Source organism: Salmo trutta, chromosome 37, assembly GCF_901001165.1.
Source record: "Salmo trutta chromosome 37, fSalTru1.1, whole genome shotgun sequence".
NCBI lineage: Eukaryota > Metazoa > Chordata > Actinopteri > Salmoniformes > Salmonidae > Salmo > Salmo trutta.
In genome coordinates this window covers 14,526,786-14,587,733 of record NC_042993.1, presented here as the reverse complement: position 1 = coordinate 14,587,733, position 60,948 = coordinate 14,526,786, and the positions used below count along the sequence as shown (strand labels likewise).

The window sequence follows — 60,948 nt, the reverse complement described above, 5'->3', positions numbered from 1 at the left end:
ATTGCTTTACACATTGCATCAGCAGAGAATTAGCCTACAAGGTTGTCGCCTGTAACAGTGATAAAAACACATTTTATATAAATTAGTTCTAAAAAAAGAATGTGAAGCACATATAACACAAAAAAAGATAGGATATATAGTATATTGATAAGATAAATAGGATATTGATAGGCTATTGATAGGATATGAAGGATATTGATAGGATATGCAGGATACTGATAGGATTTGCAGGATACTGATAGTATATTGATGATATGAATCAACAGACTCATTTGTATTTTCTTTCACCTATACAGTGAATGGAGGCTTGGAATGCCCAAGCCAGATCAAGCTATGCAGCAGCAGGTATTAGAGGTGGTGACGGTGAGTAATGTTAGTGGTGGTGGTGTCAGACAACAGATAGTGAGTGCCACTCCAGTCTCAAGCACCACTCTCAGTGTGTCAGGTACTGGTACTCTCCTCACCTCCTACACAATTCCCCTCAGTTTTCAGTCATTCATAGAGCTGCTGCTGCTAGACTGGATAGGGGCTTTCTCGCCTGTCTGGAACAACATGCTATTTGCACTACATGTCATATCAGTAAAACCAAATTCACAGAAATTCATCTGTAATGCCATTACAACAGATGTAGATATCAATGTGACCTCACCTCTCCATTATTTCCCTTGAAAGTACCCCGTGTACAACTTAGAACATGCCCTCGCCCTGCGAAGCCACCTCCCCCTCCAATGATGCTAACCACTTAGAATTCCTAATGGCAAAGCTATTACTCTCCCGTTGACAGACTCGCTCTCTACACCCCCTCCTGAAGGTAGATACCGTAAAGCTCACTGAGAATCAGAGCCAGACGAAGTGTTTTTCATCTATGGTGACCTTTGATTTTCCATCTGCCAAGACATGCAATTTCATCGTATTGCCTAGTGGGTGGGGAATCTTTACTCCTATAGGGAAGGACTGGCCACCAACATGATGCCATTTACTAAGATAACACTGTGTGTGTAGACGGTCCGGAGAGAGAAGAGAAACAGACAGAGAGTGAAGTCAGACAGACTGCAGGGTGTATTTTTCCTTGGATAATTACAGCTTTGCATATGTGTCTTTCAGTGTAAGTCTTTAAAATCCTATACTTCCTGGTGTGGATGTGAAATCATTCCCCTGCACATTTGATTTGCTTCTTCTTTAAGGTGAAGGATTTAATGAATGAATTTACTGTAGTACATTTCAGCCAGAAACAACTGAACACAAAACAACCAGGGCTCTGAATCTAAACACAACAAAACTGTTTAGTGCATCTTTGAATTTGCTTCAGGACAGCTCATATGACTAACATGTTAGTTATAATGTGAATGATGTACAAAGCTGGATATGCATTAAAAGAGATGTGGTTAGATCAAGATTAGATGAGCTACAAAACCAAGTGAAGCTCAATTTCTTTAAAAACCAGAACCCAATACATTTCAGTCAATGTTTCACCGGTCAAAAACTGGTACTTTCATCAAGTACTTTTCATCCATAGAAGCTTTACTGTTATAGTATTGCACGTAGCATGGCCATGTGTGTTACGTTGACAGGTGTGATCTTTAAAATGGTTATGTTCAGTGGTAAGAAATGCTGCAATTCATTTTGTGTGAAAATGACCATGACATTATGTACTTTGATGTTATTAAAAAGTAAATGCCACGCAGGATAAGGTTTTTAAATGGCACTTTCCATACGATCTACAGAGAACAAATTAGAGAAAAATAAACTGTGAAAAGGCCAAGATCGCATACATTCATGAACATCCTTTCTAGATACCAATGTCCAATATAGAAGATTCTTCCTCCAAAACGACATTTCATGAAAATACAACTTCAATTTCATGGACATTTTGTTCCATTTTCAGACTCAGTAATGACGTCTGAAAGGATACATCTAAAGAGGCAGATGGACTGACTGCAGCTGGAAACAGCCAGATAAGAGCTCCTCTTATTAGGTTAAGAGGAGCTACATCTTACCAGAGGGAGCACTCATAGCATAGAACAACTCTGCAGGATTGACATAGTTCGGTCTGGCAGTTTGATGTTCCACGAGGAGAAATCACGACAGTTGGTGCCTTACCAACCTCATGTATTTCACAAGAGTGAGAAAGAGTAAAGGACGCATGGTCAGGGTTCCCGGAAGCATTTTACAATCATTTAACTGCATCAAACATCAAGCACTTAATCAGATCACTGTGGGCTTGAGGTATTAATGAATTAAATACATATAGTAAAAAATATCATTTCATTAATTAAATACATTTACGTAAGTGTGTTATGTAATGTATTCCCATTGGTATTCCCCACCTACTGTGAGTACTACAACATCAACGAGAGAGAGAAAAAGAGAGAGAAAAAGAGAGAGAAAAAGAGAGAGAAAAAGAGAAGAGAAGAGGAAAGAGAGATTGTAAATGTACTGATACTGAAGACTGGTCTGCTTAACCATCAGTCTCTCACAAACAGAACCACAGGCTGCAGAACAGACCAGATGCAACAGCAGCACAGCCAAAACAACTAGCTGAATAATAATAACTCTCTGTAGGAGGATGTCTCATATGCCAACAGCAGGTTGGAAATTCTCATTACTTCTTCAACAAAAGGAAGATGTAATGATCGGAACTAAATATTAAACACTCACAAAGTCCTGCTTTTTGGGGGGGGAGCGACAGCAAAAATAACATCACAATGTAGTAGATGTGTGGGACTGTGAGATAGATTGAGATACAGTATGTAAGACATGGTAGTGACCTCTCATAAACAACCCCAGACCTCTCTCTCTCTCTCGTCAGAGCAGAGGAGTGTACAAGGACAGGACAGTTCAAAGAGTTCTGGTACAGAGAGAGACGGACAGTGAGCTGATGATGTTGACCTGAGGGTTCAGTGCTGCTGGGTAATTGGCCATTCATCCTTTGTGTGTGATTCACCAGCTCAGAGAGCCCAGCGGTCACGTCCTTGGCGTCCAGAGAGAATGACTGGCCATCCGTGTTTCAAAGCACCAGAGAGAGTGAGACAGAGACACACAGAGAGAGGGGGAGACAGAGCTGCTAACCACAGGAGTCAGGTCCATCAGCTCAGTCTACAGTGCATAGAAAGACATTGTTCCAAAAAAACACATTGGCCGGCAGCCTAATAACATCTCTTCTCTCCCACACTATCTCACAAATTGTGTCTCCTTTCTCTCAAACACACACACTTCTCTCTCACTCACACACACGTTGTTCTCTCAAAGTCCCGTTGGCACCTCAGGCTGTAAGGTTGAGATATGTCAGGTCTGAGACTGACACTCAGCCCTGGAACGCATGAATCTCCTCTTCACTGAAACAATGCTCTCTCACCAACCTGAGAAAGAGAGGAGGGAGATTAATTGAGGAGGAAGGTGAGAAACAAGGAGAAGGTGAGAGGGGGAGTCAGACAAAGCCTAAAGGGGTGAAATGTTATCCAATGTTATACAAGTTAACTTCCTTGCACTACATAGCCTGAAATAGCTTGAATCTACTAAATCAACATTAACAAAAACAGCATGGCCTCTATATTTAGAAATGTTTTTCCTTTTTTTACGCCTTTATTTAACTAGGCAAGTCAGTTAAGAACAAATTCTTATTTACAATGACGGCCTAGGAACAGTGGGTTAACTGCCTTGTTCAGGGGCAGAATGACAGATAGATGTTTACCTTTTCAGCTCGGGGATTCGATCTTGCAACATTTCGGTTACTAGTCCAACGCTCTAACCACTAGGCTACCTGCCGCCCGGCTAAATGCCTAACTGGAGTGTGTAGAGGGGTGTGGAGTGTCACTCACCCCACAGTCAGCTCGGTGAAGGCTGAGGGGCCACACACACACACAAAGACCTTTGACCCCTCAGGCCTAACCAGGAAGTCAGTCAGCATGGAGGCCTCAACCCGCCCCTTCCTGCCTGTCCACTCATCACACGGCTCTGACAGAATATACTCCACCTGGAACCTGGAACCATAGATTAGAGCAGAACAGAACCCATCACACGGCTCTGACAGATCATACTCCACCTGGAACCATAGAATGTAACAAACGAATGCATCTTCTGCCTTACCAATTGACAGACGGATCATCAGAACACACTGTACACTGAGTGAGCATAGAGATCAAGAGAGAGAACATTCTCTGCCTAGCCTAGCAGCAAGACGACATGTACAGTAACATGTATGTGTTAATGCTGCTTCACAGGTAATGGTTCACATGAGAATCTAGTCAATATGGTAATGATGGGGAGTGTTCACACACCATGAAGACATACAATCAGACATCTGGAGCGGGTAACACACACACACACACACACACACACACACACACACACCACAGAGGGTCAGTCTTGCTGACATTAACGCAGCCAGCCTTATAATGACCACCTTCAATATGAATACACAGTGCAACACACACACCTCTCATCTTCAGCAGCGAGGCCGTCCAGTTCAGAGTGCCACAGGATGTCTCTTTCCTGTCTGCTGAAGAACATCAGCTTGGTTTTCCTAGAACACACACAGATCTAACGCCATCAGAACAACCTTGTCCTTTACAATGTATACACATCCTCAGAAAGAGAACAGTGACAGCCTTGTCCTTTACAATGTATACACATCCTCAGAAAGAGAACAGTGACAGCCTTGCAATAGCACAGCAGTCAGAGTACAGCCTCCTTAGTTTCTATTCAGTCATAAGTGGAAAGGAAATACGATGCATAACATATCTGAAAGAACAGGATCAACAATACAGAAGTATATTTGATAGGATAGAATACTTTCCATACTGCTTACACCTATCCAAGTTTCATATCTACATGAAGTGCTTAGGGGGGAGGGGCTATACTAGGGGCTGTTTCTGGGTGGAGCCATGACAGTGTATTTCACCTGAGTGAGTGCAGGTCCTGGAGGGCCAATCGGATCACCCGAGCCATCGGCGTGAACCCCGTGCCGGCTGCTAACAGGTAGAGGTGAGTGACCTCACGCAGGAGGCGGAAACTGAACGGACCATCTGGGCTGCTGACAGACAGGTGGTCACCTAGGCAACCAGGGAAGAGGAGAGAAGGAAACCCATTAAGCTGAGAAACCACACAAACAGAAGAATAAGCAAAAACAGAGAATACATTAAAAAAAAATAGACTACAAATCAGGATAGCTTGAATAATGAAAACAGAACACAGTGTCTGTTGATTTCCTCTTTCATGATGTTTCTGTTTGTACTGTTGATAAGGGAATTTATATGTTTAAAGGTAATGACTAAACAATTCCACCCTGAAACGTAATTATGACATTATGTAACATATATAATGAATAATTAGACAAACGTAACTATTAGTAATTTTATTACATTCTGTAACATGTATAATGAATTAGAATGATAAACTTCAGTCTAATAAGGTTTGGTCGAGACAAGTAGAAATGTGTGTGTGGCTAAGAAAATACTAAGAACAATTAAACTGTGTATGACCTGACCTGGCTAGAACTCTGAGAAACTTACGGCAGGAAAGGGAGTCCCATCAAGCTCCCTCTAATCTCGGGGGAATGGAACTGCCAGCTTGGTAGCGATAAACAGTGGTGAGAACTATGGGGAAGGATACATCCCACCTACTGTTCGTGTGTATGTATGTGCGTAGGCTATCTACTGTTTGTGTGTAGGTATGTGCGTAAGTAGGGAGGGAGTGAGTTATAAAACAACATGTTCTTTGTATTTTGACTTTAGAACGTTTTCGTGAATAAACTTTACGGACCTTTTGCATAAGCTGAGTCTTTGCCTAATTATTATTAAACCCAGGGTCTTACAAACCTCGGGGATTGGTCAAAGCTTATTGATTGTTAGTTATTATCATCGGGATTGAAAATTCTCGTGACAGCTTGGTCATTCGAGCCAGATCTCAATATCTTTTTCTGTCGTTCCATGGAGACACTGAAACCGTGCACGGGTGGATGAAATATCCGTAGATTAAAGACCTGGCCCCTTTCTGAGGGTTCTTTACAGGCCGGTGGTGAACTGGTATGCGACAGAAATGGTGACGAGATCCAACCAACATTGAAACCTCAGCTGCAAAAAATAAGGTCAGTGCTTTTTATTCATGGGTATAGGGGATAATATCTGTATGATCGCATTAAATGAAGTAAATTATTTTTATGTACTCTGGGAGTTAGACGCTAAAATATCACTCGGAGTTTATATCTGGTGACCTGTCTTTTGAATTTTGTGTAAAATGTTTTAAAGGGAACCAAGTATTCTGTGCAAATGGAAGATAGGAATTGAGTATAAATTCAACCAGGAGTAAGGGGGGTCCGTAATGACTCCAGATATCTGTGGCCACTACCAATATAAACTAGCTAAATGGTGAGACCTAAAACGTAAAACTGGTTAAAAGACATTGGCACAAAAACGTAAATTGGAAGGCGAAATATAATAATAGAATTATGAGAGAGGTCAGAGACATGATTATATTAATATAGGTCGCCTGTCTAAATACGCTTAGAAGGGGATAGGCAGATCTTTCGGAGGCGCACACCTAGGTCTGATTATCCAGTGAAGGAGGGAAGCCTAATATAGCGGGGTGACAAGGAACAACTGAAAAATGGGCTGCTAACTAGGACCTTACACACCCTGGGTAATAGCTTATAGTTGTATATGTGTGAGACCTAATGTCCGATCGAAAGACACCTCTATAGATAAAGTTTCAAGAAAGGAAAAGCACACACATAGGAGGGACATACACATAGATTGTGAGAAGAATCAGAGTTTAACCTCTTACACAAGCGGAACCCCTAGCCAACAGCCAATGGGATCGCATGGCACGAAATACAAAAACAACTAAAATACCACAATTCAATTTTCTCAAACATACGACTATTTTACACCATTTTAAAGATAAACCTCTCCTGAATCCAACCACGTTGTCCGATTTCAAAAAGGCTTTACAGCGAAAGCAAAACATTAGATTATGTTAGGAGGCTGTAATATCCGTAGGTTAAAGACCTGGCCCCTTTCTGAGGGTTCTTTACAGGCCGGTGGTGAACTGGTATGCGACAGAAATGGTGACGAGATCCAACCAACATTGAAACACAGCCATTTTCCAAACAAGCATTATGTCAATAAAACCCAAAACACAGCTAAATGAAGCACTAACCTTTGATGATCTTCATCAGATGACACTCCTAGGACATTATGTTGTACAATACATGTATGTTTTGTTCAATCAAGTATCATATTTATATCCAAAAACAGCTTTTTACATTGGCGCGTGATGTTCAGAAAATGTATTCCCACCAAAAACTTCCAGTGAATTTACAAAAATACTCATCATAAACGTTGACAAAATACATAATTATTTTAAGAATTATAGATACAGAACTCCTTTATGCAATTGCTGTGTCAGATTTTAAAATAGCTTTTCGGCGAAAGCACATTTTTCAATATTCTGAGTACATAGCTCGCCATCACGGTGAGCTATTCAGACACCCGCCAAGTTCGGGGCAACCTAAACTCAGAATTAGTATTAGAAATATTGTATTACCTTTGCTGACCTTCGTCAGAATGCACTCCCAGGACTGCTGCTTCCACAAGAAATGTTGTTTTTGTTCGAAATAATCCATAGTTATGTCCATATACCTCCGTTTGTTCGTGCGTTCAGGTCACTATCCAAAGGGTAACACGCGAGCGCATATCGAGACACAAAAAGTCAAAATGTTCCATTACCGTACTTAGAAGCATGTCAAACGCTGTTTAAAATACATTTTATGGTATTTTTAACGTAAAATTGCGATAATATTCCAACTGGACAATAGTGTATTCATTCAAGGAGAAAAAGAAAAAACAGCGTGCTCGCGGGAACGCGCATATCCAATCTCTTTGTCCTCAGGCAGACCACTCAGTAACTGAGCTCCTATACTCTGCCCAAAGACAGGAGAAGGCTCAATCCACTTTCTGAAGGCTTTAGACAGCCAATGGAAGCCTTAGAAAGTGCAACGTAACAGCACAGATACTGTAGTTTCGAAAGGGACTAGAAACAAGAACTACATTTCTCAGATCCTACACTTCCTGGTTGACTTTTTCTCAGGTTTTTGCCTGCCATATGAGTTCTGTTATACTCACAGACACCATTCAAACAGTTTTAGAAACTTCAGAGTGTTTTCTATCCAAATCTACTAATAATGCATATTCTCATTTCTGGGCAAGAGTAGTAACCAGTTTAGATCAGGTACGTTTTTTCATCCGGCCGTGAAAATACTGCCCCCTATCCATATCAGGTTAAAAAGCACAAACATAGAAAGTTTTGAACGAGGATAAGAAGATAATTATTTACGTGTGAGATAGATATATTGATCAGTCAAAAGTCATAAGGAATAACAAAAAATAAGTAGAACTTGTGGTTGTATACGTGTGAGACCTAAATAATATATCAGGATTCATACAAATAATTATTCTAAAATTCTAGGAGAGATTAACGGGAGGTATTTATCAACATAGGTTAAGGATAATAATGGTAGAAAGCACACACACATAGTGAGTAAAAGCACTTACACATAGATTGTGAGGAGAAGCATAATAACAACAATAGTAATTGAATAAACATGGGTAGTAAATCCTCTAAGGGGATTCCGGAATTAACCGGAGATGAGAGATATATGCAGGGCAAGGATAAAATAAATATCTATTTTGGCCCGAAATGGAGAAAAAAGTACTCATTTGATGGACGTTTAAATATAGAAAAACTGGAATTAATTATCAAACAGATACATAGGGTATGTGGGGACAACATTTACATTTACATTTAAGTCATTTAGCAGACGCTCTTATCCAGAGCGCAACAGGCAGAGGGGCTCGACACCACTCGTGTGTGGCTGGCTGAAGTTAAAAAGAGAGCGGAGTGAGCAAAGAAAAAGGTAGCTACTAAGGGGGAAGAATTAGGTAGCCAGGAACAGACAGAGAAGACTCCCACGGCTCCCACAGAGACACCATCTAAACCCAAATTAAACCCCTCCCTGGTAGAGGCGGGGAGGGAAAGTCCAGACGACGAGGTGGCGGTGATGAAACGGGGCAGCCAAACCCAGGGCCGCCCGTCCCGTCACTACCTCCCCCATATGCTGGTCCTCACGAAGCCGAGGGAGGGAGGGAGGAAGAGACACAGAAAGGAGGACAGGATTTGGCAACTTCATTGAGAAAGTGGATAGAGGTAGAGAAAGGGAGAAAGTCGAGAAAAGTGGACAGTCAAGAGAGAGGGGGAGATAGATGCTTTAACTGTCACAAACCGGGTCATTTTGCTAGAGATTGTGAGGCGCCGTGTAAACACTGCAATAAAGTAGGCCATAATCACCGAGACTGTAAAAAGAAAGAACAGAAAGGAGCAGAGCAGCTAATAGTAACTATCGGGGTAATTGTAGATAAGCATAAAGGAGGCTTTAAGGGAAAGGGACCTAAGAGAGAAGGGAAAAAAATGGACAGGATCAGACGATAGAAAGTGTTTTAATTGCGATAAAACAGGACATTTCGCCAGGGACTGTAAAACACCCTGCAAATACTGTAACAAAGTAGGACACAATCACCGAAACTGCAGACATAAGGGGAAAGGCAGGCATGACAATCGGGGTGGGAAGGGAGAGAAGAACAATAGGCGCCCACAGCCCGATTCAGAGGAGAAAGAAGAAGAAGATGAGGCGTGACTTGATCTAGAGGTAAGGCAGAACGTTGTTTGAGTAGGGGTTATATTTTTGCCTACTGGTAAGAATAGGTGAGTTAGTTGTGCTCGCTGGGTTATATTCGGTTGTAAGAGATTCAGGTCTGAATAGTTGAATCGTAAAAGTTTTGTGATAGTTTCTGATTATGGTTTCTTGGTTTTATTGTTTCGGTAACACCAGTGAATTTGAGCAGGAAGTTAATGTATTCTAATATTATAATCTGTTTCCATTACATGGAACAATGTCAGGTCATTAAAGTGAATTGCAGTTTGAGTTCATTTTTATTTTTACAGGGACAGTGCACATTAATCACAGTTGTGTGTGTCTAATGGCAGGGTATTCCAGACATGAGAAGCTCTCACACTGAAAGCAGATTGACTAAAGGTGCTTTTCCTTAAGGGAACTATACAGTCACCTCTCGTGGCGGACCTTGTGGATCTGCTGCCATAAGGTTTGGGTTTTCTGTTTAACAAAAGTACTGAGTGGAAGGGGAGCCCGGACATTTAGAATCTTGAATACAAGACATGCGTCAGTGTATTGCATAAGATTTTTCCAACTCAGGAGCTCATGCTTTCTGAGAATGTAACAGTGATTATAGATATTGGCCTTCATACCAAGCCTGTTTGCAGACAGACTGAATGGGTTTTAATGTTGTACAGCAAGCTTGGGCCAAACTAGTCAGGTAGTATGTTAAGGGGGGGAGTATCATAGATTTGAAGTACAGTTTGTTACCTCTTTGGTCAAACAATTTCATATGGTTTGGAAATTAGCTAGGTTGAAATTGGCTATTTTAGTTTCCTTTTTCATTTGCTTTTTAAAAGCGAGGTTGGAATCAAGTATGATGCCGTGGTACTTCAAATCTGATACCACCTGGAGCTCTTCCCCTGATACATAGACATCTGTCTCAGGGGCATCCGTTGTTTTCTTTGTAGTGAGTTCTTGTGAAGCTTGTTGTTTACTATTTGCATGCATTTATCACTGTATCATCTGCATACACTGGAACTTCAGACTCTGTAAAGACCGAAGGTGTGCCACGATATCTTAAAGGATATTTCCATTTTTCTTAGTGCCACGATATTTAAGCTGCCTCCTACTCAGACTCAGAAGGTAGGATAAGCATTTTATTAGTAGATTTGGATAGAAAACACTCTGAAGTTTCTAAAACTGTTTGAATGATGTCTGTGAGTATAACAGAACTCATATGGCAGGCAAAAACCTGAGAAAAATCCAACCTGGAAGTTGGACCTCAGAGGGTTTTACTCTTTTCAAATGAAGTTCTATCTAAAATACAGTGTCTGTGATGTCATGTTGCACTACCTAAGGCTTCCACTAGATGTCAACAGTCATTAGAACCTCGTTTGAGGCTTCTAGAATACAATTTGATTGAATAATACCCGGAAGATTATGTGGTCGACCTGGGGTCGTTGCCTTACCTTGCGCACGCACTCACGAAGGATTAGCCATTTTTCTTTTTCTTTTGTAATGAATCTGCTATTGTCCGGTTGGAATATTATCGCAATTCTACGATTATAACACCCTAAAGATTGATTGTGAACATGGTTTGACATGTTACTGCAAACGCTGAGGGAACTTTCTAACTTTTCATCGACGGTGGATAGATACATTTTGGAATGGGGATCTGGACCCGCCATCAAAACGGATTTATTTCGACATAAATGATGGACTTTATCGAACAAATGAACATTTCTTGTGGAAGTGGGAGACCTTCCGAGTGCATTCAGCCGAAGATCAGCAAAGGTAAGATAATATTTTTAACATATTTCAGCGTTTTGGGGATGCCGTGGCTGGACGGCTAACTGAATAGCATGGTGCTCAGTACTCAGAATATTGAACAATGTGCTTTCTACGTAAAGTTATTTTGAAATCTGACACAGCGGGTGCATAAAAGAGTACTGTATCTATAATTCTTAAAATAATTGTTATGTCAATGTTTATGATGAGTATTTTTGTAAATTCACCGGGAATTTTGGGGTGAATACATTTTCTGAACGTCACGCGCCAATGTAAAATGTTTTTTTTTTTATATAAATATGAACTTGATGGAACAAAAAATGCATGTATTGTCTAACATAATGTCCTAGGAGTGTCATCTGATGAAGACCGTCAAAGGTTAGTGCATAATTTTAGCTGGTTTTGTGCTTTTGGACGGCTAACCTTGCTTTGAAAATGGCTGTCCTTGCTAAGAAAATGGCTGTGTTGTTGTTTTTTGCTGTGGTTGTATCCTAACATAATCTAATGTTTTGCTTTCGCTGTAAAGCCTTTTTGAAATCGGACAACGTGGTTGGATTCAGGAGAGGTTTATCTTTCAAATAGTGTAAAATGTATGTATGTTTGAGAAAATTGAATTGTGGTATTTTAGTTGTTTTTGTATTTCGCGCCATGCGATCCCATTGGCTGTTGTCTAGGGGTTCCGCTGGCGGAACGGGGTTCCGCTAGCGGAATGTCTAGATGCAAGAGGTTAACGAAGATTCCCTATCCCGACCGTTCCTCACTGTGGGTGCTCCTAGAAGTGCGAGTATGGGGTGGTACCTAGCAGACCGACTAAGGGCAGGAGAGGGTTGGCGTTTCTTTGGGAATATTAGAAACTCTGAGCTACATCATAGTCTTGGTAATCTTTCTGATATATTCAGATCCACTACCTTCCGGTACTAGTTATATGACGCTGTTGTCATTGATAAGAAGTAAGAGATAAACTATATATTACACTGACCATCCAGGATGAGTGACTTACAGAAGAAGGAGTCAAAGAAGGTCAAGAAGTATGATTTAAGGTAAACATTAAATCATTTCCTAGGGAAGCAGACAACTGTACAGGGATTGGGTTGGCCAGATTGAAGTACTCGGCCAACCCACCTCGGTTCACTTTAACTCCTGATGAGTACCAGTGTTATAGATACAAGACTGGCACCGAGAACTTAGGTGATTTTAATGGCTGTAAGGCAATCGTTAATGTGACTGACTTAGGTTTGGAAGTACAGGAGAAAATTCTTAACCTCACAGCACCTATAACTGATGTATGGCTTGTACCAGCAAAGGACGTATACGATAGACAGCACCAAAAGGGTGGTTAGGAACTTGCGCCCCGGTGTTATTGGTCCAACCAGTTTGAGTTAGTCATCAGAGGCCAGTTATAGGAGGCTAAAGTAGGCACAGGAGGAGTTTTGACCAGGATGGGAGTAGCTTTGCCTAGATGGATGATATTGGCATCCCCAGGGAAGTTCCAGATGAATACAAAGCTATGAATCAAATAGGTGAAGGCTTTACCACTACGTTCTTTTGGTGGTTGACAATAAATAAAAATATGGATTGGATTAATGACATCTATTATAATCAACAGAGATTCATGAATGAAACCGGGGATGCAGTAAAGGGGTTCTCTGACCAATTATCCACCACCTCCCTCACGACCTGGCAAAATAGGCTGGCTCTCGATATGTTATTGGCAGAAAAGGACAGGGTAAGTAGAATGATAGTGGTTCATTGCTGTCCGTTTATTCCGAATAACACAGCTCCAGATGGATCAGTGACCAAGGCCCTGTCTGTTTTAACCACATTGGCTAATGAGTTAGCGGAGAACTCTGGGGTGGATACCTCACTGACTGGGTGGTTCGGTAGTATGTTTGGGAAATGGAACATTTTTGTAATTACCGTATTGTGGGCTGCTTTCACCTGTATGAGTGTGTTGGTGTTGTGTGGATGCTGTTTGATCCCATGTGTGAGAGGTTTAATCACCAGGACTCTAGAGAGATCGAGTGCGCAACAAATGATGAGGTATGGACCGGTTCCAAGCTCCGACCAGTAGGATGACACCTTCATGCCTCCAGGCCTAGTAGATGGCTCCGTTTCTTTTAACCACGAGGAGCCCGTCTTGGATGAGACTATCTTCAATGTTTAGACAGACTGTTCATTTAATGAAGATTATAATGAAAATCCTAAAAAGAAGAGTTATAATTGGATATAGGTCTAGAACAGTCAGTGAGGAGTATCTGACGTAAATACATGTATTGGTTTTGTTTGCTTTTGTATAACATTTATGATTCCATATGGCGATTGATGTATCAGTGTGTATTATTTAGTCATGGAGTGGATTGATAAGGGAATGTATATGTTTAAAGGTATTGACTAAACAATTCCACCCTGAAACGTAATTATGACATTATGTAACATATATAATGAATAATTAGACAAACGTAACTATTAGTAATTATTAGATTCTGTAACATGTATAATGAATTAGAATGATAAACTTCAGTCTAATAAGGTTTGGTCGAGACAAGTAGAAATGTGTGTGTGGCTAAGAAAATACTAAGAACAATTAAACTGTGTATGACCTGACCTGGCTAGTACTCTGAGAAACTTACGGCAGGAAAGGAAGTCCCATCAAGCTCCCTCTAATCTCGGGGGAATGGAACTGCCACTTTGGTAATGATAAACAGTGGTGAGAACTATGGGGAAGGATACATCCCACCTACTGTTCGTGTGTATGTATGTGCGTAGGCTATCTACTGTTTGTGTGTAGGTATGTGCGTAAGTAGGGAGGGAGTGAGTTAAAAAATGACATGTTCTTTGCATTTTGACTTTAGAACGTTTTCGTGAATAAACTTTACGGACCTTTCGCATAAGCTGAGACTTTGCCTAATTATTATTAAACCCAGGGTCTTATAAACCTCGGGGATTGGTCAAAGCTTATTGATTGTTAGTTATTATCATTGGGATTGAAAATTCTCGTGACAACTCTACAGCTAGTCTTCGTTGTAATGGAGAATGTTTTTCTTCTTTAACTGACTGACTGGGAAATAAACATCCTCCATCTGTCCCAATGTTGCAGCTGGGCCTGCATCGCCAGGCAACCACACACGCACACACATCACTCAACACTAGCATATTTTCAGGTAATGGGGGCCAGATGAGGACAATTACATTGCCTGAAGCCCTGTCAGTGAGCATAGTTTACACAGAAAGATAAAGAAAGAAGCCTCTATATTTCCTGTCCACTTCTGTGCAGATGGACTGGTAGGACAATTACTTTTCCAGGAAGAAGAAGGTCATGGATTTAGATATGTTTTGATTCCACTGTTAAGAGGACAAGACACAAGACAGAGGCCAGGAAATCTGATTCATTGGAGGTGGAAAGGAAAGATGGGTTATATTCTGGCACCCTGACTATGTAGAAGGCTGGACTCTGAGAAGGGGTCGGGAGGATAGATGAGATAAAACAACCTGTTTATGAGTTTTTAAATAGAAACTAATTACACCATCAATCCTGTTTGGGGGCTGAGCAATCTCCCCCTATAACTGATTTATCTGAATAGTGCCTGCTTCTGCTGATGTATGAATAAGAGAGGAGAGCGAGAGAGAGGAGAGAAAAGAGAAAGGGAGGTGACAAAATGATACAGGATGAGAGAGAGATGAGGAGAAAATATAGGGTCTAACTAGGGCTGTGACGATTATAGGATTTTAGGTAACGATTAATTGTCATGCAAATGACCACAGTTATTGTCATAATTGTCTTTTTTGTTGAAAAATGTTTTGAACTTGTAATGTATCTTTGAAAATGAGCTACGACTTACCTACTAAATACAACAGCATTGGTGACACCCCTATCTCAAAAACTAATGGTTTGGACTGCTTGGATCTTTTGGAAATGAAGCTTCTCCTCCCGACCGTGCCGTTCTGCTCGTAAAATGACTACCAAACGTACTCACTTCATGTAAAAATGCTATTATCTACTTGAACATAAAAGTTGATAATTGTCCATAATTGTTGGTTACATGATTATAATTGATAATTGTGCCAGCCTAACTACTTGTAACATCTAACATTTAATACTCAAAATACATAAATGAGACTAGAATTGCAAAGTGCTACTATTAATCATAACTATATCCCTAATCACAATGGTAAGAGTATAGTCCTCCCTGTGAATGTAAACTTCATAATCATGTTATTACTAATGGTCAGGTAAATGCAGTACCCTATCATAATCACAATCACTGCTTGTTTACTGCATTTTAAAGACTAAATGTCGTTAAAGGGTTTTTTATTTTAATCGACACACAGGAGTCAAGAACTTCTATCACCTAGTCTACTTGTGTACGCAGCAGCAAAACATGTAAATGAGTTTATGGTAAACAAAAGGTCATCTAATCAATCCTGGTTGGAAGAAAAATAACCTTCCATCTGGTTTCTGACGTGCTATTTTTTTTCTTCATGTTGTTGCCTACCTTGCTCACTTATCGGAGACATTAGTATTCCACAGCGTGGCTAAACCACCTACAGATTGACGTATGCTGCTGTACATCTCACACGCAAGCAATGAAAAAAACAAGTTTGTCAATTGATTTTGTGTACAGCCTACGTCTACACACAGCAAGGTTAAAGTAGGAGCCCGTTATAAAACAAATACACTTCACCTCTATATATGAATATTCCACTTACATATGAACACACAGCACATGAACACACACATACATTTACGCACACAGAAACAAATGCATGCACGCACACACAAACTACTCACTAACAACCTTATATTTCTTTACTTTACTCTTATTATTATCTATCCGAATGCCTAGTCACTTTACCTTGCCTTCAAGTATATCTCAACCTCAAGTAGCTCGTACCTCTGCACATTGATGTGGTACTCCCTGTATATAGCTCCACATTGATGTGGTACTCCCTGTATATAGCTCCACATTGATGTGGTACTCCCTGTATATAGCTCCACATTGATCTGGTACTCCCTGTACATAGCTCCACATTGATGTGGTACTCCCTGTACATAGCTCCACATTGATGTGGTACTCCCTGTATATAGCTCCACATTGATGTGGTACTCCCTGTATATAGCTCCACATTGATGTGGTACTCCCTGTATATAGCTCCACATTGATGTGGTACTCCCTGTATATAGCTCCACATTGATGTGGTACTCCCTGTATATAGCTCCACATTGATGTGGTACTCCCTGTATATAGCTCCACATTGATGTGGTACTCCCTGTATATAGCTCCACATTGATGTGGTACTCCCTGTATATAGCTCCACATTGATGTGGTACTCCCTGTATATAGCTCCACATTGATGTGGTACTCCCTGTATATAGCTCCACATTGATGTGGTACTCCCTGTATATAGCTCCACATTGATGTGGTACTCCCTGTACATAGCTCCACATTGATGTGGTACTCCCTGTATATAGCTCCACATTGATGTGGTACTCCCTGTATATAGCTCCACATTGATGTGGTACTCCCTGTATATAGCTCCACATTGATGTGGTACTCCCTGTATATAGCTCCACATTGATGTGGTACTCCCTGTATATAGCTCCACATTGATGTGGTACTCCCTGTATATAGCTCCACATTGATCTGGTACTCCCTGTACATAGCTCCACATTGATGTGGTACTCCCTGTACATAGCTCCACATTGATGTGGTACTCCCTGTACATAGCTCCACATTGATGTGGTACTCCCTGTACATAGCTCCACATTGATGTGGTACTCCCTGTACATAGCTCCACATTGATGTGGTACTCCCTGTACATAGCTCCACATTGATGTGGTACTCCCTGTACATAGCTCCACATTGATGTGGTACTCCCTGTATATAGCTCCACATTGATGTGGTACTCCCTGTACATAGCTCCACATTGATGTGGTACTCCCTGTATATAGCTCCACATTGATGTGGTACTCCCTGTATATAGCTCCACATTGATGTGGTACTCCCTGTATATAGCTCCACATTGATGTGGTACTCCCTGTATATAGCTCCACATTGATGTGGTACTCCCTGTATATAGCTCCACATTGATGTGGTACTCCCTGTATATAGCTCCACATTGATGTGGTACTCCCTGTATATAGCTCCACATTGATGTGGTACTCCCTGTATATAGCTCCACATTGATGTGGTACTCCCTGTATATAGCTCCACATTGATGTGGTACTCCCTGTACATAGCTCCACATTGATGTGGTACTCCCTGTACATAGCTCCACATTGATCTGGTACTCCCTGTACATAGCTCCACATTGATCTGGTACTCCCTGTACATAGCTCCACATTGATCTGGTACTCCCTGTATATACCTCTGCACATTGATCTGGTACTCCCTGTATATACCTCTGCACATTGATCTGGTACTCCCTGTATATACATCTGCACACTGATCTGGTACTCCCTGTATATACCTCTGCACACTGATCTGGTACTCCCTGTATATAGCTCTGCACATTGATCTGGTACTCCCTGTATAAAGCTCTACACAATGATGTGGTACTCCCTGTATATAGCTCCACATTGATGTGGTACTCCCTGTATATAGCTCCACATTGATGTGGTACTCCCTGTATATAGCTCCACATTGATGTGGTACTCCCTGTATATAGCTCCACATTGATGTGGTACTCCCTGTATATAGCTCCACATTGATGTGGTACTCCCTGTATATAGCTCCACATTGATGTGGTACTCCCTGTATATAGCTCCACATTGATGTGGTACTCCCTGTATATAGCTCCACATTGATGTGGTACTCCCTGTATATAGCTCCACATTGATGTGGTACTCCCTGTATATAGCTCCACATTGATGTGGTACTCCCTGTATATAGCTCCACATTGATGTGGTACTCCCTGTATATAGCTCCACATTGATGTGGTACTCCCTGTATATAGCTCCACATTGATGTGGTACTCCCTGTACATAGCTCCACATTGATGTGGTACTCCCTGTATATAGCTCCACATTGATGTGGTACTCCCTGTACATAGCTCCACATTGATGTGGTACTCCCTGTATATAGCTCCACATTGATGTGGTACTCCCTGTATATAGCTCCACATTGATGTGGTACTCCCTGTATATAGCTCCATTCTTGTGTGTTTTATTTGATTCCTCTTTTGATCGTTACTATTTAAAACTATATATCTAATAATTCAACTCTGCATCTTTGGAAATGGTTCGGAATTTCAATGTAACGTCTACACCAGTTGTATTCGGTGTATGTGATAAATAACATTTGAACAACCCACAGCTGTAACAGTGAGGTTTACTGGGGGCCTCAGACTTACCGATGTTGAGGTTGTTTAGGTGTGGAGTCAACACTCCATCTGGGTAGACTTTGATCATGAGGAAGATGTCAGTTGCTGCAGTCCCCTGTGTGGAGTCCAGTGTAGCTGCTACCAGTGTTTCCTCGACTGGCGTGTAGGGCTTCACCACCTCACTGTCTACACATATAGCATTAGCAATGAATTACATGTGATGCTATGGGATTAGCGGTAGCCCAGATATAGTGTTAGTCAACTGTCTACACATTTCATGAGGCTTGTTTTTCTCTGGAGGCCAGGAAGGAGCTGGTACGATGTACATTACTGGTGGTTTTAGATTTTAGTGATGTTATATATATGCAGGCTCAACCACTACCCTGAGAGCAATTGATTCAGTATAGCATGCGGCCCTCAGGTTCATTAACAATCAAAAACATTTAACACATCATTGTGATCTCTACAGCGCCGTTGGCTGGTCGTCATTGACCTTGCGTAGGCTTAAACACTGGTATACACTGATTTATAAGGATATTGGGTAAAATGCCACTTTATCTCTGTTCTTTTTTAATAAGATCAGTTACGGTCACATTCTCAATTGCTTTTAACAGTACCAAGAATTAAAACAGGTCATGGTAGGAATAGTTTTAGTTACTCAGCTCTGTGGTCCTGGAATTCTCTCCTGAACATTTAAAAATGTGATGATATAGTCACGTTGGTAGAGTTTAAACACTTGGTCGATGTAAATATCATAGAAGCGTGTAATTGTCTTTAGAACAGCTGGTTTTCAGTTACGACATTTGTGTATTTTTACGTAATAGTTGTACTGTATGTGTCTATAGTTTTGTTCAATGTTGTTTTGTCTGAAACGTTGCTGCTGCTGTTGGACCAGACCTCTCTTGAAAAATTGATTTTATCTCAATGAGAAAAACCTTTATAAATAAAGGTTAAATATTTTTTTTTATGTAGCATAGCATAAGCACGAGCAATGGACCGCATGGGCTGCTTTGGGATTAGCGCTTGTTGAGATGTAGCGTTAGCATTAGCATGGCTCTATAGGCTAGGCCTTACCTTGGATGAGGGACTTGAGGTAGATGTGTTTCCCAACCGGCACGTGCATGAGCGTCCCTAGAGGGAGTTGTAACCGGAACACCCAGGTGTCGTGTGTGACCGCTGTCTTAGAAACTAACATACACTCTCTGTAGAAGATCGCTACAGAGAGAGAGAGTGAATAACTAACATGTGATTTTGGTTAATAGGGGAATGTAATAAAATCAATTCAGAAGATAAGACAAATGGATAAACATCTCTTTGGATGTGTCTGAAATGTCATTCTGGCTCTTTCTTTCATCTTTTCTTGATTCCTGACTTCCTTTCTCCTTGCCTCATCAAAATGCATTGGAGGTGAAAGTCCAAGGTCCCTCCCCTCTTACATTCTCCTCCAAAGCGTTTTGAGAAGAAGGTGAGGAGTGAGGCTGTGAGGAATCAAGGAAAGACATATTGGAAAAGAGCCCCTATTCATACCTCGATCTTTCTTCCTGAAAAGAGAATCATGGAATTCCAGTGGTTCACCAAGCTCCTCCCACTTTCCTTTGGCCGCTTTACGCATGCTGACCTGAATCTTCCCCACAGCACACGCTGTGTGGACTGTACCAGCATAGTGAGAGAGCGCGAGAGAGAGAGAGAGAGGGAGGGGGGAAGAGAGGGAGGGAGACAAGAGAAGGAGAAAGATGGGAAGGGAGAGATCGAGGGAGGGAGTTGGTAAACGTTAACAGTTATATTTCTATATATTTTTTTATATTTATATTTTAGTAATTTAGCAGACGCTCTTATCCAGAGCGACTTACAGTAGTGAATGCATACATTTCAAACATTATTTTTCCCCCCCCCGTACTGGTCCCCCGTGGGAATCGAACCCGCAACCCTGACGTTGCAAACACCATGCTCTACCAACTGAGCCACACGGGACCTAGTCAGCTTTAGCTTATGAAAGAAAATACATCAGACCATAAAATGTTCTCCTTACCAGCAACGCTTCCATCTACTTCTTGGGCTAGACCTGAAAAAGAGAGCCTCCTAGTGAGTTGTTTACCAGAAATGTCTAGAAATCAAATGCATCACCCCATTTACAGAGAGATAGAGAAGGAAAGAGAGACAGAGTAAGAGAGAGACAGACAGAGGGGGATAGAGATAGACCGATATTGAGGGTTTAGTAGAAATGGGCACAGTGTTTATTTCCTCTGGTTGACACAGTCAATATTTCCCTCCAACATTAATAAGCCAGGGATAAACACTGGACACTAATGGTGTCAAGTCCCCTGGCAGGCTGGAACACAGATGGAGAAATATGCTCTGAAAGCACTCAATAATATGATTACAGATGATAATGGACTAGGTCTGTGATGGTCATGGAATTCTGGATGACGATAATTGGCCAGCCAAAATGACCATGATCAGTGGGGGGGGGGTCATTGCCTAGGCAACCGAAGCCTCTTTTGCAACAACACCTTGCTTGTTTCAGCAAGGAGCAACAAAGTTTCAACACGTTGTTAATAGTCCATGTTACACCAGAAATGGACTCACAAATGTCGGCTGTCCTGTCTTCTGTCAGCTGTTCGTTCAACACCACAACAAAAAATGTAATAAAAATGGTACATATATTTTTTAAGGGGGTCTTCATCGGTTAAAGGGTAAAGGTAATTGTGCCAGACCTAACTAGGGTACAGGATAGCGTTGTGACAAATGTCACAACAAAAACTGCAATTTGGTTTATTGTTTACATGATAAGAAGAAAAAAAAATCTTAAAACTAAACTATTCACAATGCAGATATGGTGCTGCGTATGACCGCCAAGGGGCAATGCAGTTCAAACTAATGCAGTCATGGCAACCCATAGACTGCAAAAAATATAGATGAAGCCATCGATGACTTCACCCCATTGTTTCCTATGAGAATGCTCAGTGGCACATTTGAAGATCAGGAAGTGTATTTTCAGCAAGTCACCATCTTGCTTCATGGGGGAGTTTTTGTAAACATTGCATGAGCAGTTGACGTTGCAGGCTAGCTCAGTACTGCCTCCTCTCATTAAGTATCTCAAGTTGAAGGCCGACCGAGGTACTGCAGGCTGCCATTAGCAACTAATTTATCCTTCTAACTCGTCTGTGTGCAATTTTAAAGTAATTGGTGCAAGGACATACATCTGGTGAAATAGAAGCAATTATAGGTACCATGGTCGTGTTCAGTGTTTTTTTGACCAGAAAGATCGCCATTTCCCCATTCACTATAATGGGGGATACTGTTTTCTGGAAACAATGCCAGCAGTATCACGGTCGGCCTTTAACTTGAAATCCTCAACGCGAGGGGGCAGTTGTTCTCCCCTGTGGCTACCAGACAGCCCTCACCTTTCTGCTGCACCCACTCAGCAATGATGGTAGTTCATGCCATTTTTAGGTTCTCTGCTGTGTGCCTCCATGTTCTCAGTGGTCAGTACATGGGACTTCATTTCAGGGCTGGGCGATATGCCCAAAATATCATATCACATTTTTGATGGTATGTTTATGAATAATACAAATTCTAAATATGCTATATGAATAGTTCATGAACCTAGGGTGGCAACACAAATTATAACTGATTCAATGGGTCTTTCTCCATTCTGATTGTTTTATACTGTTCGATCCAACTTCAAACAAAAATTGGCATTTTCATACATTTCTGCATTTCCGTTATAATTGCCACACTGTGCCATGCAAGGCTGCATGATATGGGCAAAAAATATATAGACCTAGTTAATTGGTGAACTGCTGGAATAGAATGATTATAGTTGGAATATAGTGGGCAGCACCTTGAATACATTGTTGTTTGATATGACAACAATTGAATAAGCCTGCCAGGGAGGAATTATTGACAGGGTAGGAAACAAAGTGTTGGTCAGTGTTTCCAGGGGACTTTAATTAGATGTTACATTACATGTTTTCTTACGAGAAACACAGTTTTCACGCCACTTCGATACATCTACGACCAGAAGTGACTTTTTCACAGCAGGTTAGGAGAATTTACGCAGCAAGTTAGGGTAATTCATGCAGCAGTTAAGGAGACTGACGTTAAGGTTAGGAAAAGAGTTAAGGTTAGCGAAAACACTCTCCTAACCTACAAAGAAAATCACATCCAGTCGTAGCTGTATCGAAGTGGCGTGAAAAGAGTGTGTCACAGCTGTTTTACCTAATGTAGCTAGCTAACATTCATGCTTCACCTATTCCTCTCTGATTTAGAAGATACCGTTGCACAAACAACATGCTTATCTAGGCCTACACCAGCACTGGTACCTAGTGATGGGGAAACAAAGCTAATTCCAGTAAATTACTTCCAAGTACACTGCTTAGCGATTTCAATGCATGCCTTGGAGCGCTGGCATCAAATGTAACATTACTACTGGTACCAGGCTGTATAGCGTTTGCTCTGACTCTTAGTAAATTTAGCAAGCTAGCTAACGTTAGCAATTAGCATTAGCAGTTAACACGATTTATTTTTGTCACAACTTGCTAAGAAAAGACAAACTAATAGTGTAATTATAGAATGCTTCTGAAAAGCAGCATCGTTTTCACCAATATCTTGGTACACCTATCTGACCATGCAGACAGCAGAGTGAATAGCAAGAAAGTGCTCGTGACTCACGTGGTCAAGCAACTGCTCTCTGCTTGAGTGACAGGGGTCAGGGCTTGGTGTGGGAAGCGGCATGGAGGAGGGAGAAAAATGTCTCAAGTAGAAAACTATCAAAACTGACATGACACGCGCCAGAGTTTCCCATCACATTTAACAAACCAAACACTGAAATACCGTTATAGAAGGTAAAGTAAAAAATCCAAACCGGTCCGTGCATAGTAAAATATAGTATACCGCCCATCCCTACCTTATGTCCCACTTCTCATCAATGTGGTGTTTCGTTGCAGTGATGATGTAAGACAGTATGTTCATACAGTAGATGTCCAACAATGTATTTTGCTGCACCTGCGATAACTTCTGCAAATCTGTGTACGCGACCAATAAACTTTGATTTGATATTGCTAATGCCACGTATGAGGTGTTTGACTTTGAGAGCTTGCGTTTTGTACTTGCAGAGCAATCATTGTACAATTTCTCCATCTGGGCCATCACGGTTGTTCGATATGGCATCTTGTACTCTAGTTCTAGATATGCCATTAGTGCATTGAAGCCGACATACTCTACCATTGAAAATGGCTGCAGATCAACTGGCTGTGATTTTCTCACTCCGTCCCTTATCACACTTCTTTCGTGTGAAGACTGAAGAGCCTGTCTGTTGTTTGGGGGCTGCGCTGCTGCTGCCAGCAATGGTTTGGGTGTCAAGGTGCCTCCCTTTCAGACGGTTCAGCATTGCACCTGTACTGCCACTGTAGCTCAATTCCACCTCGCAAAGTTTGCGTTTCATCACCTTCTCATTTAACTTCTCAAAGTATTGCCATACAGGACTTCGCTGCTGTCACTTCCCTGTCATTTTCCCCAACTGTTAACGACGATGAAGTTCAGAGTGCTTTATATCCGTGGCAAATCATTTGAAAGATGCATATCTCCTACTAACGTTACAGCATTGTTACGTTAGGTATGTTCCCTTTATGATGATGATCGGGACCTCTTCGTGCTAGTTGTGATAACTGCACTGTGATTTACATTTTACGGGAGGAAATAAGAAAAAGCTATAATAATCAACATAGTTTTTCGGTTAACGATGCCAATTTGGTTTAATCCTTCACACCCCTAGTACAGGATGGTTAGAGAGAAAGAGAGAGAGTAGGACTGTAATAGATGGATAAAAGAAAGGAGATTGAAAGAGGCGGCTACGACAACTCATGTCAGAAAACAGCTCCCTGGCATAGTGGACAGTCACAATGTTGTATCAAAGGAAGCTGCGACTTACGTTGACGCAGCATGTAGGACATTTTCCCCAGAAGAACTTCCACCCGTACAACACCATCTTGCAGGTCAACTATGGTACAGCCAGAGCTGGGGAGCTGCGAGAGGAGGGGGTAAAAGAGAGGAGAGAAAATAAGGGAGACGAGGGAAAGAGGGGAGAGAAAAGTGTGGGGGTGAGGTTAAAGAACAACTACTGCCCATTCTGGCTCACATTTCACTCAAATCTCGGCATTTTAAAATTGCATAGTGGGGATGTTTACCTTCCGTTTGGTGTAAACCACAATATTGACTGTGACATCAGTTTGAAACCAGTCATACCTAAAAACAAAAAAATGTACAGATACAGCATGTTCATTACCTTCTCACATCTATCTATCACACCTCACATCCTCCAGTCTGTCATCATTGTCAATATCATAACAGTTGTTCTTGTTGTTTTGTGAGCGTACCTGGGCCGGGCGTCTTTGGGTTGGGGTGGTGGTGGGGCGGCTGAGGGTTGCAGCGATGAGGAGGGTGAGGGAGGGGTGAGGAAAGCAGGAGGGAGCGTGGAGGTAGGCGGAGGAGGGGGGGCTAGACCTGAGGAGAGAGAGAGAGAGAGACAAGAGTAAGGACTGATTTCAGCCACACAGGATATAGAACACCCACACACAAATACTAGACAGTACAGAACAATCGTGGGTTTTTTTCTGCACAATTCTTATTGTTATTTTGTACATTACCATTTAAATGAGTGATGCTGTCCTTTATCACAGATTGAGCTGTGGAGACAAATTAGAAAGGGTCAAAAAAACATCCTGCATGAAAGAGAGAATACGGTGCATTAAAGTCCTGAGACAGAGGGATTGTGTGTTCCTGTACCTTTAAGAGCAGTGCTGGCCTTCACAGCCATCCTCCCTACCAGACACTCCTTTAGCATGGACTCATAGTTCACCCAACGGTGGACCTGCTCATATGGCCACAGATACAGGGACAAAGGCAGGCAGGGAGAAAGTGAGCAAGAGAGCTTAGACACGCACGGCATCATAACACACATTATGTGCTTTAATGTTTTGAACTTGTGTGTTTTAACATGTGAACTTCCAAGGTAGTCCTGTAACTCGGGAAAGTCCAATGAGAGCTGACCTGGTCAAAAAGGTCTGTTCCGTCTATCCCAGCTGCCTTCATCAGTTCCTCTTCTCCTCCAGGGTGGAAATCCATGTAGGGGCTCACATTATAAACCATGCCTGAGACACACACAGGAAATAATAGTATTTATTCACAAAATACTCAAAAAAGGCAAAGAAATATATATATAAGCAATTCACAATTAAAAATGTATTAAATATCTGTATATTAGGGCTAACTCGTGTAAGAAATGACCAGCATTGGAGGGATGGTGGCTCCCAAAAGTCATCACCGAATAGCCTAACTGAAGTAGAAGATGTGCTGTAAGAGGTGTGACAAGTTAGCGCCCTCTGCTGACAGAAACTAATGTCCAGTCTTATACACGGAGTACACCAAACGTCAGGAACACCTTCCTTATATTGAGTTGCAACATTATGCCCTCAGAACAGCCTCAATTCATCGGGGCATGGTGTCTACAAGGTGTCGAAAACGTTTCACAGGGATGTTGGCCCATGTTGACTCCAATGCTTCCCACAGTTGTGTCAAGTTGGCTGGATGTCCTTTGGGTGGTGGACCATTCTTGATACACATGGAAACTGTTGAGCATGAAAAATCCAGCAGCGTTGCAGTTCTTAGTACAAACCGGTGTGCTTGGCACCGACTACCATAACCCATTCAAAGGCACTTACATTTTCTGTCTTGTCTGTGTGCCATTGAAGGTGAATGGACAATCCATGTCTCAATTGTCTCAAGGCTTAAATATCCTTCTTTAACCTGTCTCCCCTTTATCTACACTGATTGAAGAGGTTTTACAAGTGACATCCATAAGGGATCATAGCTTTCACCTGGTCAGTCTATCTCATGGAAAGAGCATGTGTTCTTAATGTTTTGTATACTCAGTGTACAGTCAGTCTACATGTGGGCCCACTCACAACGACAAATATAACAGTGAATTCAGCCAATACATTCAAATAAATGGTTATGAATAATTAAACTATACACATTGTAATGTATGGTGTTGAGGGGGAGGTGAAGGCTGTGCCCAGCCTCCAATGCTTTCTATAGAAAGCCTTCTCACAACATAAAAGACACATTCCCTACTCAAAGACATTATCCCAACAAACAACACTATCCTCCCAACACAAAAACATTATCCCAACATACACAACAGTATCATCCCAGCACAAAGACATTATCCCAACAAACACAACATTATCCTCACAACACAAAGTCATTATCCCAACAAAGACCGCATTATCCTCCCAACAAACACAAAGATATTATCCCAACAAACACAACATTATCCTCCCAACACAAAGACATGGCCACGCTGTAGCCGGGTGACTTACTGACCCTGAAAACAGACACAGTCGCAAGGACACACTGTGTATGAGAGGAGAAGGTATGTACACCACATGGAACCTTAATTTGTGTATACAATCGCCAATAACTATCTTATAGCCTACTGATATTAAATTGGTTAGCTAATGTCTTCATCACACATCCCTATGGGAGTGCTGATGAGTACGATCAACAAATCTGAAATATGAATAATAATGAGACATGATGATAATGGTATCAGCATACGGTTGTTTAATTCCTTATTTCTTCTATACAACCTAATGCTGCTGTTGGGTGATGTTATTTGTTTGTCAACTATGTCCTAAAAGGTTCTTCCTGTGTGCCAAGCATATGTGAGTGTATGAGTTTGGGTAAGAAAGAGAGGTATAGGGAGGGAAGAGAGAAAGAGAGGCACACAGCGGGAGGGAGGGCACCCCTGTTCTGCTCTGAATAAGAAGAAGTGGAGTCCTAGACACTAAAGCCTGCATAATCTTCCTTCATAGCAAATTCAATTAAGCTTTATTACTCAATGTCCTTGGACAAATGAACCCACTCCATGACTACCAATGAGTGCATTTAATCTCAATGACGCACATGTGGAAATGAGAGGATGAAACGTGTTAGATTCCTTCCCGAAAGTGATTCCTCACGAAACCTAGACAAGAAAATACCATGATTTTGGGGATTTTTACTCCATGTAATCCATATATAGTGCTTTCGGAAAGTATTCAGACCCCTTGACTTTTTCCACATTTTGTTACGTTACAGCCTTATTCTAAAATAGATTACATGTTTTTTCCCCCTAATCAATCTACACACAATACCAGATAATTACAAAGCAAAAACAGGTTTGTAGAAATGTTTGCAAATGTATTACAAATAAAAACTGAAATATAACATTTACATAAGTATTCAGACCCTTTACTCAGTACTTTGTTGAAGCACCTTTGGCAGCGATTACAGCCTCAAGTCTTCTTGGGTATGACGCTACAAGCTTGGCACACCTGTATTTGGGGAGTTTCTTCCATTCTCTGCCGGTTGGATTCTCAAGCTCTGTCAGGTTGGATGTGGAGCATCGATGCACAGCTATTTTCAGGTCTCTCCAGAGATGTTCGATTGAGTTCAAGTCCGGACTCTGCCTGGGCCACTCAAGGACATTCAGAGACTTGTCCCGAAGCCACTCTTGCGTTGTCTTGGCTGTGTGCTTAGGGTCTTTGTCCCGTTGGAAGATCAACCTTCACTGCAGTCTAAGGTCCTGAGCGCTCTGGAGCAGGTTTTCATCAAGGATCTCTCTTTGCTCCATTCATCTTTCCCTCGATCCTGACTAGTCTCCCAGTCCCTGCCGCTGAAAAATATCCCCACAGCATGATGCTGCCACCACCATGCATCACCATAGGGATGGTGCCAGGTTTCCTCAGAGTGACCATCAGGTTCTTGGTCACCTCCCTGACCAAGGCCCTTCTCCCCCGATTGCTTAGTTTGGCCAGACGGTCAGGTGTAGGAAGAGTCTTGGTGGTTCCAAACTTCTATCTAAGAATGATGGAGGCCACTGTGTTCTTGGGGACCTTCATAATGCTGCCGATATTTTTGGTACCAGTCCCCAGATCTGTGCCTCGACACAATCCTGTCTCGGAGCTCCACAGAATTCCTTTCGACCTCATGAATTGGTTTTTGCTCTGACATGCACTGTCAACTGTGGGACCTTATATAGACAGGTGTGTGCCTTTCCAAATCATGTCCAATCAATTGAATTTACCACAGGTGGACTCCAATCAAGTTGTAGAAACATCTCAAGGATGATCAATGGAAACAGGATGCACCGGAGCTCAATTTTGAGGCTCATAGGAAAGGGTCTGAATACTTACGTAAATAAGATAACTGTTTTTTATAAATACATTTGCAAACATTTCTACAAACCTATTTTCACTTTGTCATTATAGGGCATTGTGTGTAGATTGATGAGGGTGAAAAAACTATATAATCCATTCTAGAATAAGGCTGTAATGTAACAAAATGCACTGTAATAGTCCTTTGGAGGAAGGATTGTTGACATAGACTTGACATTTGTATTTAAAACCATAATTGAGAAATGATTTATTAAAGTTGGCATATTATGACATTTTGTCCTGACTTAGGCTTCCTTTAAGACTCCATACTGTTTCATCTGTAGGTGCTACAAAGCAAACATCGGTGTCATATGAAGCTATACTGCGTTCTCTGTAATATGAGTAGTATTTTTATTTCAATAACTTTTTATTTTCATTAACTTACGAATATTGAAAAATATAAACATGATTTTGAAATTGGCAAATGTTTTAATATATGGTTGAACATAATATACTCTACAGGTTTAGCAAAGTTCAAGAGTGGGATCTCTGCTACTTTAAGCGTTATGACCCAATTTTTAAATGTGAAATTGATTCAAAACGGTGATTTGCAGGACGTGCAATGACACAAGTAGAAAGAGGGCTGTGATTGGTTTCATTGCTGAACTATGCCAATTTAAAAAAGGAGCCATAACTTTAAAACTAGCAGAGATCCCAGTCTGGAACTTTGATATGCCCATAGAGTATATAATGTTCAACAATATACTGCATTTTTAAACATAATTTCTATATTCATGTTGGATGATTAAATATTCATTAATTAATGTAAGACTTTTTTGTGAAATCAAAATACTACTCATATTACAGAGCAAGTGGTAAAGCTTCATATGAAACACATTTCTGCTTTGTATTGCAGCATCTACAGGTTAAATATTATTGGCTATTAAAGGAGGCCTGGGTAAGGCAAAATGTAATAAATATGCCACCTTTGATTAACTATTTCTCAATTATGTGTTTAGATACAAATATCAAATACAATCTTTCCTTGCAAGGACTATTCTATGGATTACATTTCATGAAAATCCCCCAAATCATGTCATTTGTTTTGTCTGGGTATTGTGAGGAATCACTCAATTAGGACTACGGAAGGTGGAGAGAAGAGACAGAATTGTGTACAGATAGTATGTGTGTGTGTGTGTGCAATTTTCACATTTATTTTCCTGAACAATTTAAGTAATACCACAGTTTCTCCAACTCTAGCCCTGGAAAGGCATTAAGCCCTTGATTAGTTAAATCGAGTGTGTTAGTACTGGGCTTAAACAAAAACCTGAAAAACGCCAGGACCAGTATTGTGTGTGTGTGTGTACAGTATAAGGCTAGCTTGTGTAACCTCGTATGCAGGTCCAGCAGTCATCACGTGTGTTGTGTTTTTGCAGCTCCTCCTCCGTGACGTCTATGAGTCTGCCTCTCAGCCCTGTCAGGTCCCGGCCACTCTTAGCCACACGGAACCAGTCCATCAGACTGTGGCCAGGCTTCAATGCTACCTGAAACAACATGGAAGAACAGCCCTCACAGTCACAAAAGGTGGTATCATGATAACACAGCCTTACACTTACAGTTCAGTAAAGAGTTAAGTGTTGTCAAGAGACAGGTCTTTTTCTGCATTCAAAGGGTGTGGCATGATGACAATCAATTTAAGGTTGACTTTGCAGACAGGGTCTTCTAACTCAATATAAAATTGGACTACAGAACATTCACATGGTAGGACCACAATAGTCTAATCCATTGATGAAACGTCAACATTATGTATGATATATAGGCATGACTCTCACACAACAATCATGTCGTCAACTACCGGTACAGTACCTTGTTCCTGCCGGACTGACCGGCTGGAGCGACACGCTGCTGAGAGCTGGCTGCAGGGAACGACTGGGATGGGACGTTCAGCATCGCGACTCTTCGAAAGCAAGCCAAATTCCGGAGGAATCCTGTATAAGACGGGTCTTCGATTAACACGACAATAAAGGACCAACTCTTGGAGTTGTGAACCACTGTGAAATTATGTTTCCGTTGTGTCACAACACATTTCCCTGAAGTGACACTAGTTGAGTAATTTAGCTGACTGGCTAGCACCCCGGAATAGCAAATCCACAACAAAACGCCCAAATATGTCCATAATATCAGACGTATGACATAACCGGTGAGCTAGATCTCGACCGAACCAAATGACACTTCCAATACATTGTTCGTACAAAAATATTTGACTATGTAAACAACAACTATTTGGAGTTGTCACTGTTAAAAACTACATTCCCACGGTGGCTGCAGATGGTGTCGCAATATGATGACGAAATGTTAAAACCACTTAAAGTGAAACTGTATCCAAAATACCTAGAGCGCCATCTAGTGTAAAGATAAATCTCAACAGTCGCTCTGATACAGTACAAAGCCCTCCGAAAAATTCAGAAGACGATGTAAATAAAGGTAAAATAGGACTCATATTTATGTCTTTATAGGGTATATTTTTGGCAAAATAAATGTGACTATTTGGAAATGCTAAATGATAACTTAGTACACTCAGCCTACCTGATATGAAACCAGAGAAAAAAATGGTCACATTAGAAACATATTTCGCTCTTCCTCCATCTCCCTCCTCCTCATCCTCTTCTGAATCTTCGTTGGAATGATTTAACATCCTAATATGTTAATAATTTCCATAGGCCTACAGTTATTTTGTCACAATTCAGAAATGTGACTATCCCATGTATCACATGAACGTTGTACGTACAATGGCCTATTGCAAAACAATATAAAAAGACGGTTTGAATGTATTTATATGACCAACCAGCGTCAGTGCAGGGATAGTTCTACGTCCCTACTTAATCTGATTAGTCAAATCTCACTAAGAGGATTCCTAGATGGGAATAGTTTCTTCTTGACACGTGACTTCAAAATAAAAGCGCAGTGGGTTATAGGTTTGATGTGAGTCACAAATTCAACAATATGCATAATAATCAATCTCAGATGAAACATTTATTGTGGTAACCATGAGCGAGAGAGTTAATCTGGGAAACAGGCCTGTGTTTGATCATCTTCAACAATGTGTGAGCTGCTCCCATCACTTAACAGCCTGATATAATCATTCACAGCTGGCCACGGTGTGTGGTACTCAAAGATCCAAACACACACACACACACACACACACACACACACACACACACACACACACACACACACACATTCGGTAGATGCGTGAGAGAGCTGCTGAATGGCCAGTTGGGCAGTAATGGAGGGAAGCTTGTGCTGACGAGAGCAACACCTGGACACAGCAGGAGTTCAGGGAGGATGGACACGGGATGGGTAACAGGCAGATTTGGCCAGGCCAACCGAAACCAGATTCTCTCTCTCACACACACACACACACACACACACACACACACACACACACACACACACACGCATGTACGTACACACATACACACACACGCACATGCAAGCTTGCTGTGCATTTTGTCAGGTTTTATATAGTTAATACATTTTAGTATATAGTTAATAGACTGTTCATTTTGGGTAAGAAGTGTAGCAAATAGTTACGCTGTGCATACTTTTTTATTAGTGGAATGGTAGTTGGCTAATATTAAAAGTATGGCCATAGTAATCCATAAGGTGGCAGTGCAACCATGAGCCTGAGTCTCTCTGCTGGTACACTGTTCTGTAAGGTGTTCTGTAGGTGGCAGTGCAACCATGAGCCTGAGTCTCTCTGCTGGTACACTGTTCTGTAAGATGTTCTGTAGGTGGCAGTGCAACCATGAGCCTGAGTCTCTCTGCTGGTACACTGTTCTGTAAGGTGTTCTGTAGGTGGCAGTGCAACCATGAGCCTGAGTCTCTCTGCTGGTACACTGTTCTGTAAGGTGTTCTGTAGGTGGCAGTGCAACCATGAGCCTGAGCCTCTCTGCTGGTACACTGTTCTGTAAGGTGTTCTGTAGGTGGCAGTAGATACTTGCAGTGACAGGACACTATGGTTGACTAGCTGTTATGAAATCCTTTTCCTTTTTGTCACGAACATCTTGTTCTGAACATGAACATTCTGACAATATTCAGTCAGGCTTAGCTAAAGCAGATGACTTGATTTGGTGTAGGCCTAAAGGAGCAGTTGAGTTCTGTTTTTAGGTATTTTCCCAGGTAAAAGCCTATAGCATAAGACATTGTTGCTTAAAGAGAATGTGGTTTAAGAGGATTTCATCAGATACTGTAATCTCCGATTAGCACAAATGTCCATGTTTGCGCCACGAATACACTTTTTACCCAGCCATTGCAATATCTTTACCCATGATCCTCTCCTAAATTACATGATGCTCTTGGACTGCAAATGCTCTTGATTGGACAAAAAAACTCCCCACTAGAGACGACAGACGGAGAGACACCTGAGAGTATAAGTGCAAAGTAGCAGTGATTGTAATAGGTATTTATTTGTCTACTTCAAATGTGCCACATTTCTTTTCGGTTCCGCCCCTTCTCTCTCTCTCTCACTCTCTCTCTCTCTCTCACTCTCTCTTTCTCTCTCTCTCTCTCTCTCTCTCTCTCTCTCTCTCTCTCTCTCTCTCTCCCACCCCATCCCCCACTCCCCTCTCTATCTCCTCTCTGTCTCTACCACCCAGACCAGACCCAGGCGTAGCAGCACAGGGCAGATAATTACAATTTCAAAACCATTAGCCAGATCATTACCAGCTAATCCCCTGTTTGGTCTGATGAGTTACGCGTTCCATTTTCCACTGTGCAGGCCGGACAGACAGCTTAGGGTCTCTCTCTCCCCAACATGGCCCTTCACGTGTCTGTCTATCTTTCGGGCCCTTTACTAAGAGGCCAAAGGGCCAAGGGTCCTCAGAGACACAGACAGGGAACCTAGAGCTAGATCTACAAGAATTAACATTCAAACTGTGAAAACACCACCATACAAAATTATGTTTCCCTCTTCATTGGCTCATTCTCCTCTATTGAACAGACTAATGTATGTAATTGAGCAGCAAAGACATGCCATGCCATATGGTAGAATATAGCAGCAGGCAGTTAGCAGAAAGCCTAGCGATGCACCCATCAGATCGTGTGGTGCCCCATCATCAGCAACGGGATCCAGCTAGCTAGTGCCGAGAGTAGGGTTTCCATGGCAACGCTGCCAAGTGAATAAAGTGGATTTCCAAGATTGGCGGCTGCTTTGCGCCAGTGTCCAAATATGGATAAACATACTGTCACTCATTGCTTCATTGTCTTTGTCTGGTGAAAGGTGAAAAACAGATCACTTTTTTCCCCTATGTGTTTTGACTGTACGATGTCATTCTCAATCTAACGCTGTCATTGATATTTGCAAACTATCGTAAGCATTGACGGTGATGTGTGAAGGGTACATTTCAGTGTGGGGAAAGATGTGGCTGTGTGAGAAGACAGCACTGTTTCTTTAGATGGGTAAACAGAGCATTGTAGTTGTATAATTATATATAGAATCCTGGGATTTGTATGATTGCAGTTCACTGATTTTGATGAGCAATGTCTCCTTTCTGACAGTGGTGTTAATGTGGCAGAGTGGAGGGGTGATAGCAGAATCCTCATTTGATATTTGATTAACCTGTTCTACCTGTAAATCTAGGTAAATCTACCTAAAATGTATTTATATAGACAACTGGGTAGCACTTTTTTTTATTGTACAGAAATTCACAAGTATTAACAACAACAAAAATACTTGTTAAAATGGTAATGACATTTCCCAACAGGAACAATCAGAAACAAATATAATATATGACCTAGAGCAGTAGTTCCCAAACTTTTTATAGTCCCGTACCCCTTCAAACATTCAACCTCCAGCTGCGTACCCTCTCTAGCACCAGGGTCAGCGCACTCTCCAAAGTTGTTTTTTGCCATCATTGTGAGCCTGCTACACACGATACATTTATTAAACATAAGAATGAGTGTGAGTTTTTGTCACAGCCCGGCTCGTGGGAAGTGACAAAAAGCTCTTATAGGACCAGGGCACAAATAATAATATAATTATAATCAATAATTTTGTTCTTTATTTAGCCATCTTACATATAAAACTTTATTTGTCCATCGAAAATTGTAAATAACTCACCACAGGTTAATGAGAAGGGTGTGCTTGAAATGATCCACATACCTCTGCAATGTTGGGTTGTATTGGAGAAGGTCTCAGTCCTAAATCATCTTCCAAAAACAGTCTGTGCCTGTATTTAGTTTTCATGCTAGTGAAGGCCGAGAATCCACTCTCACATAGGTACATGGTTGCAAAGGGCATCAGTGTCTTAACAGCGCGATTTGCCAAGGCAGGACACTCTGAGCGCAGCCCAATCCAAAAATCTGGCAGTGGCTTCAGATTATTATTTTTTTCACCTTTATTTAACCAGTTAGGCTAGTTGAGAACAAGTTCTCATTTGCAACTGCGACCTGGCCAAGATAAAGCATAGCAATTCGACACATACAACAACACAGAGTTACACATGGAATAAACAAAACATACAGTCAATAATACAGTAGAACAGAAGAAAACAAAAAGTCTATATACAGTGAGTGCAAATGAAGTAAGTTAAGGCAATAAATAGGACACGGTGGCGAAGTAATTACAATATAGCAATTAAACACTGGAATAGTAGATGTGTAGAAGATGAATGTGCAAGTAGAGGTACTGGGGTGCAAAGGAGCAAGATAAATAAATAAATACAGTATGGGGATGAGGTAGGTAGATAGATGGGCTGTTTACGGATGGGCTATGTTCAGGTGCAGTGATCTGTGAGCTGCTCTGACAGCTGGTGCTTAAAGCTAGTGAGGGAGATATGAGTCTCCAGCTTCAGAGATTTTTGCAGTTCGTTCCAGTCATTGGCAGCAGAGAACTGGAAGGAAAGGCGATCAAAGGAGGAATCGGCTTTGGGGGTGACCAGTGAGATATACCTGCTGGAGCGCGTGCTACGGGTAGGTGCTGCTATGGTGACCAGTGAGCTGAGATAAGGCGGGGCTTTACCTAGCAGAGACTTGTAGATAACTTGTAGCCAGTGGGTTTGGTCCAGTACTTTAAAAATATCCTCTCCTGTTGTCCTGGTTTCCAGAAGAGTATTTCTTTCTTAATTTACCCCCCATAAACGTATCGGACATATACCAGGAGCTGTGCCAGGCCCGCCACATCTGTTGACTCATCCAGCTGTAACGCATAGAATTCACAGGCTTGTATGCGAAGCAGTAATTGTAATCTCCTGCCATGTCACTGAGGCGTCGTGAAACAGTGTTGTTTGATGAAGACATTGTCTGTATAGTTGTTTTGGCCTTTTCCCCCAGAATTGTCCCAGCCATATCCGGGGCAGCAGGAAGAATTAAGTCCTCCACAACAGTATGATGCTTGCCTTTCCTAGACACTCGGTAGCTCACCATATAAGACGCTTCTAGCCCCTTCTTATTAATGGTATCTGTTGCTTTTATACATGTCTTACTACTCAAAGTCGTCTTAATTCTCACTCCAAAAACTCCTGTGGCTTATTTTTAAAATTGGCATGTTTTGTTTCTAAATGTCTGTGCAAGAGTGAAGGTTTCATTGAGTTGTGAGATAGTTATTTTGCACGTATAACACACCGTGGCTGAGGAAAGGCACTACTTCCAATATAAATGAACCCCAAATCAATATAATTCTCATCATATTGTCACGAATCCCACCGAAGGTGGCTCCTGCCTGTTCGGGCGGCGCTCGGCGGTCGTCGTCGCCGGCCTACTAGCCACCGCTGATCCTTTTTCCCTTTTCTGTTTGTTTGGTCTTATTGGTTGCACCTGTTCCCTGTTTTTGTTTCTTGATTTGTGTTTATTTAAGCCTGTTTAGCCCGCCCAGGTTTGTGCGGGATTATTTCGCTTTTTTTTTATTTTTGGATGTGCTGGCTGACGTCTTATTTTTCTCTCCGGACCATTTTGCCCTGTGTTTTGGGTTGGTCATTATATTTACGCGCCCTTCTGTTTTGGCGTGACCGTTTTGTGCCGGAGAAAATAAAGACGATATACTTAAACTCTGCTCTCTGCGCCTGACTCCAACCACCACTCCTAGATTCCTTGACACATAATTGCACCTCTTCGATGGTCCAACATCCCTGTCTGTTGTTCAGTGCTTTCCTGGGTAAGGGGGCAGTAGCTCTTCGGCTGCATCAGATTCACAACTGTCAGTGTTCATGCTAGCTGGGCTAACAACCAATGTATAATTAATGATGCTAGCATTGGATGTGCTCGTGGAAGCAGAACAACTTGTGTCGTCGACAGGTGCAGGTGTAGTACTTTTTTTTACCATTTATCAATTTTCAAGGAAATGGAATGAGCAGCAGCTACGTTTGGCTACATAAGGACCGTTAGTGGAATTCCCGCGAGAGAGTAATGGTTAATGTGATTGGCTACTCAGGCAAGAAAGAAAGAAACCTCAGGCAAATGTATAGCCTGTTGGAAAATATAAATGGACTGTTTGAATTTATTTTTATTTATTTTTTAATCACATTTTTATTTGGCGTACCACCGATGGCATTACGCGTACATGGGAATACCTTTCCTACTGTTACGCTCGTTGTTGGAATCAGACCAAGGTGCAGCGTGGTAGGCGTAATGAGATGCATAGTGAGAAATACTGAAAAATGTTGATTTCTTTTTTGATAGATCTCTCAGAGCCAGAAACCTGTCCAGATGTTTCATTGGCTCTCCTTTGCCCTGACTCTGATGGACCTCTGGCTGACTAGAACCTTTGAAGTGAATGTGTTCAGTCTGATTGGCCGATTGGCCGTGTCCAACATGGATTCATGGTTACACCAGGTCAACTCTCCATGAATCATCTCCCAGAGTCGTGACCTATGACCTTCCACTGCCCATCCATTGGCTTTGACCACAACCCACTTAATCAGTTGCCATTCATTCATACATACATTTCTATTCATCCGATATGTGGGTTTTATGTGTGGATAAATCATGTCTTTGGTTATTTGTGTTATTTGGCAGTGTTAGAATGAATAGATGTCAATGGAAATTAAGGTTCACTTTGTTAATAAACCATACTTGTCACATATAAATGTTCAAGTTTCTTAAAAAAAAACATGAACATTCATATGTTCACGTTCCATTTACCAGTCAAACAGAATCCCAAGGCTAGGAAGGAATGCATCTCACCATTGCTCCAGGGACCCAGTGATGTCACGGTGTCCTAATTGGCTTGACAATCCTCGTCCATCTTAGTAGGCCGAGGGGGAGTGGGGGAGGGAGAGAGAGAGAGAGAGAGTGAGGGGGGGAGGAAGAAAGAAAAAAAATACAGAAAGAGAAGAAATGTCCATGTCAGGATCCAGGGCTGACAGAACAGAAACTCCCCCCTGAGAAAGACTCGGTTGGACTAAACCAACTGAGACCCCCATACCTACTCCCTTCCACATCTAATGTTTGGTGTCTACCAGTGGGAGGGCTAGGGCCTGTCAGTCAAAACACTGAGGGCATGCTGCTGTTTCAAAACATGTGCTTAAAGGGTGTGAAGTTTAACTGCAGTAGGGCTGAAAGCAGCAGTAAAAGTCTCCTTAAAATTTAAGAGACAGACATGCATCAAGCACTGAATCCCCTCTGGTACTGCAGGGGGCTGGATGTTTCTAAGAGACAGACATGCATCTAGCCCTCTCTCCTCTCTGGTACTGCAGGGGGCTGGATGTTTCTAAGAGACAGACATGCATCTAGCCCTCTCTCCTCTCTGGTACTGCAGGGGCTGGATGTTTCTAAGAGACAGACATGCATCTAGCCCTCTCTCCTCTCTGGTACTGCAGGGGGCTGGATGTTTCTAAGAGACAGACATGCATCAAGCCCTCTCTCCTCTCTGGTACTGCAGGGGGCTGGATTTTTCTGCTGCCATGTGTCACATCACTTCAGCCTCACCATGTGACAGTTATGAGTGATACAAACTAGTGCACCAGAAAGCAGTTAGGATTGTCTTCTGCTGTGTTCTGTCTACATTCATCATTGTATAACTGCATGAGATTGTTTTTGCCTAATAGACCAGATTGACAGATAAAAAAGGGTGAACACACACACACGCATTCAAGCACACACACACACATTTACACGCACAGTCTGTAGCCTTTAGGATGTGTGTGATGAGTTGAATAAACTGTTTTGTTTTGTCCTAATCCCTATAACCCAGGCTTGTGTCTGCTGGCTCTGTGGAGATGAGAGATGTCACTCACTGCTGTAAGCTTCCGCTATCCTCTGACGCCACATGATCCTATCTTTAATGTACCTTATGTTTCTGTGTGTGTGTGTGTGTGGGGGGGGGGGGGGATTAATCTGTCTGTGTTCATATAGCGAGTGTTTTTTGGCTGTACAATGTCTTTGGTGAGATTGAAATGAGTAGTGAACACCAGTTATGCACGTTGGTCATGTCTAACAGCCTTTTAAAGGTGCTGGGATATACTCAGCTCTGCTTAATGGTGCATTTAGTTGCTACAATAACTAACTCGGTGGAGGGACTGGATGATAAGGCACATACTGTGAGACACACACAAACACACACACACACACACACACACACACACACACACACACACACACACACACACACACACACACACACACACACACACACACATGAATGAACACAAATGCACGCACAAACATACAGTGGCTTGTGAAAGTATTCAACCCCCTTGGCATTTTTCCTATTTTGTTGCCTTACAACCTGGAATTAAAATTGATTTTTGGGGGGGTCTGTATCATTTGATTTACACAACATGCCTACCCCTTTGAAGATGATTTTTTTTTATGGCGAAACAAACAAGAAATAAGACAAAAAAATAGAAAACTTGAGTGTGCATAACGTTCACCCCCCAAAAGTCAATACTTTGTAGAGCCACCTTTTGCAGCAATTACAGCTGCAAGTCTGTTGGGGTATGTCTTAATAAACTTGGCACATCTAGCCACTGGGATTTTGCCCATTCTTCAAGGAAAAACTGCTCCAGCTCCTTCAAGTTTGATGGGTTCCACTGGTGTACAGATTCTCAATTGGATTGAGGTCTGGGCTTTGACGAGACCATTCCAAGACATTTAAATGTTTCCCCTTAAACCACTCGAGTGTTGCATTAGCAGTATGTTTAGGGTCATTGTCCTGCTGGAAGGTGAACCTCCATCCCAGTCTCAAATCTCTGGAAAACTGAAACAGGTTCCCATCAAGAATTTCCCTGTATTTAGCGCAATACATCATTCCTTCAATTCTCACCAGTTTCCCAGTCCCTGTCAATGAAAAACATCCCCACAGCATGACGCTGTGGTGTTCTCGGGGTGATGAGAGGTGTTGGGTTTGCCCCAGACATAGCGTTTTCCTTGATGGCCAAAAATCAAAATTTTTGTCTCTTCTGACCAGAGTACCTTCTTCCATATGGTTGGGTAGTCTCCCACATGCCTTTAAGCAATGGCTTTTTTTCTGGCCAATCTTCCGCAAAGCCAAGCTCTGTGGAATGTATGGCTTAAAGTGGTCCTATGGACAGATACTCCAATCTCTGCTGTGGAGCTTTGCAGATCCTTCAGGGTTATCTTTGGTCTCTTTGTTGCCTCTCTGATTAATGCCCTCCTTGCCTGGTACGGGAGTTTTGGTGGGCGGCCCTCTCTTGGCAGGTTTGTTGTGGTGCCATATTCTTTAAAACATTTTATAATGGATTTAATGGTGCTCTGTGGGATGTTCAAAGTTTCGGATATTTTTTTATAACCCAACCCTGATCTGTACTTCTCCACAACTTTGTCTCTGACCTGTTTGGAAAGCTCCTTCGTCTTCATGGTGCCGCTTACTTGGTGGTGCCCCTTGCTTAGTGGTGTTGCAGACTCTACGGCCTTTCAGAACAGGTGTATATATACTGCGATCATGTGACAGATCATGTGACACTTAGATTGCACACAGGTGGACTTTATTTAACTAAATATGTGACTTCTGAAGGTAATTGGTTGCACCAGATCTTATTTAGGGGCTTCATAGCAAAGGGGTGAATACATATGCACGCTTTCTGTTTTTTTTTAAAGTTTTTTTTAACAAGTAATTTTTTTCATTTCACTTCACCAATTTGGACTATTTTGTGTATGCCCATTACATGAAATCCAAATAAAAATAAATGTAAATTATAGGTTGTAACGCAACAAAATTGGAAAAACACCAAGGGGGATGAATACTTTTTCAAGGCACTGTAACTCTGTGAAACTACAGATTGTCTGACGAGTATTTTTCTCTGCTCATACAGGAGTAATAAAGGCCTAGTGAACTAATTTGGTGGGAATTTATCAGGGGGTGCTGCAGCACCCTCAGCACCCCTACTACCCACGGTTATGTCTTCATTAGTCTTCGATGTGGCGTGGACAATTAGAGGCTATTAAAATATCCAACATGACAAGTGAAAGTTTTATGTTCATGTTTCTTTCATTTGCAGCATAAATACTTTATTTTTTACCTTTATTATTTAATTTTACATTAATTATCCTTTTGTTTCGAGGACTTAGTCTAAAATTACACTACCAGTTATTTTTCCTTGACAGTGTTCTCCTCATTAATGACCAACAACAAGTGATTAAAGATATTATTTACATGATATAGTGAACACTAATAATCAGTCCAGTAGGATAGTAGATAGGACTAACCTTTTTATAGTTTTCTTAAATTCAACACTTTCGGCTAATTAATGTATTTGGATCAGACCCAGCTGTGTGAAGGGGATCGTGCTTGGGCTCTGATATCCCTCATAAAGACCATATGACCTAATAATTACCCTGCTAATGATATCATCATCCATCCCCCAATCCACTCCCTCCGCCACGCACTGCTATTCTCCTTCAAAAACAGAGAGAGATACCATGTCCTGTGTCAAATCACCTCAGGTAAATTATGTCTCGTTAAAATAACTCAGGGCTGAGGGTAGAACTAAGTGGACCACAACCAGTAAAGACAATTGTTTGACCTCAGTAGTTTTCTAATTGGATTCCTGTAGAAAAAATTTAACTTTAGATTCAACTTTTGTTTGTTTAACTGGAAACCTTATGATGCCTTGTGTTTTTGTAACTCCTTTGACTTGAAGCTCTGTGCGGCCTGCTGTACTTGGCTAAAGCCTAGCTAATTAAGCTTCATGAGTTAGTTGGGAGTCTAAAACAGCGGTTCCAGCTGTGATGGTTCACCACATTACAGAGCCCCACGGACCTCTTCTGCTGTGATTAATTACTAAAATAATGATTCACTTAGTAGCCTCTGCTCCCACTCAGCTCAAATCATTCCCCACTGGAGCTATTCCCCACATAACGTTCGGTCATAAGTTTGGGTCAAATGTAAAATCATTTGCATGTAAATGCATCAAATGTTTGCAGCTGGAAGTGCTTGCATGTGTTCTTCAACCAGCTCAGATGCTCTAGACTAGGTCACCAGTTTGGATCTTCTTTTACAATATTTAAAAAAGTGTGTGTGCGTGTGTGTGTGTGCGTACGTGTGGCATCATAGTTTCTCCTATCTTTCCTCGGCACAGTGAGTAACATGACCACTCAGGAATGTCTGATTCTCACCTTCGTGTTTAATCTTAGCAAACACATCCTAAATAGATCTCTGCTATCCCTAAAGACACCCTCTCTTCTCACAATCCATCACTTCTCCCCTCTCTTAAAGAAGACAGTTGTATTATGTCAGCCGGTAATAAAGTATCTGATAAGTACATGGCTTGTGTTTACTAACAAGTAAAGGTGAAATTTAACACCTATCTCTAAAGTAAATATGCACACTCCTGCTCCCACACATCACATACTGTATCTCAGAGAGAGAGAGAGGGGGGGGGACTGATGGAGAGAGAGGGAGAGAGAGAGAGAGATGGGGGACTGATAGAGAGTGGGAGGGGGAGAGAGAGAGAGGGGGGACTGATGGAGAGAGAGGGAGAGAGAGAGAGAGGGGGGGACTGATAGAGCGTGGGAGGGAGGGAGAGAGAGAGAGAGAGAGATGGGGGACTGATAGAGAGTGGGAGGGGGAGAGAGGGGGGGGGACTGATAGAGAGTGGGAGGGGGAGAGAGAGAGAGAGAGAGAGGTGGCCAGGCTCAGGTTGTGAATGCGGGGTAAACATGCTGACAGTGTGAGCACAGCTGAGAGTGCTTAACTCACACTACCTCCCTGCATAGAGTGCTGCATTGTTCCACAGGCGCCTCTGGCTGTTTCCCCCCTGATAATTACACCTTATTTTACTTAAAACAAGCCTCCAACAAACCCACACAAAAACACTTGCCTTTTCTCTCCTCTTGCACATTACATTCCCTTCATTTTCTCTCCTCTGCATCTCCCTCTCTATACATCTATGCAAGAGAAGAGTGTTTAATCTATGTAAGATTGTATGTTCATGAGCTAACATGTCCAAACTCAGGTATGCTGTGCCACAAGACTATGTTATCCGGCTGAGCTAAAGCCTTGGTATTACCTCTGAGTGCAAATGCAAGGTTACTCATCACACACCACACACAGTTTGATGTATTTGATACCATTCCACTAATTCCGCTCCATCCTCCCTAATTAAGCTGCCACCAACTTCCTGTGTCACACTGCACAGCTCCCAACCATCTATGCTACACTTACGCCCCTTCCTCCACATATAGATACATACAACACTAAATATATCTTACACATCACCTTCAGTAGACTATCACTGTCTCATAGTTTGGAACTAGCAACAAAGCAGCACGACTCCATCAATGTCCAGACAGAGTGAATGAATAGTTGAATCCCCCATAGAGACAACCTGTTGTCTCTCTCATAACCACAACACACACATGGCCTCGGCTCACAGGTCACCAAATTGGATGACATAGCTTAAATCAGCTCATCAAACTGAGGGAAATGAGGCCAGTCTCCATGGTATCATATATTGACTGAATGAGACCCTCAGCGCTTAAAATGTTTTCACTCTTTACACAAAACATCATGCCACCACCACCAGTGAGCTTAAGAGAAGTGGGAGGAGGTACAGTATTTTGAAAGAGAAAGTTATGATAACAAGCCAATATCAGTCAGGCGTCCTTATTGCTTATTATGCGTATATCATGTAACCAGAGTTTAAGAGGAGACACAGGTGTTGATGAAAAGACACCTGTATTTTAAAATGTGTTGATGGACACCAGTGTGCCATGCTGGCACAGAGCCAACATGCCAATGCCATCTGTCTCCTCTTCTTCTTCCCTCTCTTCAACATCCTCATCCTCCTCTCCAATCATCTCCTGGCCAATAAATGTCAATATGAGACAGGCAGACAGATTAATCCCATACACACAAACACATGCACATGTACACGCACACGCACACACACGCACACGCACACGCACACGCACGCACGCACACACACACACACACACACACACACACACACACACACACCTCAGCTCAACAGCAAACACATGCTTTGCTAATCAGCTTAGCATTTAAAACTGACTCTCTTCCCCCTTTCCCCCTTCTTTCTCCATCTCCATCTCCCTCTCGCTCTCTCTCTTCCTCTCTTCCCACTCACTCTCTCCCTCTCCCCTTTCTCCCCCCTCCCCCATATCTATCAGCCCCAATCAACTACACTTTCTCTCTCTTTCTATCTCCTTCTCCCCCCTTCTCTCTCAGCCCTCCCTCCTCCCCTTCCCTTGGAGGAGGGTTGATATCTAATTATGTCAGGTCACTCGTCCAGATGGACCCATCACCCGTCCCTTTGTATCCCCCCTCACCACTCCCACAGGCCCTCTGACCTCCTACAGCATCGCCCTGGAAACCAACCTGTCTGAGCTAGCTAGGTCCCCATGGGCAAAGTGTGAGGGGGAGGGGGGATGAGACCCTTGGGTTTACTCAGGGAAGAGATGGAAAGAAGGATGGATAGGGGGAGAGGAGAGGTGGAGAGGAATACTTGTATTCCAGGTCGCATACTTGGTATTCCAGGCCCATCTCACGGCTGGTTAAGCTGCATGAATAGATGTAGCTGGCAGGGAGGGAGGGTGGCCATGGATGTGTCTCTCTCTATATATATCTCTCTCTTGATCTTTCTCTCTTGCTCGATCTCTATCTCTCTCTCTTCATCGCCATCACCATCTCTCTCTTTCTCTTTATGTCTCTCTCTTTATTTGTCTCTCTTTCTCTTTCTCTCTCTTTTCTCTGCTTTGGTGCCAGACAGATGGTTCAGTACACAGACAACAAGTATTTGTTTGAAGAGCTTCAATAACTCCACTAATGCGGAAGAGAATAAAGCGATAGTGAATAGGACATTATATAGGACATCATATTGCAGGGTTGGGAATATGTTTGTCTCTGTGGTGATGTTTTAAACAACCGCCCCCAACCAAGAAACATATAGTACAGTGAAGACAGTTGTATATTTGATTTGTTGATAGTATAACCTTGCTGCCTTGATTTTATTGAAACGGGTAGAGGTATGACTTTCTTTATGGTTTTCAGATGGTGTGTAATTTCTTCCAAAGGTCTAGGACTTTCAAACTAACAGCGACTCTCCACGAATTGTGTTCTCCCCTGAGACACTGAAACACAGCAATCTATTTTAGGGCAGTAACCACTTGTCATATGCATTCAATTACCCCTTAAAGAATTGGGTATTGAAGTTATAATTTGTAGGGCAGCATACCCTGACTGACCTCCCACACTGCACTGGGCTAATCATACCCTGGCTGATCTCCCAGGGTGCATTTGTGCTGATGTTTCGCTGTCCATGCCAGTCCAGACTGCCAGCTATAGTTGGAAAAAACTGCATTTCCAGCAACCAAATTTCCAAGTTACAGAGTTTCAGTCTAACTACTTAAGGTTTGTCATTGATGTCATTGTACAGTAAGCTACATTTTGTCATTGATGTCATTGTACAGTAAGCTACATTTTGGCCTTGATGTCGTTGTACAGTAAGCTACATTTTAGCCTTGATGTCATTGTACAGTAAGCTAGATTTTGGCCTTGATATCATTGTACAGTAAGCTACATTTCAGCCTTGATGTCATTGTACAGTAAGCTACATTTTAGCCTTGATGTCATTGTACAGTAAGCTAGATTTTGGCCTTGATGTCATTGTACAGTAAGCTAGATTTTGGCCTTGATGTCATTGTACAGTAAGCTACATTTTGGCCTTGATGTCATTGTACAGTAAGCTACATTTTGGCCTTGATGTCATTGTACAGTAAGCTACATTTCAGCCTTGATGTCATTGTACAGTAAGCTACATTTTGGCCTTGATGTCATTGTACGTGCTACCGGTCCCAGACCTGCTGTTTTCAACTCTCTAGAGACAGCAGGAGCGGTAGAGATACTCTCAATGATCGGCTATGAAAAGCCAACTGACATTTACTCTTGAGGTGCTGAATTGCTGCACCCCCGACAACTGTGATTATTATTATTTGACCCTGCTGGTCATTTATGAACATTTGAACATCTTGGCCATGTTCTGCTATAATCTCCACCCGGCACAGCCAGAAGAGGACTGGCCACCCCTCATAGCCTGGTTCCTCTCTAGGTTTCTTCCTAGGTTTTGGCCTTTCTAGGGAGTTTTTCCTAGCCAACGTGCTTCTACACCTGCATTGCTTGCTGTTTGGGGTTTTAGGCTGGGTTTCTGTACAGCACTTTGAGATATCAGCTGATGTAAGAAGGGCTATATAAATACATTTGATTTGATTTGATACAGTAAGCTACATTTTGGCCTTGATGTTTAGTTAAAGCACACATTTCAGAAAGATGAATTGTTACCTGACATGAAAAATGAAATGTCTTTACTATTAGGATGCTATATGTATTTACAGCACACTTCAGCTGTTGGTTTGTTTTTCAAGCCCTTCATGGATCGTTGTTGATGTGTATATCAGCCTGGGTAAGAGAGATGCCAGAGTCACAAATCAAAGCCCACCAACAATCTCAGAGCCAGGAAGGAGGGCAGAAATCAGAGAGCAAAACATTACCCAACTCATCACAGCACTTAGTGTGTCCGCTCTGATGCAATACTCAATACTTCTATACACATTCAGAAGCATTTATAAAAGCTTCATGAAAGTTGTTTTACATTTTTATCAATGTGTACTCAGATTCTCAGATTCTCAATATATTCCCAACAACCAATACATAAACCGGGTATGCTGTACATCTGTGCTATACCTCTTTGATTTTAAACCCAGGCTTTTCCTGAAGCATCATGAGGACAGGCTTATTTACTGTCTGAGAGGAAAGAACAGAAAAATAAATAACACCAAACAGAAGTCTGGATGAAGAGATGAAAACCGTCATTATGGTTTGTTGGGTTTCTCTCGCTTCACATCCGTCCGTTGCACTCATTTCCAAATGTCAAAACACCCGCTTTTCTGAGACACTTGAAGAAAATAACAAAAAGGGCAGATTTCTAAACCAGCAGTGTATTATATACAGCCTCTTGAATGGTGGATGGGCTTTCCTGCCAAGGTAGAAATTTCCATTGCTAATATGAACTTTGCATAAGTGCTTATAATGTTAGCTAGCATCGCTTCCTCAGCCTCTCGTTATTGTTTTTCCACTAAAGTAAAGCAAAGCCGCGAAAATTCCTGGGCAAATATAAACTTTGCTTAAGTACTTATATGGCTGTTTTCTCTCTCCCATATGGCGGCCAAAGGCACAAAGCCTCAGAGAGAATACAAAGCCCTCCCTGCTCCGCTAAGCCCATCCCCATCCACGGACAAAAGACCCAGGGCCTTCAAAGGATCTTGGAGCCTTTAACCAGTTAACAAGAGTCGGACGAGTTGGACCATCAGTGTTTGAGAATGCTTTGCTTCACAAAACCTTTCAGAGATCATTCAGCTTCTCCTGCTGACTCCCACTCCATTGAAGGGAGAAAATTGACAAGATGAACTCCCTGCAAATATACTGTGCCCATTTATTTTGTAAATAGCCTATCTGTAAATAGCCCATCCAACCAACTACCTACCTCATCCCCATATTTGTTTTTGTTTTTCTGCTCTTTTGTACACCAGTATTTCTACTTGCACATCCTCATCTGCACATATATCACTCCAGTGTAAATTGCTAAATTGTAAATACTTCGCCACTATTGGTCTATTTATTGCCTTATCTCCTTACTTAATTTGCACACACTGTATACAGATGTTTCTATTGTGTTAATGACTATTCGTTTGCTTATCCCATGTGTAACTCTGTGTTGTTGTTTTTGTCGCACTGCTTTGCTTTGTCTTGGCCAGGTCACAGTTGTAAATGAGAACTTGTTCTCAACTGGCCTACCTGCTTAAATAAAGGTGAAATATTATTTTTTTTAAATGTTGTTCTGTACTCATTCTCTCTCACTCTCTTCCCTTTGTTCTGTCTCTCTTGTAGCTTCCCTTGGAGGGTAAGTAATTATCACTTTGTGAGATTGAAATGAAACAAGCTGAAATGAATCTTAAACCTGCTGTTGTTGGTAAGATCCTGAAAACCAACTGAAGTGCGACTAAACCCCATGCTGATACAGAGAAATGTCATTTTCAGATGGAAATGTATTTCCCTCCTAGTCATCTACATACAGTGTGTGTATACTACAAGCAACACATACTAGGCGACACACACACACACACACACACACACACACACACACACACACACAGACACACACACACACACACACACACACACACACACACACACACACACACACACACACACACACACACACACACACACACACACACACACACACACACACACAGCAAAGAAGTGGCTGAACATTGAGTAATTGCTGGGGAGAGATTTAAGATGTAAAGCCTGACTGCTGCATATGTCTTTATGACACGAGTATGAAGTGTTATCATTAGTAATGTGATTAACACCTCCTCAACAGGGGGTGGGCTGGGTGAGCCGGGCTGGGGAAGGGTAGGGGGAAGAAGGTGTGTTTGTGGGTGTGTGTGTGTGTGTGTATGTGACCACATGTGCTTTCTCATTTGCAGCTCCCCTTCTCTTTTCTTCTCTTTCATTCTCTCTTTCTACTCTTTATCTCTGTCTCTCTCTCCAAGACAATGCATTGTTGGCGGAGAACGCGTTCAGTCAATATTTAGTAAATATGGAGAAGTCTATGGCCAAATCTCTCAATGTGTATTTGCTTCTCTCACTGATTAATTTATCTGTCCTCAACTAATGTTGTTTCAACCTCCTATTTCTTTCTCTTCCTCTTTCCCTCTCTGTGTCTGTGTCTCTCTCCGTCTCACTGTCTTTCCCTCACATACTGTAACTTGCAGTGTAACTTCTATATAGCATAGAATTACAATTAGTATTCCCCCTCCCTCCATCCTTACCTCCCTGTGAGTGTCTATAATTACCCTGTTAATATATTACTGCACAGCATCGATTGCCTGGCTAATCTGATCCCAAGCCTGCCATTGATTCTTGAGCTGTGAGCGGCCCGACAATAAGCACTTTGAGCTGAGGGCCGCTCAATAGCGCTCCCACAATGGGCTCTCTCCCTCAGCTAATAGGCTAAAACAAGCCAAACATTTTGGTTTCCTACTCAACACTTGGACCAATGAAGAGTATGGGAGCTGAATGCAGATGACTTTCTTATCAAGCAGTTTTTTTCTCTCCCTCCTCTGTCCCTCTCTCTCTACGCCTCCTATTGCACTCCTCTCCTCATCTCGTTTCTCTATTCATTTCTTTTTATCTCCCTTTCCCGCTCTCCTTCCCTCTCCCTCTCTCTTTCTCTCCAAATCTTTCTCTCTCCCTCCATCTCTCCTTATCCTTCTCTCTTTCTCCATCTCTCCCTCCCTCTCTCTCTCACACACTCTCTCTAGCTCTCTCTCTCTCCCTCTTTCCCTCTCCCTACACTCTTAGAACAGAAGGTGCTATCTAAAACCTAAAAGCTTTCTTCAGCTGTCTGCATAGGAGAACCCTTTGAAGAACCATTATTGGTTCCAGATAAAAACCCTTTTGGGTTCTATGCAGAAACCTTTCCACAGATGGTTCTACATGGAACCCAAAGGGGTTCTACCTAGAACCAAAAAGGATTCTACCTGGAACCAAAACGAGTTCTCCTATGGGGACAGCTGAAGAATCCGTTTGGAACCCTTTTTTCTAAGAGTGTATCTCTCCTTCCCTCTCTCTCCTTCTTTCCCTCTATCTATCTTTCTCTTTATCCCTCCCTCCCACTTTTTCCCTCTGTCCCTCTCTCCTTCCTTCCTCCTCTCTCTCCCTCTTTCAGTCCGAGGCCCATCTGAGGGCCAGCTGGCTTGAAACAGCTGAAGCTCATAAATCACAGCAGAGAGGCAGAATTCCATACGCCACGTTGGCATGCGCTCTGTCAGCCATGAAATAAAGATGTAGTGGAGCAGGGGGTCAAAGGATATTACCCCCCACTAGCACCATCGTATACCCCCTCCTTCCACCTGCACGATGACATCCTCTCCCCAGGAAGTCGATTTGAGTCTCACATCCCTGTGGTTAGGTTTGTGTGGTCCCCACTAGCCTTCCATAATTCACAGCTTGTAACACCTCAGCAGTCTCCGTGTTCCCCTGTCCTCCCACCACAGTCCCCCCACCCTGAGCCCTCGGTCCTGGGTCCGGGCTGGGCCATGCCGCTCCCCACCCTCCTCTCCCAGAAAAGCGGACAGGTCACCCTGTGGCTGACAGAAACCTGACACTCAGACAGAGTGTCTGTAATGATGTCAAACACACCAGAGCTATGTGGCCTCTGCTAGGAGCATATCAGTCACAAGAAGGGAGCAGGGACACACATCTTTATGACTGCCTGTCAGTACTAGCACTAACACACAGGGCCCACATGCTCACACACACACACACACACACACACACACACACACACACACACACACACACACACACACACACACACACACACACACACACACACACACACACACACACACACACACACACACAGACATAAACACCAACACCAACGTCCAACACCATAAACCAACGTTATGTATTTTTATCCTTCCTCCTTTTGTTTTCGTTTTTCAATGTGTTATACTGTATGTGTTGACATGTTTATCCCATGACAGGCCTCTTCCCTCCCCCTGAACACAACTCTCCAGCATGCCATCATGACACACACAGTAATTCAGGAACAAGCAAGACATGGATTATCCAGATATCCTCCATGTGATTCCCATGTGCTCCAGTAGCCCAGGCAGCCATGATAAAGTCTGGGCAGCTGGTCAGCCAGCCACAATAATAAAGCCTTTCACATAGTTACACTACACTACATTAACACACACTTTCTTTTTAGTTTTCCTCTTAAATATTTCTTCCTTCTACTCTCTTTCTTTAACTTCCTCAAACTTCTTTTATAAAACGTTGACTAAAAACAATGCCATATTGATAGATCTCCATCAATACACACACCAGACTCATTTGTGTTGGTGTACACATTAATTTACGTATTAACCTGGATATTTTTAACACTCGTCGTTGAAGGGGGACCAAAACGCAGCGGGTAAAGTGCTCATCCTCTTATTTATTAAAGAAAACACTTAATCAATACAAAATAAACAACAAAAACAGTCCAGTAAGTTGCATAGACTACTAGAAACAACCACCCACAAAACCCAGTGAAAACAAACACAACTAAATATGACCTCCAATTAGAGACAACAACAACCAGCTGCCTCTAATTGGAGGTAATTGACAAAACTCACATAGAACTAGAAAAGCTAGATAAACATAGAAATAAGAAAACTAGAACCTAAACCCACAATACCCAACCACACAAAACAAACACCCCCTGCCACACCCTGACCAACTTTTTTGCATCACTTTTTCAACAACTGCTCCAATGAACCCTTCCATGGTGTAGAATATAGTACTAATTATTAACTGGATGGTTCAAGCCCTGAATGCTGATTGGTTGATTACTAAATAAACACTGATGTATTTCTTACCTTCAATTCAAATTTCTTCCAACCCTCTCTCTCCCTCTCTCCCCCCTCTATCGCTCAATCTCTGTCCCCCCTGTCTCTCTCTCCCCTCCCCCCCCCCTCTCTCTCTGAATTCTGAAATCAATTCAATTCAAAGGGCTTTATTGGCATGGGAAACATATGTTTACATCTCTCTCTGCGCGTCTCTGTCTTTTCCTCTGTCTCTCTCTGTCACTGTCTTTTTCAATTTCAATTTATGGGGCTGTATTGGCATGGGAAACAAGAGTGAAATAAACAATAAAAAATTAACAGTAAACATTACACAAAAGTTCCAAAAGAATAAAGACATTTCAAATGTCATATTATGTCTATATACAGTGTTGTAATGATGTGCAAATAGTTAAAGTACAAAAGGGAAAATAAATCAAAATTAATGTAGGTTGTATTTACAATGGTGTTTGTTCTTCACTGGTTACCCTTTTCTTGTAGCAACAGGTCACAAATCTTGCTGTTGTGATTGCACATTGTGGTATTTCACCCAATAGATATGGGAGTTTATCAAAATTGGATTTGTTTTTTTGAATTCTTTGTTTGTCTGTGTAATCTGAGGAAAATATGTGTCTCTAATATGGTCATACATTTGGCAGGACGATAGGAAGTTATCAAGTGTAACGGTCGTCGTATGGAGTAGACCAAGGCGCAGTGTGTTGAGTGCTCATATTTACTTTTATTGAACACTTATAAAACAAAACAAGAAAACGAACGAACGACAAACAGTCTTGCAGGCTACACACAGCAATGCAAAAACAACTTCCCACAAAAGACAGGTGTAAAAAGGGCTACCTAAGTATGACTCCCAATCAGCAACAACGATGTACAGCTGTTCCTGATTGAGAGCCATACCAGGCCAACAAAGAAATACACATCATAGAAAAACCATAGAAATATAAAACATAGAACAATACCCAAAAACCCCGGAACACATAAAACAAACACCCCTCTTACATAAGAACATATCCCAACAAACCCCGAACCACATAAAACAAACACCCCCTGCCACGTCCTGACCAAACTACAATAACAAATAACCCTTTTACTGGTCAGGACGTGACAGTACTCCCCCCCCCCAAAGGTGCAGACCCCTTGATGCACCTTACACAAAAAATATAAAAATAACCCCCCAAAAAATAATCCCAAACTAAAGGGAGTGAAGGGAGGGTGGCCACTGTCACCGACGGTTCTTGTGCTACACCCCCCCTCCCCAACCCACCTACTATGGAGGTGGCTCAGGCTCCGGCCTTACACCCCACCTAACCTGTCCACCCCCGCTAAATAATTATTAAATGTTACTCTTCCCGAAGTCTCTGGGCTATGGCGCATCGCTGAAGATCTCAGGCTGATGTGCGTTGCTGGAGACCTCAGGCTGATGCGCGTCGCTGGAGACCTCGGGCTGAAGGGCGACTCTCTCGGCTCCGGACTGTGGGCCGTCTCTCTACGGGGCACTGTCGCCGGAAGCTCTGGACGGGGCACTGTCGCCGGACACTCTGGACGGGGCACTGTCGCCGGACACTCTGGACGGGGCACTGTCGTCGGAAGCTCTGGACGAGGCACTGTCGTCGGAAGCTCTGGACGGGGACTGCGCACTGAAGGCCTGATGCGTGGGGCTGCCTTAGGACAAGCCAGACTAAGGACACGCACCACAGGGCTAGTGCGAGGAGCAGGAGCAGGACGAGCTGGACTGGGCTGATGCACTGGAGGCCTGGTGCGTGGGGCTGGTAGTGGAGGTACCAGACTGGAGACACGCACCCCAAGGCTAGTGCGAGGAGCGGGAACAGGACGTACTAGACTGGGCTGACGCACTGGAGGCCTGGTGCATGGGGCTGGCTTTGGAGACGGCTTTGGAGACGCCAGACTGGAGACACGCACCTCAGGGCTAGTGCGAGGAGCAGGAACAGGAACAGGGTACACCAGGCCATGGGTAAGCACTGGAGGTCTGGAGCGCACCTCCTGCACAACCCGTCCTGGCTGGATGGTAATAGTGGCCCTGCACGAGCGGAGTGCTGGCACAGGGCGAACTGGGCTGTGCAGAGGCCTGATGATTGCCGTGCGTAGAGCAAGCGTAGGGTAGCCTGGGCCTAGGAGGCGCACTGGTGGCCAGGCCAAGGCGCACTGGTGGCCAGGCCAAGGCGCAGTGTGTTGAGTGCTCATATTTACTTTTATTTGAACACTGAAAAAACAAAACAAGAAAACGAACGAACGACAAACAGTCTTGCAGGCTACACACAGCTATGCAAAAACAACTTCCCACAAAAGACAGGTGAAAAAAGGGCTACCTAAGTATGACTCCCAATCAGCAACAACGATGTACAGCTGTTCCTGATTGAGAGCCATACCAGGCCAACAAAGAAATACACAACATAGAAAAACCATAGAAATACAAAACATAGAACAATACCCAAAAACCCGGAACACATAAAACAAACACCCCTCTTACATAAGAACATATCCCAACAAACCCTGAACCACATAAAACAAACACCCCCTGCCACGTCCTGACCAAAGTACAATAACAAATAACCCCTTTACTGGTCAGGACGTGACATCAAGGCTCAGGCTAAGACCCAGATGCAGACACAGGAGGCGGATAGTACGGGTCTCAGAGTTAATTATAGTACAAGACGTAGAAAAAAGGTAGGTCAAGGCAGGTAAAGAGTCGTAATCCAAATCAGAGTCAGGCAGGTACAGGACAGCAGGCAGGATCAGGACAGGCAGAAGGGTCAGGACAGACGTAAGGGTCAGGACAGGCGTAAGGGTCAGGACAGGCGTAAGGGTCAGGACAGGCGTAAGGGTCAGGACAGGCGTAAGGGTCAGGACAGGCGTAAGGGTCAGGACAGGCGTAAGGGTCAGGACAGGCGTAAGGGTCAGGACAGGCGTAAGGGTCAGGACAGGCGTAAGGGTCAGGACAGGCGTAAGGTATCAGAACTGTGAAGACTAGGAAAACCAAAAACTAGAGTACAGGAAACACTGGAACGGGCTTTTAGGACTTGACGGGACAAGACAAACTGGCAACAGACAAACAGAAAATGCAGGTATAAATACACAGGGCATAATGAGGGGAGATGGGGGACACCTGGTGGGGGGTGGAGACAAGCACGAAGGCAGGTGAAACAGATCAGGGGTTGACAGAAGTGCAGCTCAGTTTAAACCTCATTTTCTGGGCAGTGTGCACATAGCCTGTCTTCTCTTGAGAGCCAGGTCTCCTTCAGCTGCTGTTGTCAATAGCAAGGCTATGCTCACTGAGTCTGTACATAGTCAAATATTTCCTTAAGTTTGGGTCAGTCAGAGTAATCAGGTATTCTGCCACTGTGTAGTCTCTGTATAGGGTCAAATAGCATTCTAGTTTGCTCTGTTTTTTGTACATTCTTTCCAATGTGTCAAGTAATTATCTTTTTGTTTTCTCATGATTTGGTTGGGTCTAATTGTGTTGCTGTCCTGGGGCTCTGTGGGGTCTGTTTTTGTTTGTGGACAGAGCCCCAGGACCAGCTTGCTTAGGGGGCAATTCTCCAGGTTCATTTTTCTGTAGGTGATGGCTTTGTTATGTAAGGTTTGGGAATCGCGTCCTTCTAGGTGGTTGTAGAATTGAACGGCTTTTTTCTGGATTTTGATAATTAGCGGGTATCAGCCTAATTCTGCTCTGCATGCATTATTTGGTGTTTTACGTTGTACATGGAGGATATTTTTGCGGAATTCTGTATGCAGAGTCTCAATTTGGTGTTTGTCCCATTTTGTGAATTCTTGGTTGGTGAGCGGACCCCAGACCTCACAACCGTAAAGGGCAATGGGTTCTGTAACTGATTCCAGTATATTTTTGCCAGATACTAGTTGGTATGTTGAATTTTATGTTCCTTTTGATAGCATAGAAGGCCCTTCTTGCCTTGTCTCTCAGATTGTTCACAGCTTTGTTGAAGTTTCATGTGGCGCTGATGTTTAGGCCGAGGTATGTATCGTTTTTTGTGAACTCTAGGGCTATGGTGTCTAGATGGAATTTGTATTTGTGTTCCTGGCAACTGGACCTTTTATGGAACACCATTATTTTTGTCTTACTGAGATTAACTGTCAGGGCCCAGGTCTGACAGTATCTGTGCAGAAGATCTAGGTGCTGCTGTAGGCACTCCTTGGTTGGGGACAGAAGCACCAGATCATCAGCAAACAGTAGACATTTGACTTCTGATTCTAGCAGGGTGAGGTGCTGCAGACTGTTCTAGTGCCCTCGCCAATTCGTCGATACATATGTTGAAGAGGGTGGGGCTTAAGCTGCATCCCTGTCTTACCCCCCCAGCCCTGTGGAAAGAAATGTTTTTTTTGCCCATTTTAACCGCCCACTTGTTGTTTGTGTACATTAATTTTATAATGTTGTATGTTTTCCCCCAACACAATTTGTATAGCAGACCCTCATGCTGAATTGAGTCAAAAGCTTGTTTGAAATCAACAAAGCTTGAGAAGACTTTGCCTTTGTTTTGTTTGTTTGTCAATTAGGGTATGCAGGGTGAATACGTGGTCGGTCGTATGGTAATTTGGTAAAAAGCCAATTTGACTTTTGCTCAGTACATTGTTTTCACTGAGAAAATGTACAAGTCTGCTGTTAATGATAATGCAGAGGATTTTCCCAAGGTTGCTGTTGATGCATATCCTCCGGTAGTTATTGGGGTCAAATTTGTCTCCTCTTTGTGGATTGGGGTGATCAGTCCTTTGATCCAAATATTGGGGAAGTTGCCAGAGCTGAGGATAATGTTAAAGAGTTTTAGTATAGCCAACTGGAATTTGTTGTCTGTATATTTGATCATTTCATTGAGGATGCCATCATCACCACAGGCCTTTTTGGGTTGGAGGGTTTGTATTTTGTTCTGCAGTTCATTCAAAGTAATTGAAGAATGCAGTGTGTTCTGGTAGTCTTTAATAGTTGATTCTATGATTTGTATTTGATCATGTATATGTTTTTGCTGTTCTTTGTTATAGAGCTAAAAAGATTGGATAAGTGGTACATACATCTCCATTTTGGATAGATACAGTGGCTTGCGAAAGTATTCACCCCCTTGGCATTTTTCCTATTTTGTTGCCTTACAACCTGGAATTAAAATGGATTTTTGGGGGGTTTGTAGCTGTCACGCCCTGACCTGAGAGAGAGGGTTTGTTTCCCTATGTGGTTAGGTCAGGGTGTGGGGTGGGCATTCTATGTTTTTGTATTTCTTTGTGTTGGGCCGAGTATGGTTCCTAACCAGAGGCAGCTGTCTATCGTTGTCTCTGATTAGGAACCATACTTAGGCAGCCTGTTTTTCCTTTGTGTTTTGTGGGTAGTTGCTTTCTGTTTAGTTGTAAGTACCTGACAGAACTGTCGGCTGTCATTTTTGTTTATTTGTAAAGTGTTCATTTGTGCATTAAACTACAAGATGAACATATTCCACGCTGCACCTTGGTCCACTCATTTTGACGCCTGTGACAGTATCATTTGATTTACACAACATGTATACCACTTTGAAGATGCAACATATTTTTTTATTGTGAAACAAACAAGAAATAAGACAAAAAAAACAGAACTTGAGAGCGTGCATAACTATTCACCCCCCCCCAAAGTCAATACTTTGTAGAGACACCTTTTTCAGTAAATACAGCTTGGCACACCTAGCCACTGGGATTTTTGCCCATTTTTGATACAGCTCCTTCAAGTTGGATGGGTTCCACTGGTGTACATCAATCTTTAAGTCATACCACAGATTCTCAATTGGATGGTGTTTCCCCTTAAACCACTCGAGTGTTGCTTTAGCAGTATGCTTAGGGTAATTGTCCTGCTGAAGGTTAATCTCCGTCCCAGTCTCAAATCTCTGGAAGACTGAAACAGGTTTCCCTCAAGAATTTCCCTGTATTTAGCACCATCCACCATTCCTTCAATTCTGAACAGTTTCCCAGTCCCTACAAATGAAAAACATCCCCACAGCATGATGCTGCCACCACCATGCTTCACTGTGGGGACGGTGTTCTCGGGGTGATGAGAGGTGTTGGGTTTGCCCCAGACATAGCGTTTTCCTTGATGGCCAAAAATCAAAATTTTTGTCTCTTCTGACCAGAGTACCTTCTTCCATATGGTTGGATAGTCTCCCACATGCCCTTTGGCGAACACCGAATGTGTTTGCTTATTCTTTTCTTTAAGCAATGGCTTTTTCTGGACACTCTTCCGTAAAGCCCAGCTCTGTGGAGTGTATGGCTTAAAGTGGTCCTATGGGCAGATACTCCAATCTCTGCTGTGGAGCTTTGCAGCCCCTTCAGGGTTATCTTTGGTCTCTTTGTTGCCTCTCTGATTAATGCCCTCCTTGCCTGGTACGTGAGTTTTGATGGACAGCCCTCTCTTGGCAGGTTTGTTGTGTTGACATATTGTTTCAATTTTTTTTATCATGGATTGAATGGTACTCCGTGTTCAAAGTTTCTGATATTTTTTTATAACCCAACCCTGATCTGTACTTCTCCACAACTTTGTCCCTGACCTGATTGGAGAGCTCCTTGGTCTTCATGGTGCCGCTTTCTTGGTGGCACCCCTTGCTTAGTGGTGTTGTAGACTCTGGGGCCTTTCAGAACAGGTGTATATATACTGAGATCATGTGATAGATCATGTGACACTTAGATTGCACACAGGTGGACTTTGTTTAACTAATTATGTGACTTCTGAAGGTAATTGGGTGCACCAGATCTTATTTAGGGGTTTCATAGCAAAGGGGGTGAATACATATGCACACACCACTTTTATGTTTTTATTTTATATTTTTTGAAACAAGTAATTTTTTTCATTTCACTTCACCAATTTGGACTATTTTGTGTATGTCCATTACATGAAATCCAAATAAAAATCTATTTAAATTACAGGTTGTAACGCAACAAAATAGGAAAAATACCAAGGGGGATGAATACTTTTACAAGGCACTGTAACTCTGTGTTGTTTGTTTAGAGTTTTTCAATTTTCCCAGAAGTTGTTAGATTCTATGGCTTCTTCAATTACATTGAGCTGATTTCTGATGTGCTGTTTCTTCTTTTTCCGTAGTGTATTTCTGTATTGTTTTAGTGGTTCACCATAGTGAAGGCGTAGACTCAGGTTTTCTGGCTCTCTATGTTTTTGGTAGGACAGGTTTCTCAATGTCTTTCTTAGGTTTTTGCATTCTTCATCAAACCATTTGTCATTGTTTTTCATTTTCTTAGTTTGTCTGCTTGAAGTTTTTAGATTTGACAGGGAAGCTGAGAGGTCAAATATACTGTTTAGGTTGTCTACTGCCAAGTTTACACCTTCACTGTTACAATGAAACATTTTTTTCCAGGAAATTGTCTAGAAGGGATTGAATTTGTTGTTTATTGGTAGATTTCCACACTATTTTCCTTCCATTTTAAGCATTTCTTAAAATGTCTTGATGCCTCATGAATGAGCAAAGCTCTGTTAAAGTAGTGTGAGATTTTGCTGTGATCTGATAGGAGTGTCAGTGGACTGACTGTGAACACTCTAAGAGACTCTGTGTTGAGGTCAGTGATAAAGCAGTCTGCAGTACTACTGCCAAGAGATGAGCTATAGGTGTACCTACCATAGGAGTCCCCTCGAAGCCTACCATTGACTATGTACATACCCAGCGTCCGACAGAGCTGCAGGAGTTGTGACCCGTTTTTGTTGATTATGTTGTCGTAGTTGTGTCTAGGGTGGCATATGGGGAAGGGAATGCTGTCACCTCCAGGTAGGTGTTTGTCCCCCTGTGTACTGAAGGTGTCAGGTTTTGTCCAGTTTTGGCATTTAGGTCACCACAGACTAGTACATGTCCCTAAGCCTGGAAATTGTTGATCTTCCCCTCTAGGATGGAGAAGCTGTCATCGCTAAAGTATGGGGATTCTATTGGGCGGATATAGGTAGCACACATGAGGACTTTTTTATCTGTTGAAATCATTTCTAGCCAGATGTTCCTGTTTTGACTAATTGAATAGACTGGGTTAGGTCTGTTCTATACCTAATTAGCATACTCCCTGAATCTCTTCCCTGTTTCACACCTGGTAGTTTAGTGGATGGGACTACCAGCTCTCTGTAACCTAGAGGGCAACCAGTGGGTCCGTCTCCTTTATACCATGTTTCTTGTAGGACGACAATGTCTGTATTTCCAATTTCTTTGAAGAAGTCTGGGTTCCTGCTCTTTAAACCAAAGGCAGATGACCTCAGACCTTGTATATTCCAGGCTGTATTTTTCTCTGTCTGTCATTGTTTGTCCTCCTGCCCCCTGGTCAGTGAGAGGGGTCAAAGGTGAAAAGGATAGGTCCATGTTTGTCCAGTTGTATTGTCTCTGCTGGCCTTGGTCTGTCTGACCTAAACTCTCTGTCTACAGACTCACTCACAGGATATACTGCCAGGGTCACAGTCCAAGCACCCTATCACTGATTGTGTGTGTGTGTGTGTGTGTGTGTGTGTGTGTGTGTGTGTGTGTGTGTGTGTGTGTGTGTGTGTGTATTATGTGTAAAGTCAGACGTGTACAACGCACACGTATCCAGAACATAAACACCAACTTTCTTTTCGTTTTTTTCCTCTTAACACTTCCTTCTTTTTACTCCCTCACACACACTTCACACTCATACACCCACAGCTGTTCTGCTTCCTCTGTCTAATCTGTGGAGCAGAAACATCAATGGGCTAGGAACAGGAACAGCACAATGGCTCCAAACACATCAGGCCTCTCTGTGTTTTAATGGACTGTGGCTATTTGTCTCCGGTGGAGGAGCTGTCTGTCTGTCTGTTCTGTTTTGTCTGAGAGGTTAACTCCACACTGTAAAACCTGAGGTGGATTTCTCCGACCTAAGACCCTTTGAAGAGGAACAAAAGAAAGCCTTGTCGTGGAGATTATTCCATTAGGACAAGACCCGCCTTGCCCACCCACGGCGTAACACACACACACACACACACACTCACACACACATGCACACAAGCACGAATGCATGCACACGCACACACAGACACACACACATATACACACACTGTAACCGTCATATCGGTGAGGACGTCGACGTTAAACCAGCCCA

General features: G+C 42.4%; 1 protein-coding gene across 1 annotated transcript; it reads right to left on the bottom strand.

The window, feature by feature from the left end:
* Window positions 1–1,167: 1,167 nt before the first annotated feature.
* Window positions 1,168–31,298, bottom strand: LOC115176415 (cytochrome b5 reductase 4). The gene is made up of 16 exons (XM_029736448.1): window positions 30,841–31,298; window positions 30,365–30,518; window positions 25,826–25,926; window positions 25,562–25,646; window positions 25,423–25,461; window positions 25,153–25,279; window positions 24,964–25,021; window positions 24,708–24,801; window positions 20,805–20,837; window positions 20,303–20,425; window positions 19,850–19,990; window positions 18,806–18,961; window positions 4,901–5,051; window positions 4,436–4,522; window positions 3,819–3,980; window positions 1,168–3,359 (listed from the first exon to the last, which is right to left on the bottom strand). The coding sequence occupies exons 1-16, from the start codon at window positions 30,922–30,924 to the stop codon at window positions 3,305–3,307; spliced, it is 1,650 nt and encodes a 549-aa protein (XP_029592308.1). The 5' UTR covers window positions 30,925–31,298; the 3' UTR covers window positions 1,168–3,304.
* Window positions 31,299–60,948: the final 29,650 nt, after the last annotated feature.

Coding starts and splice junctions, on each gene's coding strand:
- LOC115176415 (XM_029736448.1), bottom strand. CDS start 30,924: ATGCTGAACGTCCCATCCCAGTCGTTCCCTGCAGCCAGCTCTCAGCAG. Junction 25,022..25,152: donor CCCAAAGACGCCCGGCCCAG/GTACGCTCACAA, acceptor TTTTGTTTTTAG/GTATGACTGGTTTCAAACTG. Junction 24,802..24,963: donor TGGTTTACACCAAACGGAAG/GTAAACATCCCC, acceptor CTCCTCTCGCAG/CTCCCCAGCTCTGGCTGTAC.